Source organism: Populus alba, chromosome 10 (genome assembly GCF_005239225.2).
Source record: "Populus alba chromosome 10, ASM523922v2, whole genome shotgun sequence".
In the NCBI taxonomy this organism is placed as follows: Eukaryota; Viridiplantae; Streptophyta; class Magnoliopsida; order Malpighiales; family Salicaceae; genus Populus; species Populus alba.
In genome coordinates this window covers 4,272,440-4,344,359 of record NC_133293.1, presented here as the reverse complement: position 1 = coordinate 4,344,359, position 71,920 = coordinate 4,272,440, and the positions used below count along the sequence as shown (strand labels likewise).

The 71,920-nt window shown below is 34.6% G+C and overlaps 6 protein-coding genes and 1 pseudogene across 6 annotated transcripts; 3 read left to right on the top strand and 4 right to left on the bottom strand.

The window, feature by feature from the left end:
- Positions 1–9,219: 9,219 nt before the first annotated feature.
- On the bottom strand, positions 9,220–13,728 carry LOC118034502 (G-type lectin S-receptor-like serine/threonine-protein kinase At4g27290). Its single transcript, XM_035039819.2, has 7 exons — positions 12,273–13,728; positions 11,492–11,638; positions 11,105–11,250; positions 10,626–10,836; positions 10,116–10,353; positions 9,888–10,038; positions 9,220–9,663 (listed from the first exon to the last, which is right to left on the bottom strand). The coding sequence occupies exons 1-7, from the start codon at positions 13,546–13,548 to the stop codon at positions 9,358–9,360; spliced, it is 2,475 nt and encodes an 824-aa protein (XP_034895710.1). The 5' UTR covers positions 13,549–13,728; the 3' UTR covers positions 9,220–9,357.
- Positions 13,729–22,282: 8,554 nt separating this feature from the next.
- On the bottom strand, positions 22,283–26,836 carry LOC118034505 (xyloglucan 6-xylosyltransferase 2). The gene is made up of 2 exons (XM_035039821.2): positions 25,252–26,836; positions 22,283–22,592 (listed from the first exon to the last, which is right to left on the bottom strand). Exon 1 carries the CDS (start codon positions 26,663–26,665, stop codon positions 25,286–25,288), a length of 1,380 nt encoding a protein of 459 aa, XP_034895712.1. The 5' UTR covers positions 26,666–26,836; the 3' UTR covers positions 22,283–22,592; positions 25,252–25,285.
- An 8,035-nt stretch (positions 26,837–34,871) lies between these two features.
- LOC118034506 (xyloglucan 6-xylosyltransferase 2) lies at positions 34,872–36,576 on the top strand. Its single transcript, XM_035039824.2, has one exon. It carries the CDS (start codon positions 35,215–35,217, stop codon positions 36,511–36,513), a length of 1,299 nt encoding a protein of 432 aa, XP_034895715.1. The 5' UTR covers positions 34,872–35,214; the 3' UTR covers positions 36,514–36,576.
- Positions 36,577–37,371: 795 nt separating this feature from the next.
- LOC118034507 (heat shock factor-binding protein-like) lies at positions 37,372–39,284 on the top strand. Its single transcript, XM_035039825.2, has 5 exons — positions 37,372–37,485; positions 37,738–37,791; positions 38,204–38,227; positions 38,324–38,366; positions 38,897–39,284. The coding sequence occupies exons 1-5, from the start codon at positions 37,483–37,485 to the stop codon at positions 39,037–39,039; spliced, it is 267 nt and encodes an 88-aa protein (XP_034895716.1). The 5' UTR covers positions 37,372–37,482; the 3' UTR covers positions 39,040–39,284.
- A 5,490-nt stretch (positions 39,285–44,774) lies between these two features.
- LOC118034509 (probable protein phosphatase 2C 40) lies at positions 44,775–49,999 on the top strand (annotated as a pseudogene).
- Positions 50,000–60,607: 10,608 nt separating this feature from the next.
- Positions 60,608–62,126, bottom strand: LOC118034508 (heavy metal-associated isoprenylated plant protein 35). Its single transcript, XM_035039826.2, has 3 exons — positions 61,996–62,126; positions 61,837–61,912; positions 60,608–61,629 (listed from the first exon to the last, which is right to left on the bottom strand). The coding sequence occupies exons 1-3, from the start codon at positions 62,044–62,046 to the stop codon at positions 60,911–60,913; spliced, it is 846 nt and encodes a 281-aa protein (XP_034895717.1). The 5' UTR covers positions 62,047–62,126; the 3' UTR covers positions 60,608–60,910.
- Positions 62,127–63,802: 1,676 nt separating this feature from the next.
- On the bottom strand, positions 63,803–66,288 carry LOC118034510 (uncharacterized). The gene is made up of 7 exons (XM_035039827.2): positions 65,980–66,288; positions 65,831–65,869; positions 65,679–65,732; positions 65,543–65,596; positions 64,452–64,505; positions 64,298–64,369; positions 63,803–64,177 (listed from the first exon to the last, which is right to left on the bottom strand). The coding sequence occupies exons 1-7, from the start codon at positions 66,034–66,036 to the stop codon at positions 64,061–64,063; spliced, it is 447 nt and encodes a 148-aa protein (XP_034895718.1). The 5' UTR covers positions 66,037–66,288; the 3' UTR covers positions 63,803–64,060.
- Positions 66,289–71,920: the final 5,632 nt, after the last annotated feature.

Below are 71,920 nucleotides of genomic sequence, written 5' to 3'. Positions count from 1 at the left end.
TTTCTAATTTCTTTCAATTACTCCACTAATTGGCTTCAAACTTTCAATTTTGTTCAATTTTGCCTTTAACGAACTTCAATTTCAGTGCTTTTTTTTTTGTTTTTAGTTTCGGATTTCTATAATTTAACTCCTAATTGATCATTAAACTTTCAAATATCTTCAATTTAACCCCTAATTTCAGCCAATTGGGTCCCCAAAGTTTGGTGCCTTTTACAAAATGATTTTTTGTTATGAATTTCTTCAATTTAAACCCTTACTGGACCCCAAAACTTTGATTTTCTTGCAATTTTACCCCTAATTTCAATCAATTGACTTGGTAAAAATTAAATTCGGTCTCTTACAATTTCAATATTTCTAATTAAGCTCAAATTGGGCTCCCAAACTTAATATTTCACTAATTAAGCCCCTAATAAAATTACTTTGACCCATTTAAAGTATAATTAAGTCCTTGCACCTAATTAAATCCTTCAATTGAGCCCAAATTAGTTCTTCAACATAATTAAACTTTAAATTGGCCCATGATTAAATCAAATTTTCCTATTAAAATTCTAATTATGTTCTTAGGCTTAATTTATATGTAGATTCGTCCAATAATCATATAACTTCACCTGGAATCTACCTTGTCTCTTTAGTTTTAGGTAAAATAGGTACAATTAGGCTCCTAATTCTATTCAAAATTGCAGCTTGATTTTTCCTACAAGTGAAATCCTTTCAACTTGCTTTTGCCAAAATGCTAGTCTTTATTTTGTTTTTTTTATTTTATTTTCAGAAGAAAAGGCTGAATTTGAGAAATAACACAGAAATGGGTTATGACAGAGCTGATGGATTTTTTATTTGAATTATAAACCTGCACTACAAGCCTTAAACCAAAAGTGTCTTACCTAAGCAGTAGAGCTAGTGGAGGTATGGGAATACATGAATAAGTTTAAATTTGTGGAGTTGAGGCAACTAGAACAAGTTGTCATATTGAATATTAGTTTTATAAATTTATGTAAGCAGGGAAGAACTAAACGATAATGAAAGAGGTTAAATTGTCACAGCTTTTGAACATTGTGTCAAAATAAATGCACAAACTTTACTCTACGAGTACTGCGGAGTGAATAAGATTGCTTTCAATGCTAAATTCGCTTGATGGTAGGAAATTGATTAGAGAGCTTTGTCCAATTCATTTACTCATAATCTCATTAAGTTTCCTCATCTTTAAGGGATATCAAATTTATTTGCTTGACGTGAAAGAATATTTATTTTACTTTGATGATCAACAAATTTATAGGAATGCATGTGTGGATCCTTGAAATGATTTAATGACATATCAATTTATTATTTTCAAAATTATTATTTCTTTAATTTTTCATTCAAATTCCTTGTTCTTTTGCATTTCAATATATTATAGGAAGATTAAATGAAATTTCCCTTCGGTTCGACCTGATTTTCATGATCATACTACAAATGTATTTTGTTTCTGATAGTTAAGTCAGAATTATATTTTGGATGTTCTGACGACCAACCATTTATACAAGCTAATCTTAAATGTTCAATATCCTCGCTACAAATAATGTGACTTTGGCAATGCAGTAAAATTTCCCATTAGTATACTATTTTCTATACGTAAAATTTCCCATTAATTATTTTGGGAAATTTTTGTAGTAACTTATTACTGTATTTTGGTTGTAGTAGGACAATATTTGTATAAATGGAAGATTTTAAGATGCAAGTTAATTTCACCCTTATTTGATTAAGTTGGAAGTTTAGGAATATTAATAAGACTTTAGTTATTAAATGTATTTCCTTATCTATTTCGTTTCTTTTAATTACATGATGGTGCATGATAGTTTAATCTAATTCAAATTATTCATTTCCATTATATTATATTATTGATTATGGTGATGTGAATGAAAAGGATATGTGGTTGATTTTAGTTGAATAAAAAGATAAGGTCCAAGATGGTTGGTCTGTGTCTATGGATTTTAAGTGTGGTATTATAGGTCACAATGGTGATAATTTGGTATCTTGAATTTATGGGCAAACTCTGCCTAAATTTTGGTAGAGAATACATTTCAAAAGATAAAAAGTAAAAATATATGATTATACTTAAACTAGTTGACCAACTTAGTTTACCAATTGATTCGATTGGCCGCGTGATGGAATAGGCAGTTAAAATTTCTATTGTCTCAATCAATCGATAGAACTTGACCAAATTTTTAGATTGAATTAATCCAATTGACTGTTAAAATGATAGTGTACTGTCATCAGAAAAACTCCTTGTTTTTGACATTATTGAAAAGGAAATTATGTGGAAATTTGAATCCAAATAATTGAGGTTGTTATAGCATCCTTGGAGTGTCAAAAAGATTTATCCCTTCAAAACAAGTCCTAATTGAAGAGAGCAACACTTTTATCTCACTATTTGCATTGTTAAAATGCTTAATAAGTTTTTGATGTTCTTCTATCTACTTTAATAAGTTTCTCCTTGGATCCAATTGAAATTTAACTCAAAGGTTGTTCTGCATTCTAATGACAAGTTTTTAACTACTTGTTGAATTCAATGTCGATCTCATCATCATTATTGTTTTCTCTATGTTTACTGGTACTCAATATTACATTTAACTCATCAACATCAATATAAGTATTCTCAATGACACAAAAATCTAGATTTTCTAACTCGGTAAATAGAGCAACTCGATATGGATCAACTAGCTCATCCATTTAAAATACATTGTGTCCCTCAATTACTTCATCATTATCATCTTCAACAACTTGGACACAACTTCTAGGTTTGATTTTCATAATGGATAACCAATCAACTATATTATGATCCTTTTTTAATGAAGGAATGTATGTATAATAAAAACATCAATGATGTTGGAAGTCTATCTTTTTTATTTATTTCAACCAAACCATAGTGAGGATCTACTCTAATTCCTCTATTGATATCATATAAATAGAATTTGAATAAAAACACTATATCTTCTGACATATGATATCACAATTCAATAACCTCTTGTAATTTGTCATAATAATCAACTTCAAACTCATTAGATATTGAACCATTTACATGATCTTCACTATTATAGGTCTTTTTACACTCACCATATTATTCACTATGAAAGAAATATTCATCAATGAAATACTGGTTATACAATTTGATTTTTCTTTGCAGACCCAAAGATAAGAATTTAAAACTACCAGTATTAAAAAGTTTCTTCCCACATCCATAAGTGTTCGGTCTTTTTATAAAAAAACAAATTTTAATATTAAAAATGAATGATAATCATTAAATAAACATGTAAGCTTTAGAATCATACAAGTCTCTTTTTGTTTATTATAAAGGAGAGGTTTGAATTTTTTAAAGAGGAAGGACTCTAATGTCACTTCTTAATTAAAATAAAGTTGAAAGCACTTGAGGTCTTGGCCCAGCAGTTGAAGGGACTTGTTTCCTTCCTCTGCATCCTGGATTCAAACCTTACCGTGCACGTCTGTCACCCCCGCGGTGCCTTACATGCTCACTGAGTTTGCAGGATGTTCAGTGAGCCGTGGAATTAGTCGTGGTGCGTACAAGCTGGCCCGGACACCCACGTAAATCAAAATAAATAAATAAAGTTGAAAAAAAAAAACCCATTAGTATAACTAGTGTTTCACATATGTATTGCAATGGCCATACTTGATAAATCATATTTCATGCACGGTAAATTTAAATAATATTCTCCAAATAATTTTAATTGAATATTTATTAAATCTTACTTTTTGTATGCTAAAAACTAATAAAGAAAGCCAATCTTTTTCTTTTTTATTATCGAGTATTTTTTTTATTATTGACAAATCATTATCATCATTATATTTTTTTGCTTTAAATTAATATTTTTTTGATAATTTTAGATTATTTTAATGCACTGATGTCAAAAATAATTTTTAAAAAAATAAAAAATATATATTATTTTAATACATTTCTAAATAAAAAAAATACTTTAAAAAATAACTATAATGCCACACATATTACGAAATTCATAACAAACCCTTCTTTAGGAAAAGGTGGAATGACAGCGGGCTGCACTTTTCTCTAGCCTAGCATCTATATTTTGAATTTTGTGCTGTCTCAGGATCAAGTATAGCGGCTGTGCTCAAGCTTGACTATCCCTGTTGATACGTTTTGTTTATGAAGACTTGACCCTGATAGCAAATCCCACATCCTTAGCATAGTTATAATAATAATAATTATTATTACGATTCAAACTCCATCCCCACAGGAGATGGTGGATAATCATTTCCTTGGAAGTCTCCATTTCAAACATCTTTGGCTTTAGCATCTGTCTGATCTATTGCTTTCTAAGACGGTTGAACCTCAAAACTAGGGGAAAAATCTGTTACTTATCACATATGTAAAACCCTACCCGGAATAAACATGTGCTAAGACTCGGGTCCCGGTATGGAAGGTTTAGCCCGGGTTGATTTCTAAATCTTTTTAAAAGAAAATAAAACAATATCATTTTTTCCAATTTGTTTTATTGAGTTTTTATTTTGTTTGAAATATGTCTAATAAAAGTTTGCGATAAAACAAAATTTTATTTCAATTAGAGTAGAAAAAAAGTCTTTTTTTATTATAAAGTTATAAATATAATTTAATATTTTTTGTGCTTGAATAACATGGATGATTGATACTCTATCATACATATATAAGAATGTTTGTTTTTGTGGTAGATTGTGTGTTGTGGTCTAACAACAATTTTATTTCATTTTGTAAAGATGAAACCATAAGTTTAACGAAGTGGGATCCATAAATGTTTAGTTGTCCAAACACAGGTTCAACAAAAAGCAACCATATCTGCTTTTTGTCATTATTATACGTAGCTAGAAGACCATTCAATTATTTGTTTACCTAAATACTCAATCTTATATTCTCCCCCTGCTCTCTTGATAACTAGTGAAATGACTATTCTCAGCATCCACATCTTCATCTCTTCACAGACCTCTTCCCTTCTCGAAGAAGAAACTTTGTTTACAGACATCATTCTTCTCTTTTCTTTTCTTTTCTTTTTCTTTTTTGTAGCCACAAACGATCGTAAAACCCACAAACCAACTCCAGATTTACACAAACTAACATCCATGACCAAGATCTACAAAAACCACCAAAAGATTTGTTTTCCTTAAGTCCTATAAGCCCTTTTTTGTGTCCAAGCAAGTGTTTTTTTTTTTCTTTAAAGAAAAATCTAGGTAAATTTTGATTTCAATATGTCTTCAATTTCTCATATATGCATGTTTTTAAAAATATCAAATCTAATCAAATCTTTTTCATTGTCGAAACTATATCCCTATTTATTGTTACACAAACCATTGATCTGCACTTCATAATTCTGGTAAGCACTCGTGGTTCTAATCTTCTTCTTTCTTAGTTGCATTTTTTAGGAGATTCCTAACTTTGTAGCTTCTAATTTTTCATATAGTTAATGAAAAAAGGTTTAAAGTGTAGCTTCGGGAAGACAAACCATGTTTTTTTTTTCATATGTTCTGTGTGTTTGTTGTGATGCTAGCAAAGACCTATAGTTGCGTACTCTATAACCAACTTTTTCTTTATTTTTTTGGCAATTACTAAGTATGCCTTTATGTTGTTATTCATTATAGGTTGTTCACCTTAAGACTTTTAGGAGAAAAAAATAGGTTTTAATATCTGGTAAAGTGTGCTTGTATCGTGTAGTTCACGTGTCACTCTTTTCCACCCTATACATGCACCGTTTCAATAAAGTAGAACACATCACTTTTAAAAATATTTATGGAATGACCAATCTATTATGACTCTCTCAAGGTATTTTTATTGAAGTATATCATCCTGCATCTCATAAAGTAGTAAGTTGTTTTTCTTTTATTGTATATTCATGTTTTATGTTAGACCTAATTTGTTAATGTCATTGTTGTTACTCTCAACATAAACAATATATGTATTAATATAAGCAATTACATATTACTTGTGAGACATATTAATTGTTTAGTATATATTGGGATGAGATGATTTTTATTGTTAAAAAAAAAGAGTATGATAAATTAATGAAACTGAATGGAATAATGTATGAAGTGTTTTATTTTATAAAAGAAAATTAAATGGATTAATAGGATAATAAAAATTATATTTTCTATAAAAGTAATGTGATTTATTCAGGTTTGCACTTAAAGCTTGCAACACATGTATATTAATAAAACAATTAATATGTTGTTCCTTGCTCATAATTATTTAATTAAAATTGCAGATATGGATACAAATTAGTTTAATGACCTTTTTGAAAGAGAGTATGAAAATATCATGAACAATCTTGCTCAACATGTTTCACATGACGACGTTGATAAGAATAATAGCAGTCATATCGGTTATAGTAGTGTTGCTACTGATAATAGCAATGCAGATGATGATGGTAACAATGATGATAGTAACGAAGATGACGACGGCGATGATGACGATGCAGGCGATTCATTTTGGCATAGAGAATTTGATCGTTGTAAACTAGTATTGTGCACACCAAACACAATTGCATTGTATTACAATAACTATATCTATAAACAACTCTGTATGATTCGGAATGCAGTGGTTGAATGAACTTTAAATAGGCATTGGATATGTTGTGTAAATATGTTTAGGATGGATGCAGCGACGTTTCAAAGTCTTTGTTTTGATTTAGAAACATAGTATAGACTGAAACCATCAAGGAGGATTAGTGTTATAGAGAAAGTTGACATGTTTGTTTTATACTTTAGCGTTGGGTGCTTCTAATAGGGAGGTCCAGGAGAGATTCCAACATTCCAGTGAAACAGTGAGTAGGTATTTCAATGAGGTTCTAAAGGTTGTGTATTTGCTATCAATTGATATAATAAAACCAGTTGATCTAGATTTTTTGACAGCACCACAAGAAATCGTTATAAGCCCGAGATATATGCACATTTTAAGATAAAATACAAGATTATTAAAAAGTAAATATATTTATCTTTCCACTTTCATTATATAATCCATTTGGTAATTCATTTACAATTAATGTTTTTTAAATTTTATTTTTATAATTGTGCAGGAGCAATCAATGAAACACATATGCATGCTTGTGTATCTCAGAAAAATCAAATACGTACCATTTATTGGAAGGAAATGAGTACCAATGCAGAACATTATGACAATATGTAGTTTTGACATGTAATTTACTTTTGTTTAGGCTAAATGGGAAGTTAGCGCATATGACTCAAGAATTCTTCATGGGGCCATCTATAATCCAAATATCAAATTTTCAAAGGCACTAATAGGTATTTTGGATAGAACAAGGCTCTTTAAGAGAAAATATTATGGAGTTGCACAGTGTTTTCTTCTTTTTTTTTGGTCGGTTGCTTAATTTTATTTTATAGATTTTATCCTTTCAAGTTTAGTTAATTCATGGTGAAGGTCGGTGATTTGTCCTATTTAAATTTGCAAGAGTTTCTTGAAATGTTTTAAAAAGGATCTGCCATTAAATCGATGCTCAATTTAGAAAGATGGAAGTTCAATTTATTTGATTATACCTAATTGAAGCTTTGAGGACCAAATTTGAGATTTGAACAAAGTTCCAGAATATTTTTTTATTGTAGTTCAGGTGTAGTTTTTAGCATCTTTAGTCCTTAAAGTGTTTTTTTTTTTTCATTTTTTATCCTTTTTTTTTTAGTTTTTTTATATTTTAGTCTTTAATTTCATTTTCTTCACTTTTTAGTTCCTAAGCTTGAGAGAGAAGATGAAGAAGAGAGAGAAACTCGCAAGAAATTGATAAAAAAGGAAACAATGTTAGTTGACTGATTTCTTTAATAAAAGTAGATAAACTTGGTATTTAAATATTTCTCTTGATAAGATGAGTGTTATTTATGTGTTTTTGGGATTGAATATCGCCTTAAAAGAAAAATTAGAGCCGAGGGAGAGTTTTTGTTTTTGTTATTGTATATTTTTAACCAATTTAGAGGTTTTCTTGGTTTGTAGAATTTAGTTTCATGAGGTTATAATGGTGCTTTTAGCTTCCTTTTTTTTTTTTTTTGATGAAAATGGATTGAGAATCGAGATTTTTGATCAAAAACTGAACTACTTAACATCTTAGCTACTTCTGTGTTGGTTAAAATCTAGTATTGTAGACAACACATTGTGTATTTTTAAAAATAAAAAAGAGGTAAACATGATTATTAAAACTAAACACATAAGCCTGAATTGACAAGCATGCTAGGCCACCCAGGACCACACATCTAGCTTTTTATTTATTTCATTTATTTTATTTTTTTAATAATTAAATAATTCAAAACATAATGTGGTGTATTAACTCTTAGATTAACTTTATTTAATTTTGAATTTGTTCTTGAAGAACTTTTTTTTTAGCCTATCATGATTAATTTTGTTTATTTTATTTGGTTGCTTTGCTCCAATTGCCTATTATTGTTGTCACATATAATTAAATAAATAATAATTTTAAAAGTTTAACTTAAATCAATCAAGTACAAGTCACATGTCGTTGGTTTGACAATTTAGCACGGATTGATTTGGCTTGTTTGACAGTGTGATTGTGGATCACTTGCAGTTGCTTTTCAAATAACTTTTCATGCTAAAATACATGTCAATGATGTTTTTTTATTATTAAAAATGATTTTTGATATCAGCACATCAAAATGATTTGAAACATTAAAAACATATTAATTTGAAGTTAAAGAAATTAAAATTTATTCAAAAATATTTTTAAAACGCAGAAATAAACAGGCCCTTATGATATAACACCAACTCATTATTTGAGGGAAAAAATGATGTCTTAATTTTTCTTTAGTTAAGTCGCGCTTTTTGCCAATCTTCTATGTTTACTTTAGACCTATGAAGTTGATCCGCTCATATCAGGCAAAGCCCCTCATTGTCTCATAAATTTATCTCTCATAAATTCTTCTATTTATTTGTCTCTTTTTTTTTTTCGCTTGACCTTTTAATTTCACTTCTCATCAATGCATATCCAAGATTTTAGAAAATAGTATAGGAGTGAAAATCCAAAACATTGTGATGAAAACAAGAATCCCAGAAATTCTACTCTCTCTTCAATTTCAACCATCTACTTAATGGCTGCTGCTATTTCTTAATATAAATCGGAATTCATCAGAGTATAAATTAAATTTAGAAGCCTTTATTTCTGCAACTAGTAGTGTTTGTTTGTTATTTCAACTCCTCAGCGCGCACTAAAACAATCGAGTGCCTTTTATCACTAAAAAAAAAAGTTAATAAATCTCATAGAAATCAAGCATGCATGGTAGATTCATAACCTTATTACAGCAGACACAAAGTAGAAGTTTTATGGCAGATTCACAACCATCAAGACCACACAAAACAAAAACACAAGCACTCTATCTTGCCTCCAGCAGTGAAATCGAGCACTCGTTAGCTGAAGGTGGTTTGCACTGGCTTGATGAATAACATGCTTCAATAAGATCCCTTTCAGTGAAGAATCCTGGTTGTTTAGGCTGAGGCAGTTCATCTTCATTACCCAACATCAAAACCACATATGACATGTTTGGCCTATCTTCTGTTTTATCTTGCACACACAATAGCCCCACATGAATCGAACGTAGCACTTCAGATAAATAAGGTGTTTCAACTTTTGATTCCCCAACGAGTTCTAGAGACCTGCCTTGTTTGAACAGTATCCAAGCCTGATAAACAAAAGCCATGCTATTAGGAACACATTACGTATTTGTGCAAATCCAGCAGTGACCATTGTCGGTCTCAGTTGTTTTTCATAATTTCTTCAGTTTTTCTTCAAGTATTTGAAGTGTTCAAGTCTCATAAAAACATGAGCAGACATCTGGTATCTAACAAAAGTACTAGAGAATTTACTGAAATGAAAGAGCCAAACAGACATAGCTTTGGCACTTACATGCCCGATAAGGTTGAGGTGGTGATCTGGGTGACTGAATCCTCTGTTCCTACAGCCACTCACTATCTCTAGCACCAATACACCAAAGCTGAAGACGTCTGATTTTAGCGAGTAGAGTCCATAATTTGCATACTCTGGAGATATGTAACCACTGCATGTATTCATAGAATTTTAGGTCGCATTTGCAAACTAAGAGCATAAAGTCCATATGATGAAGAAGACACTTACTACGTTCCAGCCACTTTATTAGTACTGGCTTCAGTTTCATTTTCTCCAAAACTTCTAGCCAGGCCAAAGTCTGAGATTTTTGGATTCATTTCGTAATCCAACAAAATATTGCTGGTTTTCAGATCTCTGTGGATTATTCTTAGTCTCGAATCTTGGTGAAGATAAAGGAGTCCGCGAGCAATCCCATTGATGATATTGTAGCGCTGACGCCAATCTAGTAGCAAGCTATGAGTTTCATCTGCCCAAGTCAAATACATTATGGCTCTTATCAGATTCATAAACGTTTGGAAGAGAACAAGAAAGAACGAGTTGCAATTGCATACATGGCAGGATTTGTGAGAAACAAAGTGGAGAAAAGTAATCTCCCCCTTCGAAGCCACTTTCCTAAGGGCTTCGAAGGAAGACAAACATCTTATAATTAGATTCTTAATGCAGGGTTTTGGAAAGCTCAATAGTGCTACATTTGAAAAATTGGAATAAATTTTTGAAAAGGTTTTGTGAGATTCATACCAAAAATATAGAAGTCCAAGCTTTTGTTAGGCAAAAACTCGTAGACCAATATCTTTTCATCTCTTTCAATGCAGCATCCAAGAAGCCTCACTAGATTCCGATGCTGAAGTTTCACGATATGTTTAACTTCATTTTTGAATTCATCAAGTCCTTGTCTTGAATTCTTAGAGAGCCTCTTCACAGCTATTTCTCGTCCATCTGCAAGGGTTCCCTGCAAATAATGACTCAGCATCGTAAGCATCTTCTGGAAGATGAGAATTGCGAAATCGTGTTCCATACTCTTTGTATCTGTTAAGGAACTCTTCCAATCAGTCATTGTTTTATGCTAAAAAAATGGTCGGTCCTGACAGACCTGTAGTGGTATCTTTTCAAAGAAACTAACAGTCCATATTAAAGAACTCCGCTGGGGTCAGGAGTTTGTAAAATGAAATTCAGAGGCCATGGGACATGTTGCATGACTGTTTACAGATAATTATTACCTTATAAACAGGTCCGAAACCTCCTTCTCCTAGTTTATTGGCATCAGAAAAGTTATTTGTTGCAGAAGCCAACTCATCCATATTAAAGAAAGGTAATTCTAGTTCTTCCTTCATATCCTTGTTATTCGATCCGCTTGGCAAATTACCTGTCATTTTTCCTGTTAGTATTACTACTACGAATTGGAAAGGTAAAAAAAAAGACATGGGATCTCTCACCTCTATTTGTCGTTATACTCAAATTTCTTTTTAAGGCATTAAATATTAATGAATTCTTGAACAATTTACTGTCCTACCTTGGATTACTCAAATCAAATTTAAATTAAGAGATTAACTAGACTTCTTCTCTGGACGTTGTTTTTAGTTAGATCTTCATGGTAGAATACGTACGTTTTTTCTGCTGCTGCTTTCTCCAAACATGCAAGAGCAAGACCAAGGCCAGTCCAAGGAACACAAGTCCTGTGGACAACACAGTGCTTACCACGATCCTTTTCTTTGCATTGGATTTCGTGTTAACCTTTGCACCATCGCCATTAACTATATCATGGCAGAGAAAAACTAGAGTTAAAAGACAATAAATAGGAATTTGTGTATAGTTTTCCTTGGCTATTGGATCTTTCAATCCCAGTTATCTACTCATAGATTATAAAACAACACCGCTCTGGGCAGAGAAAAACCAATGCTTCAAGAAGTTAGTTCTTTCTATGAATATCTCAAGTTCTGTCATGCCAAAGGATATGTTGTGCAAGAAATCTTGCAAGCATCTACAACACATCATTGAATTTTAGAAATTGTGAGATTTTCAGGATTGATGATGTGATTATCCTTGCAAGTCTCTATATCAATCCTTATACTAGTATAAATATATGTCTTGAGAGTTGTAATCCATGTCCACAAGCAATGCGGTTGTTCAACGAAACCTATGGGGCGACAAAAAAGAGAGAGGGGAAGAGGAGACATTGGCCAAGTTATCACTCTATCAACACACATCAACACAAGCATACACAGGCACCCTCAGGCATCGTGTGATATGATGTTCTGAAAAGTAGGATATAATATTAGAAAGAAAACTTTCTCATGCATTTAATCGGAAAATCATCTCAAATAATATGACCTTTCTAAAAGTTACTAAAATCCAAGCAATAGATACCGACAGATGATAAATTCATACCTAGTTCTGACGCAGCCATCCGTATAAAAATGGTGTCTTTCTCATCTTGAAACAAAATATCGATCAGATCATTGAACCAAAGCAAGCACCCACTTCCTCCATTCCTGATGTCCATGTTTGCATACGCAGTACAGCTGCAGTTCTTCAAGCACGTGTTCCTGCACTCCTCCAGGCTCATACTCTTGTTAAACCATGATTGCCTTGTCTCCGGCAACTTCACACCTGAGAATTTTTGAAACCCATCTCCTGAACAGTTCAGTGCAGTCCTTCTGATGCATCCACTTGACCAATCTGTCCTCTCCCAGTCTCTTGGAACTTTTGGTACAAATCCATTTAAGCAATCACACACCGGAGAGTTGTTAATTCTACAGATGCCATTTGCACCACATAGTTTATAACGCGCACAATTATTGATGTTTTCTGTTTCGTAAAGAAACCAGATCTGGGTTTTCTCAATCCACAAAAGTTGTTGGATATCACCATTCTGAGCCAAGACGATCCTCCAATGCATTGAGCTATTAACAAGCTGTTCTCTGTAAAACATCTCCTTCTCATTAAAAACAAATTCATATGTGTATATTGGATTTGGTTTTAATGGAGGCATACCACTGAACCCCAGACCATTCCAGGGCCCAGATCGATACTTCACTTTCGAATCTTCCAGCTCTGCTAACTCGGGATATCCATAAGGAACAAGGATACCTGTAATGTTACCTCTAGAAGGATCATCTACTGACTTCCATGCTGCCAAGCTCCAGTCCATGCCAGTGACTCTATTCCGTCCTATCTTCATGCCCGGTATTAATGTATTCCCTGGATGTTCAAAACTCTGCCACAGGGAGTTTTCCAGGTTATTATCACCCTCCTCTTTCACAACAAGGTTTCCCGAATCCAAAAGCTGTGCAACTGGATTCCTAGCAGGTGTTGATGTGTTGGAAGACCAAATGATGCTTCCACTGCTATTGACAAGGACAAGAAGTCCTTGGTTGGTAAGCCTTACAACACCTGATGAATCGTTAAGTGGAGATTCTCTGTTGGCAACCCACACTGCTGTCTGGACTGATATTTTGCCATACCATATCCCCAAGTATCGGTTTTTGGATTTTCCCGTGCTGAAAAATCCTAATTCGTAGGTGCCACCAGCCGAGACTATGGTGTCTCCATCTCGAATTGACAGGGCTGTGTTAATGGTGTCAATAGGGGTGGCTACTTCTACAATCAGAAGCAAAGTGGAGCAAAAAAGAAGTACGGAAATGCAATCCCTCAGAAATCTCATGATTCTTTTAAGCAGATCGCTTTGTTGTGTTACAAAATGGCTGGCTTTGCTAGATGTGAAGAATATTGGTCTCAAGAAATTGCCTATTTAACACCACAATCAGTCTACCGCTACAGCAACGTTTCACTGCTGAGGTAAACGATTTAACACCACAGTAAGTCTACCGGCACAGCAAGTCTAGCGGACAGCAACGTTCCACTGCTGAGGTAAACGATTTAACACCACAGTAAGTCTACCGGCACAGCAAGTCTACCGGACAGCAACGTTCCACTGCTGAGGTAAACGATTTAACACCACTGTCAGTCTACCGGCACAGCAATGTTCCACTACTGAGGTAAACGCTCTCGTTGATGAAATTCACATGGAAAATTCATAGACAGTCAACACTACAGGGAACTAAAGTAGAGGCTTTTTTTTACTAGTAGTCTAAAGTATTTTTCAAACTAGCACAGTTAAAAAAATGTTTCTCAATCAAGCATAATCTAAGTACATACGTGATCTACGGTTTGTCGCAACATGTACTCAACGTATACTCTTGGTTTTGCTGTATCAGCAAGTAGTTCGTCCAGTACTCGTGGAGTCCACAACACACCACATCTAATGCAATCATCAACTTTGTCTCTTCACTAACAGAAGTGCCAGTGATTGTCATCGTTGCTGCGCGGTGGCCCTGAGGCACCAATAAGTGTATGTAGAGCACTGCATCAATCAATCAATCGATCATTTACTATCGACACTATCGAATACTGAGGTGAAATTGTTCTATACATGCTCTATCCATTAAAAAGAAAAAGAAAAGACAGAAATATAAAATCGACTCCATGTCTTGACTCTGTTCACTGAGATCTATATACCCAAGTTACAAGCTGAAGTATATGCAGAATATTTACAAGACTAAAATCTTCTATTTACTAAAAATATTATACATTTGTTCATATTCTATCATGGCTCAAATTAACTTCAATAGTTCAAGAACAACAGCATATATGACTCAAGTAACAAAGCGAGATTTGTTTGACAGATCTAGGGATTGCTATTGTTGCTGCTAGGCAACTGCTCTCTCTGTTAAGTGTTACCTCGAGGATAGGTTGGCTAGAACTAACCAGTAAATCCATATAAAACCGAAGCTAAAAAGAAAAAGAAAGGAAGAGAAGAGAATTTTGGGACTGACCCTTTTGTGAAACAGCAGAAATTTCACGCTATAGCTAATAATGATCAGAAAACAAAACACCAGACATGATACCAAAAGCAAAAACCAAATTCAGGCTGCCATTTCAGCAATATCTGTGACTAACTACATCTGCAAACAATCTGGAATCTCCTCAATCACACCATCTCCTTCAAAACATAACTAAGTGTCTAGCTAGAAGATGTGCAGCTCGATTCCCTTCCTCCTGACACACAGAAGTGAAAGATTCCTGAAATCTCATTGCAACTCCTTGCATTCATCCAAAAAGAAGCCCCATTTGCAATCAGTGCTCCATACAACCAAAGCAGAGACCAAAAACAAACCAAGTTCCACTGCCATATCTCTAAAACCCAGTATGAAGAACTAATCAGTCCGTTAAGCTCCACAATATACGATGCTCCTACCCCCTCCATTCTAAAAGAAACAGCTGCAGAACATCACCCACGCAATTCACCACGACAGTCCCATCCATAACCATAATATCCCTTTTCATTAAAAATAGCTATCATTATATGGTTATCTCAGTCAAGAGGCTGCTAATAAACACAATTTTGAGCCGAGCGGAAACAAGCTTATCCTACAATGAAAGTGGATGGCTGCATTGCTAGTCTCATTCCCCACTCTCTTAACTCTAGGTAGCGAGCATTTATGCAGGACCCCATAAATCTGAAATCAAAAATTTGATTGTCCTACAACTAAAAGCTCTATCAGCTTCAAGTGCCACTCCACTATGAATCCCCAAAATTCCACAAGGCTTACACCCCAAAAAGCAGGTCACAACAGGCCAACGATGATCACCAAGACCCAATTCTCAATTATTTCCCCATACCTCTCAAGCTCAAACACCCCCCCCCCAAATGACCATGCAAAAAGAAGCACTCTGTAAACAATATACAGATCATCAGCTTCAAAACAAGATCATGCTTCTGGGGCACAATCTCCTAGATCTATTGGTTGTTGATGCTTCAATTCTGAGGAATGAACATATAATTTCCTTAATATAAGGTGCTTGTTCATGGGACTTATTTTGAAATTGTCAGTCGATACAGTTCTCATGTATTTAGAACCTAACCTATAATCACACAACTTCATGACCTGTATCAACATCGTAGAAGCCATGTGAAAGGAACACTTTAAACACTAAAACTAAGAAATCAGCATCTATACAGCTTCCTTCATGTTGGTTGAGCCCCTCAAAACATCAAAACTAGGCGCAATTTTGGGGAAATTATTTTATGTGAACAAAATGGAATAGCAATCTACATCATACACATATGATCCTTATGGAGATGTCCTTGCCCTTATCAAGCTGTAAAGAAATAGATAGCTTGTCTAACCTCAGGTATCAGTTACTAGTGCAATTTATCTGAACACTGCATATTAGATGCCCAAGCCTCTCCCTCTACTTGACCATGTTTAGCTTAGTGCTGCATTTGATCAGAAATTACTCCAATTAGAACCTAACATCATCAATGTGTTTATGCTGCATTTGCTCTATGAATATGTTGGGAAAGAAGGTCGATGGTTTAAGGTACACTGATAAGAGCTTTATTTCAGACCGTACAAAGAGTTTCCGAAATGATAGAGAATAATAGAGCAAGCTCATTCCAGTAAGAATCCGATGCAAAACTTTAGCAAATCCATATAAAGAGGAAAATGTTCCGAGATTTAACTAATGCTTGGTAGCATATTATAGGGGCAGTAATTTATGTAAATACATGCTTTACTTGTGCTCAAGCAGCTGCAATTAGGATTTTTAAGTTCACTAGTAGAGTATTTCTCGCTTGAGATCTAATTCCTTTATGACCCCCTTCTTCTCTGGAATACAGAAGTTCTATCATCCCATTATGACAGCTTTTTACTCAAATACGTGACATGTGCCCAGCTCACACACAATATTTCATACTGTTGAAGATTCTTAAGAAATCAAGACAAATTTGAAAATGATCTGAACTTGATTTATGAGAAATGAATATAGAAAGTCAGATTTCTTTCCCATAAATCAGGTCCAAATAATAACACTTTTTTATGTGTAATTAATAGCCTTTCTAATATAGATTTGTGGATGCGGTATACAATCAGGAATATATTCTGAAATAAGATTGAGAAGTAAGAATTCAAGAATTCTCCACATGGTATTAGAGCTCTTAACCGAGCCTATTTTTTTTCTTTTCTTAACCTATCTCTCTTTGGATCTAGAATTTCTTCCCTTATCTTCCAATCTGTTTTGACAATCCTAGTAGCAGACCTGTCCAGATCTGAAAAAAACATATTTGAAAACACTACAAAAGAAACCCCAATATCAGGGGAATTCCAGAATTTACAGTCATCCTACCGACTGAATGGAAGAAATAATCTGAAGTGGTCACAGATAGTAAAAACCTTTCTCAAAGGAAAGGGAAAGATTAATCATTTGATGGACAATCCTCCTAGTCTAGAAGACCCAAAGTTTACACTATGGGATGAAGAAGACTCCACGATTATATCATGGCTATGGAATTCTATTATGCTAGAAGTCTGTGGGCCTTATATGTTTCTAGTTACAGCAAAAGACATAGGATGCAATGAGACAGACCTACTCTAAAGTGAAGGATGTTGCGTTAATTTATGAGATTAAAACAAAGCTTTCAATGAACAAACAAGGTAATATGATGGTAATTGAATATTACAATACTATGAAAAGTTTCTGGTTGGAATTAGACTATTATCAGGATTTTAAGATGCAATGTAGTGATAATGTTGTGATTTTAAAGAATTATGTTGAAAGAAAAAGGATTTTTGAATTTCTTGCAGGACTTGACATAGAATTTGATCAAATACGAGTCCATATACTTGGGAAGGAATCTCTGCCCTCACTCAATGAGGTATTCTTAGTAATAAGTCCTGAAGAAGAAAGGAGAACTGTGATGCTGGATGTACCAAATACTGAAGGATCTGCTATGTTGATAACTAATAGCAGAAACATGGGTGATGCCATGAATGGTGCAAAAGTTGGGAAGATTGGAGGGAAAAAAATCCCTAAAGATGATTTGTTTTGTAACTGTTGCAAGAAGACAAGTAATACAAAGGAGACTTGCTGGAAACTTCATGGAAAGCCACCTGGATAGGGCGTAATAATGGACACAAATGGAATCTTGACGTCAAGAGGACATGCATACACACTTAACAAATTTAGAAGAGACAGCCCATGAGTCCAATATCCTAGAAGTGGGGGGGTTCAACAAAGAAGAGATTGAACGCCTAAGGACCCTACTCAACACCATGGAGAAACCATCTAGGTCATGCTCTCTTGCTCAAAATGGTAAAATTCTAATTTCTCATGCATTTAATGCCTCAAACAATGCCTCAAACAAGGACCATTCCAGCATCTAGGTCATAGACTCAGGTGCAACAGAGATCATATGACTCATTTTGCAGGTTCCTTCAAATCATATCAGCCTTGTCCTAGCAGTAAGAAAATCACATTTGCTGATGGATCTCTAATCACAATAGCAGGACAAGGAACAATCACTCATTGAACCTTAAACAAGGGTTACATGTCCCTAACCTTATTGCAAACCTGTTATCCATTCAAAAACTAATCAAAGACATAAATTGTAGTGTAACTTTCTTCCTTGATCACTACATATTTCAGGACCTAGCTACGGGGAAGATGATTGGGCAAGCTAGAGTCAAGGATGGGTTGTACATGCTTGGAGTGCAAGGCAGCAGTAGTAACTCTCACCCTCTATCATTTATTTCAATCAATTCTAATAAGGATGATGTTTGGAACCATCATCGTCGTTTAGGACATCTTTCATTTAAGACTCTTAGTTACATGTTTCCATCCTAATTTAAAAATCTTAATGTGGAACAATTTCAATGAAATTTGTGAGTTTGCAAAGCATCAAAAAGTGCATTTTCCTATAAGTGATTCAAGATCTATGTCTCCATTCCATATAATTCATTCTGACATATGGGGTCCATATAATATTCCAAATATTTCAAGAGCAAAGGGATTTGTGACATTTATTGATGATTGTACCCGAATGATTTGGGTTTATCTTCTTAAAAGAAATGTTGATGTAAGTCACATCTTTCCAAACTTTACAAAAATGATAAAGAATCAATTTAGGGTTAGCATTAAGGGGATTAGAACTGATAATGCTATGGGCTACTTTAGTAAGATCCTATCACCATACTTTGAAAAAAAAGGAATTATTCATCAATCATCTTGTGTTAATACTCCTCAACAAAATGGGTTAGCCGAAAGAAAAAACAGACATCTTCTCGAAACTACTCGAGCTTTACTTTTTCAACATCAAGTTCCAAAACATTATCCGGGAGAAGCTATTTTAACATCTACTTATTTGATAAATAGAATACTTTCAAGAGTTATTAGTTTCAAAAGTCCTTTAAACTATTTATCTGAATTCTTTCCAAAGAATAATTTTTATTCTAAAATTCCCCCAAGAATTTTTGAGTGTGTCACCTATGTCCACATTCATAAACATCACGAAGACAAACTTGATGCTAGAGCTCTTAAGTGTGTTTTCATAGGGTATTCCATCACAAAAAAAGGTTACAAATGTTATCATCCACCTTCAAAACGATTTCTTGTGTCAAAAGATGTCACTTTTAATGAAAACCAATATTTCTTCAAGACTTATCTTCAGGAGGATAACACGAACATAAAAGATAGGAATACAAATGTTTTTGATATTTTTTCCTTCCAAATCCCATCTCGGCAGCAATATCTTTGAATTCACCACCCACTAAGTCTCCAAACCTTATTAGAGAAACTCTGCAGGGTGAAACTACTACTACTAACCAACCTCTTCAGGTATATAGAAGAAAGGTACAGCCTGTTCAATCTCTCTTACATGCCCAAGAATCTGAACTAGAGCAAGGTAATGAAACTTCACATCCATCCTTATCTATTCTTAATACTAATGATTTTGATCAGCCAATTGCAATCAGAAAAGGGATAATAAGAGAATGCAGTAAGAATCCCTTATATTTTACAGCTAACTTTATGTAATTTGAAAAGTTCTCACCATCACACAGAACCTTTCTCTCAAAGATAAACATCATACATATCCCAAAAACCTTGCATGAGGCTCCAAGTAATGAGAAATGGAAAATTGCCATGAGAGAAGAGATGAATGCTCTAGAGAGGAATCAAACATGGAAAATAGTTGAGTTACCAAAAGAGATAAAACCAGTAGGGTGTAAGTGGGTCTATACTCTGAAATATAAAGCTGATGGCAGCCTTGAAAGGTATAAAACCAGGTTAGTGACAAAAGGTATACACAAACCTTTAGGATAGACTACCAAGAGAAATTTGCTCCCGTTGCTAAGATGAATACCATTCAAATTTTGTTTTCTTTATCTGCTAATCTTGGACGGTTTATGCAGCAATATGATGTAAAGAATGCTTTCTTACATAGAGAGTTGGAAGAAGAGGTGTTTATGGATCCACCACCAGGGTTCAGTCACTCTCTACTTCCTAACTAGGTCTGCAGACTAAAAAAGGCACTTTATGGACTAATAGCCTGTTTGGCATTGCGGCCAAACCGGCTTTTCGAAAAAATTCAAAATTTTTTTTTTTTTTTTACTAAAATTGAGTGCGGTTTGTACTTTTTGGATCGTTTTGATGTGCTGATGTCAAAAATAATTTTTAAAAAATGAAAAAACATTATTGGCATGCTTTTCAGCACGAAAAGCTATTTGAAAAGCAACCGCTACCACACTCCCAAACACCCTCTAAAACAATCACCTAGAACCTGGTTCAAAAGGTTCACACAAGCCATGGTTTCAATGGGATATCGACAAAGTCAAGGAGATCATACTTCGTTCATCAAACACTCCATTTCAGGGGGGGTTGCTATTCTAATTGTTTATGGTGATGACATTATAATAACAGGTGATGATCTTGCAGGAAGAGATATATTGAGAAGAAGACTTTCTGCAGAATTTGAGATCAAAGAACTGGGGAAGCTGAAATATTTTCTTGGCATAAAAATAGCACATTCAACAAAAAGGATTGTTATCTCTTAATAGAAGTATATTTTGGACCTTCTAAAAAGGACAAAAATGGTAGACTATAAACCATGTGAGACACCTATTAACCTAAAGCAGAGACTTGACAATGATGAAAAAGGAGTCATAACTGACAAGGGACAATACCAAAGGCTAGTTGGTAAGCTGATCTACGTAGCCCACATTCATCCAAACATTTCATGTGCAGTGAGTGTGGTGAGCCAGTTCATGCATAACCTGAAAGATTCACACTTACAGGTAGTTTATAGACTTTTTAGATACTTAAAGTATAACCCTGGAAAAGGAATCTTGTATAAAAAACATGAGAATCTGAAACTTGAATGCTACACAGATGTTGATTATGCTGGTACCTTAATAGATAGAAGGTCAACATCAGGTTATTGTACTCTGCTGGGAGGAAATCTTGTGACATGGAGAAGCAAAAAACAGAATTTTGTTTCAAGATCAAGTGCAAAAACAGAATTCAGATCAATGGCACTTGGAATTTGTGAGTTACTATGGATAAAGATTATCCTAGAAGATTTAAGAATCAAATGGGAAGAACCGATGAGATTGTATTGTAACAATAAGTCTGCCATTAGAATAGCACACAATCCAATGCAAACTAAACATGTGGAAGTGGATAGACACTTCATCAAAGAAAAAATTGAGAGTGGACTGATTTGCATTCTTTATGGTACTGGGGAACAAATTGCTGATATAATTACTAAAGGTGTACAGAATCCTTCATTTAAAGGTATCTTGGTGTACAGAATCCTTCATTTAAAGGTATCTTAGACAAGCTGGGAATGAAGAATCTCTTCCATCCAGCTTGAGGGGGAGTGTTGAAGATTCTGAAGAGATCAAGGCAGATTTGAATATGATCTGAACTTGATTTATGGGAAATGAATACAGAAAGTCAGATTTCTTTCCCATAAATCTGGTCCAAATAATAACACCATTTATGAGTAGTTAATAGCCTTCCTAATATAGATTTGTAGATGCTGTATATAATCAGGAATATATTCTGAAATAAGACTGAGAAGTAAGAATTCAAGAATTCTCCACACATACTAACACTTCAAGCAATTGTAATGATGTTTTCTGGGGCACAGTCTCCCAAAGTTGTTTTCTCATTTTCCCTCTCATTTGGTGGTGTTTAAAGCTGGAATCATGACCTGAAAACTTTTGTTTTGGAATCAACATAGAACATTCTTGCAGATTACTGCTTCCCCATGCATTATAAATCAGGCAAAGCGTTCTTCTTACTCTAGCTTTTAATAATAAAATTAGGTAACGGCAATCCCTAGCAAAACAACTCCAACCCCAAATCCAAGAGTCTATCTCTTGTCAGCTCAGCTCAAATATGTAGCTGATAAGTTGAGCTATGATAAAATCAAACCTAAATTTAACAATGCTTCCTCAGCTTTTAGCTCATATTCAGCAATAAATTTCTACAATGTCAGTTGTCATGACAGCAGACATATAAATTTCTAAAATGTTATAAAATGAAGTAAATTGCCATTACTCAGTTAGAAGGTTATTCCAGCTTCAAGAACTAATTGGGAATAAGCTTTTCATAATAATATTATGTGAGATGTAAGAGAATACCATGTAAGGATAGTATGAATGTGCTTGTTCTTAAAACAGCCTCCTTGTGTGTCCTGCAAACTAAGCAGAAACATATCCAATCTTTATCAAAGCTAATCTTAAATGTTCAATAACCTCGCTACAAATCATGTGACTTTGGCAATGCACACAAATTTCCCAATCAATGACAAACAGAAGAACCTCAGCCTTTTCCTCATTTCAATCAGCATGCCAAGAGTACAAACTGTGCGAAATAAATAAAAAGAAATAAGAACCCCATGAGAATAAGTCATTATCACAAACACAGACCAAGAAATATACAGACAGGTAAGGTATTAAGAAACCACAAATACGTAGAAAGACAGGTAAACTTGACTTCACTAATTTAGGAAAAGAACATGCAGAATATTGTATCCAGAGCTTCTACAAGCAAATTCAAGCAATTGCATGCGAATTGACATATAATAAAAGAATAACAGCTGCAAGCAGTCCATTACATTATCAAAGCTCTCAAGATGATGATACCTTGGCATCTTTAATGCAGGGCAATGCAAGCCAAGCTCATCTGTTACTTCAAGTGGATTGCTAGTCTCATCTCTCAATCCTAATTCTCCAACTGACAAGAGATTTATTAGTAAACCATGAAACTGAAAATTTGATTGTTGGTTCATCTGCTTTGAACACCTTTCCACTGGATAATCTCCAAACTTCCAACAAAGCTTCCACACCAAAAATTTAATCACAAGCAGCCGACAATGACCACCAAGATCCTGAAGGCGATGATCAGTCATTTCCTCATGCCTATCAGCCAACGCAAATCATGGGAACACCACAAGTTGTGTGCCCCTTTCCCTCTCTTCTTGACTGTGCTAGCTTTGTGTTGCATTTAATATGACATTATTACAATAAGGACAAGCTAAAAATATCAAATGGGTTTATGCTGCAATTTGCCTAATGAGGTCCGTGGGTTTCTTTGGTATGATAACAATTTTACCTTTCTGTCCATGGTCTTTATGGAATGATAACAACTTTACTTTCAGACTACATAAAGAGAGATTTGAATCATTCAAGAATAAAAGCACAAGCCCCTTCAAATAAGAATCAGATGCAATGACCTTGAAAATCATCATGAAAGGACAATCTCCAAATTTCCAGCATCCACACGAGTTAATAGTGCTTCAATAATATTATAAGCAGTAATCCACATGAATGTATGGTTTCCTTGTGTTCATGCAGTTGGAATCAGGCCTTTATGAGTTCCACTAGCAGAGTATTTCCTACTTCAAAATGAAGAAGAATTTCCTTTGTAACCTTTCTTCTCAGAACATGGAAAACTTTTGATATCCCTGCATAGCAACTTCTTTCTCCTAGTAAAATTTGTGACGTACCTCACTCACAGAGCTATTGCAATGTTCTGGGAAGTAGAAAGGATCATTTTCATTTGTTGGCATTTAAAGCTGGCATCATGTTTTGTGAAGCTTTTGTTTTGGAATCGGCCAAGAATTATGTTTACTACAGATTACATAGTACAAATCACTGCTTCCATATGTATTAAAAATCATATAAATGCTTTTTTACACTTGCATTCGTTAGGGATCACAGACAATTGGTCCATTAAGATTTTAAAAGCAATGCTCAAATCAAAGGCACTTAGGCTCAAGGTAATATCAATCCCTAGCAGGACAAATCTGACCCAAGTCCAACAATCTATATTGTCAATTTAAATATGCAGAGCCTCTTCCATAGATTTTCATCATAATTTTAACCGGCAAATCATGAGTAAAGTGTAACAGGTCCTAGCCTTAATTACTCATATTTTTGAAATTATCACATTAGAATCTTTTAAATTAGAATATGAATTTGTTTGAATTTCTCTATTAGCGAAGTAGAATTCTAGGACTATGGAAAATATTATGAAAAAGTTGTCACATTAGAATCTTTTAAATTAGAATATGAATTTGTTTGAATTTCTCTATTAGCGAAGTAGAATTCTAGGACTATGGAAAATATTATGAAAAAGTTGTGGGGACTTTCTATTAAGTCATGGGAGGATAAGACAACCTTGAATATGCCCTTATGGAGGCCCGAGCAACCTTGAATATGCTCAAAAACTATCTATTATCTTTTTCCAATTAGATCTTTGTAATCAATTTCTTTTAATTCAATAAAATTGCTATTGTTATCAATCTGAATTATTAGATTTGTTATAATTAATATTAGAGCAGTAAATCTATGGCAAAAAGGACAAGGATGTCACGATTTATTAAAGCGATTGCAGCCATGAAGGGCAGCAGGAGCATCTACTACACCAACAAACTCAACAAGAAATTTTGGAAGAACTAGAGAAACAACTTCAAAACATGTCAGCTAAAGAATTCTAGGCTATGAAAAAATCATGGAAAAACTTATGGGGACCTTCTATTAAGTCATGGGAGGATAAGGCAACCTTGAATATGCTTTTATAGAGACACGAGCAACCTTGAATATGCTCAGAAACTATTTTTATCTTTTTTCAATTGGGTTGTTGTAGTCAATTTCTTTTAATTCAATAAAATTGCTATTGTATCAACCTGAATTATCAAATTTGTTACATATAGATAAAGATACTGAGCAATAAACAAAGAGAAACAAAAAAGAATAAAAGAGTACACCACCATAACAGGTTATTGCAGACACAAGCATGAACATCATAATTAAAAATGATATATATAGAGTAACCATGAAATAAAATTTGAGTCAGAAGTCAGAAGAGACACAAGTTACTATCCTTCAAAAATCAATATAATTTAAACACTGATAACACAAAATTACGAAAAGAACATACAGATTTCCAGTACTTCTACAAGCAATAACACCAACTGTGAGCAAATTGACATACACTATAACTTAAAATGAAAAAATACCAGCAGCTTGCGGTGGAATACATTATCAAAGCTCTCAAGATGTTGATACCCTGACAGCTTTAAATGCAGGGTGAAGCAAGCCAAGCTCATCCTTCACTTCAAGTGGATTGGTAGTCTCATTTCTCACTCTCCTAACTCTCCGACTAGCCAGCGATTTATGAGTAAACCCATAAATCTGCAGAATTTGATTGTCCCCAAAATTAAACGCCCGATCCATCTGCTTCAAACACCTCTCCACTGAATAATCTCCGAACTTCCCACAAGGTTTGCACCCCACAAAGTGAGTGACAAGCGGCCAACGATGATCGCCCAGACCTGGGCGATAATTCTCAATCATTTCCTCATATCTATCAACCAAGATCCCCCAATAACCATGCAAATAATAAGCATTCTCTAAATACACTTTATCACCCCACTTATCCCTTTGTGTAGCCAATAAATAAACCATTGCAGACTGATCATCCGCTTCGAAAACCGGCCTATTCTTAAGTTCCCTGGTAAGCACCTTCCCTGCTTCGTCTCTAATCTTCCCTTTCGGTCCCATTGGTGACCACGCATCCAAAAGATCCAAAGACCATTGACAATTCCTCAGCAAAAAACTCCCAGTATTCAATCCAATCCAATTCTTTTCATCATAGACCATCTCATTCCACCCGTGCATTACAAAATTCGAATCCTTATACCTCTCCCACGGCACCTCAAATGCCATATCTGTAAACATAGCATCACTATCCATCCACCACAAGAACTCAACCTCCGGATGCGAAAGCAATAACTTCCTAATCAAAGGCAATTTCGCCCAAAACCCAGCCATTTCCGCATCAAGCAATGCCATGTTATAAAATATCTCTATTCCATGGAGTCTACAATAATCTATCTTATTTTTTATAGATTTTAACAAGTAATGATCCCCTACCGGATTCTCACAAGGTTTCGGCGACGATCCTGTAACTAACAAAACACGCGGTTTGTTAGGCTTAATAAAATTGCTAAAACTAGGGTTTTCACTCAACCATTTCTCTCGCAGTTGATTCCAATCGGATATTTTCGGACCCAGACTGTACGGTCTATTCGGATCCGGCTTCTCATCTTCCCCTTCATCGACCAAAATCTTGCTGATATCAAATGTGGCATAATTATTCGCATCATTAGCATTACTTGCTTCGTCGTTCTTGTTGTTGTTGGGCTGGTTAGACTCGGTGAGAACTCGATGTGGCTCGCCGTGTTTGCGAGCTGCGTAGAAGTGGTTTTTGAGGTCGTTGAAGTCTTGTTCTGGCGTACCGAACTTGCCGGCGCCGATTGTGCCACGTAGGACGACCACGGTCATGCAGAGGCAGAGAAGTGTGATTTTTCCGTGGCGGATAGCTCTTTGGATCTGGCGGACTCGGTGAGTCCCGATGCACCGGTCCAGCATTTTGACTCGGACTGAGTTGGAAAGAGAAAGTAAGGATGGGTCTTGTGAGTTGAGAGGTTTGCTTATGAAGGAGGGTGTGCTTGTAAATAAAAGGAAGTTTTAAGGGTGATTTAAAAGGAAATTTAGTCGGTGAAGCTGAGCAAGGAAAGAAGGAAGGGAATATCCAGTGAGGATAAAAAACAATTTGAGATTATTATTTATTTGATTTGATTAGCTTTTTTATTTTTTAAAAAATAATTGTGACTGGTTGCCCGTAAGCACGTTTAGGAATCATGTGATGCGTTGGGTGTAGGCATTGCATATGGTAAGGCACCTCTTTATGGAAGAAAAAAATATATTTATTTGTTAGAAACAATGTCAAGCAATTCTATATTTGAAAAAAAAAAATAGTCATTTGTTGTTTCTATGAAAAAAAAAAATTATTTATTAAAATCAATAAATATATAATCCAATTGATATTTATATTTACTTTATAAAATTATTTTAAAACTCAACTCGATCTGGTGGAATAATTTGTAAATTGAATTTTCAATTAGATCAGGTTTTAATAAAAATATAAGGAAAATTAATTGTTGTGATTTAATTAAAAACATGAATTGACTAATGACTTAGTTATTTGAGGAAATTCCGGTTAAAAATAGTTAATTTAAATTAATTAATTTGATTTATAATCTAGAATTTATCCTAGTGAACTCCAACTTAGATTTAAAGATTATGTTTTCTCTTAAGAAAAATATGGCACTTACTTCTCCTATTTAAATGCTAATTCATCTTTTATTTTTAACAATAAAATTTACAAGAAGAAATATGTTGTTAGTGGATTTAACTAATATTAAAAAAAATTAAGAGTTTAAAGTGAATATAAATTAAGGATATATAACATATTATGTATATGTATTTTAAAATGAATTTGTTTTTTTATTCGTGATTTATTTTTTCAATGTCCAACCAATAAATAATATACTAATATTAATTGATGAATGTATGTGTTGGCTTGGATAGATATATTATAGCATGTGTTTTGAGCTCATAAGAAATTGATATGGTTGTACACAAATTTTGAGGTTCAAATTATATGAAACAATTTTTACTAGACATATTTATTTGAGTATTTAATTTTATATCATTTGTATTCAAATACAACAGCCTATGATTTCACCAAGATTACCACATATTAAAATATTGATTAATATGGTGGGAAAAAATTTGTTTATTTGTAAATAATAAATTCAAATGTAATGGGCCTAAAAAAGTATTTAAAAGATCTCATTGAATGTATCTAAGCACAACTATTTTATGAGCTCATCTTAGAGGAGGAGCTCGACTCTATGGGCTCGTCTTAGAAGAAAAGCTTCGCTCCATTATCTTGTCTTGGAGGAGAAGCTTATCTTTATTAGCTCTTCTTAAGCAGTGCACTTATGCCTGTTTTTTTTATTTTAAAGGCTCAAATTTTTTGAGAATTTTTTTAAACTCACACGCTGGAACCTCAATATTTTATATTGATTCAATATATATTATTTTAATAAAAATACAACTCAAAATATTACAAGAGTAGAATTACACTAGAACCCCTCATATCTAAAAAATACAAGACTCGTGAGCTATAAATACATTATGAGTCTTTCAAATTCAAGCTTCATAATCTCTTCATTCTTACCACTTTCAACATATATGTTTTCAGAGTATATCTCTCTAAAATATCATTGTATTTTCTTTATCTACAAAGTTATTAACTTAAGCATTTAAGAGTCCCCGCATTCATTAAATAAAACCTTTAGCAAGTATCAATCACCAGCTACCTTGGCTAACTAGACACTAAAAACTACCAGCTACCAGTTACCAGTCATATGAGTTTTTTATATCAAACTATCAAATAACTTGACTAGAAAAAATAAATTAGATTGCTTGAACTAAAAAATTAATTGATTATCCAACATATCAATTTTATTTTTAAATATCTTGGATTTTAAGATTTATTAATAAATAACTAGATTATTGTAATTGGACAATGATCTCCTGTTTTGTTAAGACAATGCTACACATTAAAAAGGTTACTGAGTTCAGAAAAAACATATAACTATACTTATCTTGATTCAAGGTAAGATTAATTATACTATTAATAGAGAAAAAAAATGTACTAATGTAATTCAAGCATCTACCTTTGGTAAATTATTTTGATATTTAGAAATAATTGAAAGATCACAATTGAAACTCGAATTATTTAATAATAAGTGATCTGGACCTAAAGACTCATTTATATACCTAGCAATTATGAAGTTTGCACCTAAAACACTCAATGATCCTATAATTAGAAGTTTTTAAACTTTAATTTGAGTTCTTACTCATAGTCTTTGTGAGATAATGAGATAGAAAAAAAGTTATAGAAAACCAAAAAAAGAAATATTAGGGATTATCATTAGCCTTATTTTCTCGAGGAAGATGAGATGCATGAAGCAATGATTATGCTTCGGGGGACTCTAATTTATTTGCAAATAATTAACTGCTCGAAATTACATGAAATAACTAGTTAAATTTAACCTAAATCCAAGGAAATATGAATTTTTTATACTCAAACTTTACTTATTGGTTTCACATATTTACCAGGGACTAGTAAAAAAAATAAAAAACTGATTAAATAGAGAAAACTGAAAAAAAAACTAAAATAACCAATTAAAATTTTTTTAAAAAAAAACTGATTGGTTTGGTTTGGTTTCAGTTTTATAAGCCTGAAATCAAAAAAACCAAACCGAACCCAAACAAAAAAAAAACTTGAAAAAAACCGAGCCAAACCTAAAAATCAAGTCAAACCAGTTTGAACTGGTTTTTGTTCTAAAAAACCGAATCGAAACCCTTCAGTTTGAACCGGTTTCGGTTTGATTTTTTTTTTTTTTTTAAATTCGGTTTGGTTTTTTTTTTTATATATAAAAATCAAACCGAATAAAACCAAGTATTTATAGGTATTCATGACTTGAACCTCAATGTTATAGCTAGCTTAAAGGTATTTAGTATATAATTAGTTTGGTGTGTATATAATTTTTTTTAATTTTAAAATTATTTATTTATTTAAGGTTACGTATAAGCGGGGCAAACTAGGATATAAGCACAAATTTGTAATATTTCCGATCGATTCATATTTATTTGAGTTGGTAACCACGTGAAATTGTCATTATTCCTATATTTGTATTTATAAATATCTCAAAGTCAAAGCAGACAAAGTAGCGTGCAGATCACAACAATATAATGAAAACCAGCACATGCCTTGCTGCATGTTGTTTGAACTAAGCAAAGAGCATTTTGCATTTATTACGACTTCTACCCCTCTTAACTACTACTTCTTCTAGTGAAGGTGATTAGAGAACCCCTGCTAGGCGACAACCTTTTGAGTAGTCACTCAATAAACATTTTTTTTTTTTTTTTTGGATTTGAGGAAACCCCACCTTTTAGAAAGCGTACTTTTGTGAGTCCAGGTGAGTGAGTAAAATCCTAGGTGTCTCAGGCTCTTACAAGAGGTGCACGTTCTAACTCGAACTCGAGACCTGTTGTGCACATCTCAAACCCTTTGTCACCACGCTACGTTCCTTGGAGACCAATCAATAAACACGTACAAGCAATAAGTGGTTTTCTTTTTTAAGTTTAACTGTGTGAGGGTGCTTCTAATTGCAAAATCAATTATTTTATATTTTAATATTTAATTTATTGAAAATTAAGTTTTTATAATTTACTGTAGTTTACTTTATATGGAGTTAGATTGGTCTCATAATTAATATCATAAGTTTGATGGGTTAACTCAGTAGACTTGATTTTTTTTTTATTTTTTTTTTAAGTGATATATTTTTTTTCAATTTCATCCATCAACATTGTTTTAATTGAAAATTAAGCTTCATAATTTATTTTAGTTTGCTTTCAATAAGATTATCTTGGTTTCATAACTTAAATTATTGATTTAACTGGTTAACCTAGTTGACTCAAGGTTTTTTATTTTCTTTTTTAATTTGAATTTTTTTAATTTCATCATTTAACATGGAATTAATTATGAATTAGATTTCATGATTTATTCTGGTTTGCTTTCTATAAAGTTATTTCAATTTTATGACTCATGTCACATATTTTGCAGATTAACCCATGCAATTTTAAGTCGTTTTATTGTGTCGTGTTTTTAAATTGAATTTCCTTTTTATATTTCAATTTTTAACATTGAGTTTATTGAAAATTAAGCTTCATAATTTGTTTTGATTTACTTTTTATGAGGTTATCATGGTTTCATGACCTTAGCATAGGTTTAGTAGGTTAATCCGGGTTGACTCGTATTTTTTTTTTGTTTATTTTCTATGAGGTTATTCTAATTTTATGACCTGAATCACGAGTTTGATATGTTAACTCAGGTCAATTTTTTGTGTTATTCTTTAATAAAGTTTTTTTCAATTTTGTTCTTTAACATTGGATTGATTGAAATTGAACTTTATAATTTATTTTAATTTGCTTTATATAAGGTTATCATAATCTCATAATCCAAGTTGATGACTTGGCATATGTTAACTGAATCGATTCAATATATTGTCTTTTTAATATTATTTTTTTTAAAAAAAATATATTGTTCATTTTTCTAATACATAGTTTTATGTTAATTAGTATATCTTTTCATTTGACTATTGGATCCGATAGTTTTACTAAAAGATTCTAAAGGTTATTTTTTTATAATGTTAAAATTTTATAAAAATTAGACATTAAGAAGGACTTACGATAAAATTAGAAGCTACTGAACAAGAGTTGTAACATTTTTCTAATTGATTTAAGATTTTTTTTAATTTTACTATCAGTTTAGGAAAGAAAAGGAGGGGGAGGGGGGGTTGAAATTTTATATGGTAATAATGAGTGAGTTAGTTGTAGCAAAAAATCTACCAATAAAGGAATCAAGACAATTATAGATTATACGTATGGCCTAAGGTGCGTTTCAGAGATAATTATGAAATGAAGGAAACTGTGGAAGTAATAGCGTGCATGTTCTTGAAGTGATTCTAGACTAATTTACAAAAAAAAAAATAAAAAATATTATTAAATTAACATAAATGGCCTTAGGAGGTTATATTTAAAAATATTGCCATACATACAGCGTGGGAATGGCTGTATGAGATGAGAAAAGGGGATTGGAGATACATTTCATCAATTGATGAAAACGGATAGTTTTATTGCCTTAATTCCTAAAGGGAGTCGGGCTTGGAGACAATAAAATTCAAGAAAGGCTTTTTCATGAAAAGTTAATATGAGATGTTAGTTTTTCAAGGAATTGTCCCGTTTAATTTAGAGCTCTAGAGCTTCAGATATAAATAAATATATAAGTAGAAATTGAGCTAGTAAATTTAATAAAATTAACAGAAAAAAAAAAATTTAACCATGTTAAAGGTAAGATCCGGTCTCCTTTCCTTCCTTTCATAAATTTTGTAGCGTCATGTCTTGACACTTGAAAGGAAATAAATTATATTTGAAATTGATTTGTGATGTTCGTTATGTTTTGATAATGAGTCATAATCTTAAGAGATATAATGAGAATGTAAATGTAAAAAAAAAAAAAAAAAAATTGTAAAAGATAAGTAAATGTTGTTGTTCTTACTATTGTTATTTTGCAAAATATGATTTGAATATGGAATAATATGGTATGCTTGTTGATTCAGGAGGAACCACATGAGGGACACAACAACAACAAAGGAGCTTGAGTCGAACTTCTGCAGTAAATAGATGATCTATACCTATACTTTTTACGTAAAGATGATTTTAATAATATATTTTTATTTTTATCTATATTTTAAAGGTTGTTGCAATGTTGGGTGGGTAAAAAATATATAATTATCAAATTATAAGGAACAAAATAGAAATTGAGAAAAATCTCAAGGTATAGTTTCCAAAAAAAAAAAAAAAAGAAGTGTTAAATGAACAATGTTGGGTAAAAAATGGCTGAATTTTCCATCCATATTCAATTTTAGTCCCATTATTTTTTTTTTTGAAACAAATTACCAATGAAAAAAAATGAAGAAACAAATTATAGTTTCCATTAAGCTTCATCACCAATTAATACAACATGAAAATATGAAAAAAAAATTAGAAAGAAAAAAAAGGACAGAAGAATAGAATCACTACTACATTCCAAGTGTTTTCATTCACAATCTACCCACATGTTTTAGGTTTTTATTACTTATGTTTGTACTAGGGAATTTGTTTTTATAATTTAGTTTTAAATCATGCATTTCTATTAATGATTACATCAATGAAATCTCTTGTTGGAATTGATGAAAAAAAAAAATAAAAAATGCTAGAGAGATGCTTCATATTCTTACTGAAATTAGTTGTGCCCGTACACATTACTAAAAAAGGAAGTCGAATTCTTACATGTTTTTAATTGATTGGAGGAATTAAGATCAAGATAGCCATGAGATCTCTCGACTGCAAGAATTGCGACAATTAGTTGTAAAAAGAGAAAGGACTCCATTAATGGCATATATAATTTAGCAGTTACTTGCGCGAAAATCAAGAAGATGGCCTCAGAAAGAAAGTTAAAGGAACCCCTGGATTTTCTCATCTAGCATTCCTTCTTAATTCTCTATTTTATGTCAATGCTTCGTCTCCTCCCTTCTCTTCCAATTCTTCACGATTCTAATGGCTTCCAGAACCCAAAAAAACCTAGCAGAAAAAGATCAACCCGTCCTTGCCAAGCCAAAAACTAGAAAGACCAGCAACGCTAAAGGTTCTTTATGGTCACTTTTTATGGTATTAGTGGCACCTCCTTCCCTGTCCTTGACCATAATATACTTGTTTGGTTCAGGCAGAAGGTACCGTGCCCTAGCCAAACCCTCTTGGTTTCCTTCTCTAACAGTAATTCATTTAGGCTCCGTGGGTTCATCCTTTCTTATGAGCCTAGCAGCCTGGCTAGTGTGGACTAATGATGGGTTTCATGTTGACTCGGATGCGTTGCCTCTCTACATTGCTCAAATCTCTTTGAGCATGGTCTGGGATCCTCTTGTGCTCAGGATTGGAGCAGTTTGGCTTGGATTTCTGTTCTCCATGCTTAATTTGGGGACTCTTCTTGCATGTTACTGGGCCTTTGGCAAGGTTAATCCTTTGTCTAAAAAGTTTGTCAAGCCTTGCTTGACATGGGTTGCATATCTAACCCTGGTCACATTTGATCTTATGTTTCTTTGAATCCTGGTTTGTCAACATCATAGCCATGTGTTTGGTGGAAGTTTGAGATTCAATTTCTTGGATGACTGCTTTATTAATTCTGGAACTGCCCTTCTCCCCTGTCATGTGAACAAGTCTTGGTGCTTCTTATACTCAGGACGTGTACAACTGCTCTATATATATATATATAAGATGGATCTCTTCGTGGGAAAACATACAAAATCCTCACTTTCTTTTTATTTATTATATCCATCCCTTTTTAATTATGGTTTCAAAGAATGATTGGTGGGGATTTGCCAATGATGTTTCAGCAATATTCAAGAACAACTTTCTTTTCTTAGCAGCTTTTATGCAAGGCAATTATTTCAAATTAAGGCATAGTTCTATTATAGCCATGTTAATTAGTCAACAGACTTATCACAGAAGCCAGAGAGGTGCAGATGGACAGAAACAGAAGTGTATCTCCTAATTTTGTAATGTGTAATCGAGCAGGGGGAGGACATGCATGGCTCATCTCTTTTTCACCTGTATTGCTAGCAAGCATGCTATGATGATGAGCCTGGTTTGCCTTTTACCTTTTTGGTTCTGGAAGAACGAAAGAGAAAAGAGGGTCTTCATCATAAATGATAGAGTTGATAGTGGCAGTATTTCAATTTAGATTTTACTAGTCAAAGCTGCTACATCAAACCTTGGATAATCCCAGGTTTTCTAACTTTGTGTAGAATAATTGACATCTTTGTAATGGGCTGCGATGATTTTTCCTGTCTCCTTGCTGTAGTCTAATAGTTTTCCTGATAGTTTGTAAACAATCTTGAAAAGATTCTTCCTTTCAGATGAATTTGATTTGCTCTGAGAAAGTATCTCCCTGGCATCTTCGTTGTATTCTAAATGCAGTCTTGAGATCTTAATCTCTCCACACATTTACATCCAACTTCATCTTGCTGGCAGCCGAAATAGACGAAGTTTTCTTACTACAGCATTAAAAACAAGAGTCTTTTATATTTGATATATAGTTTATAAGTTGTTGGTGGATCAAACTTTGTCCTCAAACCATGGCCACATGTATGCTTTAAGTTTCTCAATTTCTTTTTTCCAAAAATTTGATAGTCATTTGATTCCCTGAACGTGCGAAGATGAAATATTTTTATATGTTTATTCTCTCCCATTGCATCTTTCTTTCTTCTTCCTACCTTCTTCAGCTCCCACCCGACGATCTCCCTTGGCTCCTAATATTCAGCCATTTCTTTCCTATTATCTCTTCAGTTCAACAACTCAACATCTTCAATCTTCATGTCCTGAAAAGAACCCTTTAAAAACAAAGTCTTCAGATACAAAAAGCTTTGCATTTGGCTAACATATATAGCTCGCTGGAGCTAAAGATGCTGGACTGGTGCCTTGGAAGTTATCGGGACCGCCCGTTCCAGAGACCAACGTGCCACGTCAAGGTCACCCTACTCTGCCTCTTCATGACCGCCATCGTCCTACTTGGCACAATTGGCGCCGGCAAGTTTGGCACTCAGGAGCAACACTTCAACTACCTCCGCCACAACTTCTACTCTTCTCGCAAGCGCGCCGAGCCACAGAAAGTTGTCATTGAATTGACTCGCAACAACAGCAGGAATGATACGAATACCAAAAGCGATGATCCAAATAGCTATGCCTCATTTGATGTTAACAAGCTATTTGTCGATGAAGGCGAAGACGATGAGAATCCTGATTCGGACAAGCCATACAGTTTGGGGCCTAAGATTTCAGATTGGGACCAGAAGAGAGCTGAATGGCTAGGTGAAAACCCGAAGTTTCCCAACTTTGTTGGGCCTGACAAACCGAGAGTCCTGTTAGTCACAGGATCTTCACCGAAACCTTGCGAGAATCGTGTCGGCGATCATTACCTGCTAAAATCAATTAAAAATAAGATTGATTACTGCAGGCTTCACGGCATCGACATTTTCTACAACATGGCTCTGCTTGACGCTGAAATGGCTGGCTTTTGGGCTAAGCTGCCGTTAATAAGGAAGCTGCTGGTTTCGCAGCCCGAGATAGAGTTCTTGTGGTGGATGGATAGCGATGCCATGTTTACAGACATGGCATTCGAGGTGCCGTGGGAGAAGTACAAGGATTATAACCTTGTGATGCACGGGTGGAAGGAGATGGTTTATGATCAAAGGAATTGGATTGGACTGAACACAGGGAGCTTCTTCATAAGGAACTGTCAATGGTCATTGGATCTTTTAGATGCATGGACACCAATGGGGCCTAAAGGGAAGGTTAGAGACGAAGCAGGGAAACTACTTGCCAAGGAGCTGAGAGGGAGGCCGGTTTTCGAAGCTGATGATCAGTCTGCAATGGTATATTTGCTGGCTACACAGAGGGATAAGTGGGGCGAGAAAGTATATTTAGAGAATGCTTATTATTTGCATGGTTACTGGGAGATCTTGGTTGACAGGTACGAGGAGATGATCGAGAAATACCATGCCGGTCTTGGTGATGATCGGTGGCCTCTTGTAACTCACTTCGTCGGATGCAAACCTTGCGGGAAGGCGGGGGATTATCCGGTGGAGAGGTGCTTGAAGCAGATGGACCGTGCTTTCAATTTTGGAGACGATCAGATTCTGCAGATATATGGGTATGCTCATACTTCGCTGGCTGCTTGGAGGGTTAGGAAGAGCAGTAATTAATCCACTTTAAGCAAGCTGTTTAGGGCATTAAAACCATTGCAAGAGAGGGTTCTGCTGATGCTGTGCTTGCTTGCTTTCTAGCTGCTCGTGTTCTTCGTTTAAGAATCTATCTATAGACTGTAGGAGTTGTTGAAATGTGTTTTTTTTTTTTTTTTTTAAATTCCAATCGATCTTAAATTAACCAATGATTTATCCACTAAAATGTCATCACAAATCCACGCATCATCGTAATTCCATTTCTTAATTGTAACTATTTAACAATTATTAAGATATAGTTTTAATATTAAGATTATTAATTTTTTTAAAAATATATATTTTTTTTAATTTTAAAATACATTAAAATATTTTTTTTTTTATTTTTTTAAATTTATTTTTAACACTAACACATTAAAATAATTTTAAAATAAATAAAAAAATTAATTTAAAAATAAAAAACAAAATTTTTAAAAATGAAAGTTTGTTAAACATTATTTTTAACATTAACAAATTAAAATAAATAAATAAAAATTAATTTTAAAAACAAAAAACAAAATTTTAGAAAACATTTTTTTAAAAAATATTTTGTCTGTTTGATTTTATATTTTAAAAATAATTTTAAAAAATTTTATTTTTTAATTTTATTTTAAATTTAAATTTTAGTATTTTTATATCATTTTAATGAGTTAATATTAAAATTAATTTTTTTAAAATAAAAAATATTATTTTTATATTTTTAAATAAAAAATATTATTAAAAATAATCACGCAATTGTAAAAACTATATGTGTAATTTTTTTATTTAATGAAAAGGAAAAGTAAAACTGTAATTTTCCCCAAGTTACAAGGATAAATTTGTAACAATACGCTTCCTCACGCTTCTTTTGCGAGACCTGCTCATACTTCCACCTTTCATTTCCCTCCTCTCCTCTCCCTCTCCCTCTCTCCGGTCCTGTTAATCGAACTCTCGGAAGGGCACAGAAGAAGCAAAAAAATGGTAAGTCTTTCCGAATCCATAAATATTACCCTCTTCGTGCTACACTCTATTAGGGTTTCTATGGTTATAAATTAGGTTATTTTTTTAGATTCAGTGAGTGTTGATTTTGTGATATCTTTTTTTAATTATTGTAATCTTCAGATTTGTAGAGAATGTATTGTTCCAATGAGAAATCAGGAAATCTTGGTAAAAAATCTTTATTATGTTGGAATTATTTCGTTTATTGCTATTGGAATTTCTGTTGTTTGGCAGGATGGGCACGATGCAGATGATGCCAAAAAGAGCACTGCTGATATGACTGCTTTTGTGAGTTCTAGTCTACATTCTTAAGTGTATTCTACATAATCCATCCATTTTAGCTTCGATAATTTTATAAGATTTCATTGTTGTCTTAAGAATGATTTCTTGAACAAATGGGCCGTGTGAAGATTTTCCATGTATCATGCACTGTTATGCTATGGAGATATGCCTCTTGATGGTTTGGATCTGAGGCTTCCTTCTTTTAAAATTATTTGGATTCTTCAACTACAGTTAGTTTAGTTAGCGTGTGCTGGAGCGAGACATTATGGCCTATTATTATAAGCGCCTTTCATTTAGTATTATTTCGGTTAGTTTTGTGCCACGATTATGTGTGGAAAATGGCAACAGTGGATGGAGTTTATGGTTCGAGTGAATGAATGTTTGGCTTTAGCTGATCGTTTGCATTGCTTTTCTGCAGGTGCAAAATTTGCTTCAGCAGATGGTGAGTATCTTTTTTGCTAAATCTGTGATGATTATCTGTTTTGCATTAGCAAATCTAAGGGAAGATGCATAAGTTGGTTATCTTTGCTTTTTGCAGCAATCCAGGTTCCAGACAATGTCTGACTCCATCGTTACAAAGAATATCCTTTTTTTTTACCCCTCATTTTTTCCCTAAATGCTTAGGGTGTTTGTATGAAAAAGGGCAGTTCCATTATTATTTGAGTAGCTTAGCGCTTATTATGGGGATAAGTTTACACTTCTGTGAAATGGCATTTGTGAGAAGTCCACTTGGTACATCATTAGTCTACTTTGGATGATATGCTATCTTACTTGCATATCGTCAGAGTTCTATGATTTGAAATCTGATGTAGCTGTTTCCATCTGGGATAGTCGCCAAAAATCTTCTTTGTAAGGTTATAGTTGTGATGTCAAAATGAAAATTTTATTTTATTTTATTTTGACAGAATTTTCAAGGGTGTTTCACTGTTTTAAACTACAAGAGAGTTTGAAATTTTCTTTTGAATGGTAGACTTTCTCTCAAATACCATGGAAGACAAAATGGAACAATTTCACTCTCATGGAATTTAATTGGTAATGCTTAGAATAGATTGCTTAATGTGGATATGATGCCAATGTAACCTATCAATGGTTTCCTTGACTGCGATGTTACTCGATGAAATGGGCAACAGGATAGATGAGTTGGAGCAGAGCATCAATGATCTCAGAACTGAAATGGGGGTAGAGGGTTCCCCTTCTCCTTCTGTCCCTCCCAAGGTCAAGGAAGAACCCAAGCCAGGCGATGATTCTGCTTAAGTTCATTATATCATCTTCTAAAGCTATGAATTCAAGGAATACGTACTTCTTCGATCTCTTATTATTGTTGTTTTCTTTTTGGAAAAAAAAAAAAACTTATGGAGAGAGCATCCAATAGCTTGTTGCCTTGTTGATCTTTCTCTTTTCTTTTTTGTGTGTTGGGGCTAGGGAATGGAATGAAACGGGAGTATTAATGCTGAAATTTATGGTATGCTATGAAAGTGCTTATGGGTTTGAGAATTTAATTTGTCTTGTGTGGTTGTGTAAGTCCTATGATCTGTTCCATTATCATCCTGGTACCACCATCTCAGTACCTGTGGTAGCATTTTGACTATGTAAGAGTAGGGGGCAGCATATGCGAATTATTTTGAACAAAATGGAGTTCTGGTCCAAATATGCTTACGAATTGTGACCATGAGTGTGTGTTATGAGGTTCTCCAATAAGATGGAGATTGCATGGTAACGAGGTTACATTGGCATAATTTGTCTATGTTTGCATTGCTCTAATGGAGGAAAAGAATGAGATTCATGCGACAAAATTCGTTTTGGTCAAAAAAGGCTTCTTCTTTGGTGCTATTTTAAAGCTGTCAGAAAGAGACATGTATGTATTTGTTGGCAATTAAGGGTTTAGGCGTGTATGATGATATGCCTTTCCAATAAAATCCAAAATAAGTCTTGCTAATTAGCTGGGCCAGCCATCCAGCGCAGGTACAGATCACAAAGTGTGAGGTTCATGGCTGGACTTCTTGTGCTCTAGATGTTTCCTTCTGCCTTCATTGCACTTACAATCAGATTTGGGGTGACCATTTTATCCATCCAATCAATATAGATGAAAAACCCAGCAGAGACCTTGACCTTGTTCCGCAATTTTTGTACTGCCCCGTGATAATTCGACAAAGCTGCTGCTGCTAGCTGTTTATGCTTCTTTTCCAACTGTTGGTTAAGTAATTCCTCATCTTAGTTAATACTTTTGTTTCCATATTGAATGGTAAATAATGATTGAAAAATAGCTATTCAAAATTCAGTAAGTTAGAAGTGTGTGCATTCAAATTTATTCAAAAATAGCTCGGTTTCGGCCCGGTTTTTTCCGGTTTGGGTTTGGTTTAGTTCGGTTTTTTTAGTTTTAGGCTTATAAAACCGAAATCGAACTGAACCGATCAAATTTTTTTTAAAATTTTAATCGGTTTTTTTTCACGGTTTGATTTTTTTCAGTTATTTTTTTTCCGGTTTTCTCGGTTTTTTTACTTATCTTTTTTTTTGTTTCCATATTGAATAGTAAATAATGATTGAAAAAATAGATATTGGAAATTCAATAAGATAGAAGTGTGTGTATTCAAATTTATTCAAAATTCAATAGTACATAAATTTCTTAGCTTTCTGAACACTAGTTTTGGTTTTGAATATGCTAGAAATCCGATCTCTATGTATCACTCCTTAGATTAGTTTCTGCTGAAATATTTTGCCTTGAGCCGAAACCCCTGGAGGAAAAAGAGAGAGAAAATCAGAATTAGAAAGAAATAAAATGTATAATAACAATAACTTTGAGAACAAAATAATGGTGATTGCCCCTTTTTTGTTGGAATTGACCCATGGATCATTGAGTTTTCATTGGAAATGGCCTACTTTTATTCCTTGGTTTTTAGTTGGATGAACTAAATCATTTAAAAAATTCATTCAAACAATAAATATTTTATTATCAACTAGGCTCCGGTTCCTATTTTTTCTTACATGGATTCTATTAATGTCCTCCATTAATTTCATAACTTGGTTTCTTTCTATATATTTACTTGTTGGAACTTGCTGAATTCATAAACCAAAAAACGAGGACGAGAAGCCATGGGACAGAATCACTTTAAATCAACAATATACTCATCCTATACTGTTCAATTTTTATCTTTTATTTTTACTCCACACCTTTCTTATTAATACGTGACAATCAAACAACCCATATGGAGGAACATCGCCCCGTCTCGAACATGGTACCATGTTCCTCCTCAGCGCACCGTAGCTTATGTACCTTCTAGTTTGTAGAATGCGCATGTTGCTCTCCGTGCCCATCTGGAACTCCTCATCCATCAAGCACTCTGCAACGGATCCCCGACACTCAAAGCAATAGAAATCTTTGAAGACTTCTCTTTTAACAACATTTAAATAATTGTTTAAGATTGAATTTATTTCTCAAATCTAAATTAAAATTTCTTTGTTAACTATTCTCTTTGTAAGCTTTACGTCTTGTAATAATACTCAGCCAAGAATAGCCAAGACTAACGTCTTAAAATATGGTATGGTGTGGATGTGCAGCTCTGCCACGAATAGGCTGATTACTTCCAAGGATCATGCGTCTGTTCAGATTAATGCTGGCCCCTTGGATGAGTATATGGCGTTTATACCGGTCCACTTCAGTACAATTTTGCCCTCTGTGGTTTTCGTTCGTGCACAGGTTTGACTCTGAGATTCTCATCATCTGCATGCAGAACTTTTAGTTTCTGCTACTTGGTTTTTGTATCCAGTGTGACAATTTGAATAAATTGATGTTCACATTTGAATATTAAGATTTCTACTCTTGATACATGTTGTCTCTGACCCTGACCTTCATTATGCAACTGTTTTAGAGGAAGAAATTCTTTTCTTTGGATATAAGTGAGTTTTTTTATTATAAAAAAAATGATTACGGGGAGAGAGAGTGTTTGCATTAAAGTGGGAATTTTGAAGTTGAGATCACAGTTACTTTTGGTTTGTTCTCTTGAGATGAGAAGATTTCAGCTCAAACAGCTGCAGTAGTTTGCCTTTCTGCTTGTCTACCGAATAGTTTTCTGAACTCATCACCATGGGGCTTCCCATTCGATTTTACATGTTGATGTATTGTGATACAAAGATTCCCTGATGTTTGGGATCTACGGAGTATAGCAGGGGAGGGTTAATCCATCCTAATTCCTTTTGTTTATTAAGGGTAAGATCTTGCTCTTAACACTCAATTCTTGTGCTCGGCTTTCCTCAATACAATGATACCTGTTTGTAGTTCTAGAAATCACTGCGTGTTTAGCTGAACTTCTATTCCTCTTCTAATCCAGGGGGGATGCTGACAGTGCATTGGACCCGCTTGGCAGAAAGATATGATAAACCTGGAGTTCGACAACAGTAGAATGAGATGATCGATAACGCTGGAGGGGGAAATTCTGCTGTTTAGATTGTTTGACCATGCTTTCCTTAGTAGGTTAGTTTGAACATCACAACTAAGCTCCCAAAGTTATCGCTTACTTTGGAAAAAAAGCATGTTTTTGTTTTTTGCTTGTTGCTAGTTTGAGAGGATATATTTGCAATTAATGATATGGAAATCTATTCTTGGGTTTCAATCATTGCATATGAACCATGTTCAAGATTTCTGCCAAAGCTCCAGTAACGTTGAATGAGAGGATGCTGGATGCTTGGCCTCATCAAACATCAATCCAAGTTTTTCAAGATTTTCCTTCTTTAATTAAAACTAATTCTTTACTAAACAGAGCACGTTTGTCTAACCAGACCAATGGATGCTTGGCTCATCAACATAATCCTTGGTCGTTTTTTTCCTCACTGTGTAGATGCTTTGCGCTGCTATTGCTACTATGCAGAGTTCCAGCATGGTGTTTTGCATCAAGCTGCCATAGCATAAAATTCTGCTTATAGAGTTGTACTATATCATAAATGTTTCCTCAACTTGCACTAATCCTTTTTGTGCAGCTTCGGTAGAACCCAAATCTTACCAGCTCTCAAAAAATCACCAGGATTCAAACCTTAACTGCACACAACAAAATTGGGTTTGATATATATTTCTCTACAGAGCATCAGATTAAGGTCAATAAGAAAAGTTAAGAAGACGCAACTGGATTTATTGGAGGGTTGGAAATGCAACGAGGACAAGAAGTAAAAAATGAGAATCGTGATTCCTGTGATGGGCTGCTGTCCAAATTCCTTTTCTTTTTGGTCAAAAGGAAAGCGTCATGACACGGGGCCTCAAAGAAAGGTCCCAAGACCCCCGACAAAAAAAAAATATTTCGATAGTCCCTTAGGGAGTAGAAGGAGGATGGATCCCTGAAACCTAACTGTTTGGATACCCTGTAAATCAATTCTTCTTAATTGAATTCAATTTTAAGAAAACTACTATACTTTGAGGATCAGAAATTCTTTTAAAATTAGCTGGAAACCTTTCAATTGGGAATTGGTTCAAACGGCTGTGCTGAGCAAAGCTACATATAATTATAGGAAATCTTCAGCCTGTAACTGGAGAAATAGTCAATGGATTTGAGCCCCAAACAATATACTGTCATTACTACCATGACATGTGGGAAACTTCCAATCCAAAGCTACACTTTTATCTTTCTTCAAGGTTTGCTTCTCTCTCAATTTCCTGATTAAGCTAATTTTTAAATCCCTTGTAGACTTGGAGAATAAGTATTAAATCTTTGATTTTTTTCTTGAAAGGGAGAAGATGGCAGAAATGCTTTGATTTTTAGACTTCAACAATCTTTCATCCTCAAGGTGGTGAGGCCAACCAGCTGACACTGGAGTCATCAACCATTGCTTCTATTCCAGTTTTCAAGTTATCGTCCAGAGAATGTTCCGATCAAGATGAATTGTAAGTTTTTCACTCTTTAAAGTTTTTAAATTATTGGGTTTATGAAGTTTCTTGTATTTTATTGATAAAGAAGCATCCCCCTTGAATAATTCCTATTTGTAGGTCTACCAATTATGGTTATTGAGGAGGGTTTCTGGTTAGATTTGAAATGGAAAGTTGTAAGAGGGGGAGAAGTTTTTTTGTTATGTTGATGAGGCCGAGGCGAAAAAGCTGAATTCAAGGTGATTGTAAAGATCATAGTTGTTCAATATGGGTTTGACTTTGATGTAATTTGAGATTTTTAGGGTTAACTTAACTTGGAATTGGTGACCTGTAGGGGTTAGTATCATGTATTTCGTTTTGTATAAAGAAGCAAAAGAAGCCTATCGAGAAGCCTCTGGTTGCAAGTTATTTTGTCATGCTGGTTTCCAAGCAGGAGGTTAGTATGAGTGGGATTTTTTTTGAAGCTTCAGTTTATGCTGTTTTTTATGGTGTAGGCTTGCACTCAGACTGGGCATTTTGAGGATTGCGTGCCTGGAAGAAGTAGGGATTGGGGCATTATTGGAGCCAGGAAAGGGATTACCATTTTCCTATGGGTATGCTTTGATTGAAATCTTGTTTGTTTGAGCATGCTGCTTTCAGGTTGCTTGTTTTTGAATTTCATAAAATAATATAAGTATAACTGCGAAATATGGAACTGTTTCTTGCTTGTGTAAGACCCTTGTAGTTTCTGGGTTTAGCTGCATACAGAATCTTTTTAGTTTTAAGATTTGACAAGTTTTATAGTTCATATGCTCTTAGCCATGAACCTAGGAAATCTTAAAGTTACTTGGTGTCTACATCAGGTCTTAGTTTTACATGTATATCCAAGAAACGATTTTTATAGGGACACATTTTCTGCTGGGAGAATGGCATTCAAGTGGTTCATTTTTGGCAGGCCATTTGTTGAATACAAAGGAACAATTCCTCAAAATGAATTGCAGAGCAAGCAACATGAATTAGAACTAGCAGCAAATGCTTTAATATCCAGGGGAGGCAAGGCAAGTTACACCTTTTGCCTCGTGCTTGACGATTTCAATTGATATATATACTCTGTTTGCTTTCTGAAACTAATTTTCTTCATACAGGTTTCTGCTGCATGTCTGTATTGCCATCGAAGAAGCTGCTGAATTATGTGGTGGTGGTCCTTCCTGATTACATACCAAAGGTCTGGATTTTGTGGGTTATCTTGCAATAAGTTTGTAATCCTCCATCCTTCTCATCTTGCATAAGAAATTTTGCCTCTATGGTGTATTGTTTTAATTATATTGGATATATATCATGTTTGTCTCTGGTGTACCTGAAGGTTTGATCACAAATCCCAATCTCTCCAAGTTGATAGTGTTATCCTGTTTCTGTATAGGATGGGTTATAGCTTGCAACATTTCCTGGTTAATTATTTTGTGCTTTTGCTTTTTTCTAAGTTATTTGAGAGTTAAAATGCTATCCTGTTTTTTTCTGAGTGAGATTAAGCCATATAAGCCAGTAATGCATTGAATAGTAGGTACTGACATTTCGTAGAATTGCTCTACGATGACTTGGCCTTGTTCTTGCATGACAACAGGTTTTCTCAGTTTTTTGCTTCTGTCTATTATAGCCTAATTTTGCATCCCTTGCAGGACAGCACTCCTCGAGTTGTGAAGTTAGGGAACAGCGCCGTGTGTTGTGGTGGCACGCATGTTTCTGATATTTCAGAGATTATAAGTTTGCAGGTAAATGGAGGTTGTAACATATTTAATGTTCCATATTTCTGCCTCGCTCACTTTCCATAAATGTTGATTGGAATCATGAATTTACCTAAAAATAGGATGTTAAAGAGGTGTCCAAACACTTTTTCATCCTTCCTATCTAGATAGGAATCGTAGAAGCTGAACGGGTAGCAGTGTTCATGTTTGATTATGCATCAGGATTGCATATATTTGCATTAATAACCTACACGATATGATGGGATGCTATCCATGGAAATACTTTACTTTTAAAACATTAGTAAGGGCGAAGAAAGAAAATAAAAATAACATGGATCTTAGGATAAGCAACTCTGATTTCACCAGCATGGTAAATCACTGCAAGTGAATCAGGGTTTTACGATCTCATCATGTTTCCTGTCATCAACCATCCTAAAAAATGTACGTTGTTGGCCAAGAACCTAGCCTTTTGTGACGTTGCTGGATGTTGTTTCAGGTTTCTCAGATTCGTAAGAAGAAGGGAGTGACAAAGGTTTCTTACACTGTTGGATCCTAGCACTCTTTAGCAACTGATTGTGTAAATCATGTGAGCATAAACTACTTCTGCATGCTGAAAGCATGCATGATATGCAGCTTTGTTATGCTCGCATTGTTTATCTGATTCAAGCAGTAATGCGATGAAGATCTTTAGAGGACTTTCTTTGGTATACTCTCAAGAATGGTTTTTTTTTTTTTTCTATTTATTTTTAAATATGCTTATTTTATTTTCCCATCATTGATGAGACTTGTTTAATCTCTTTAAACATTGGAACAGATGCTTGTAATGTCTGCGAATCATTTAGGAGTGTTTGATTCCCTGGATTTACTTTTCATTTTTGGCTGTTTGTTAGCATTTTGGAAGGTGACCTCCATTGTTTAGCAGGCAGGGATGATTCAAGTTCAACAGTTGCTGTCTAGGCTGATCAGAATAGAGAAAATTTATAAATTTTGCTTTCTTGAGATTGTTTAGAGAGTGACTTGGTCTTAATTGAAATATAAATCGGTTTTTCGTCGAATAAAAAGAAAGAAAAAACACTTCGGACACAAAATATTATAGGAACAGTGTTGAAAACTAAAAGATAGTTTGCCCTAACAAAACTCAAATCACTTTAGAGCCTAGAGGGAGGGGAGCAGAGTTCTAAAAAAAGGGCATTACAGGTTGACGTGAACCAAGCAAAACAAAAGAGAAATTCCTCTAAATTTAGCGAAGACTCTTCTCCACCAGCCAATTTTCACTTACTTCTTTCTTTCTTTTTCTTTAACATTATACATATATAAATATTCTCCGCTATCTAAAATCCAATATTCCCTTCTATCTCCCTCTCTTGCATCTCTTGCCTTGCCTAGTATTATTTCTTCTCTTGCCCTGCTGACCACACTTGTTCACGTAAGACACACAACACGGCCACATTCCTTCACTGGTGCCTTGTTTTGTATCAAAATACTGAGGTGCGTCATCATGTTTTAGCTCTGTCTCTGCTGTTTTTCCTTTGAATATTGGTTGCTGTATGGATTTGGCTTAGTGTTTTGATTTTAAGGTGTTTTCTTGAGGAGAACTTTGGTTTTTTCTTTCTTGTAAAGCATATGATATTCATCCATGGTGCTTGAGGTGTTAATTCATGAAATCCATCCCTGGAATGGCTGCCATCATGAATATGGATCATGGTTATTGATAGACATACATATATTTCGACTGGATCTTCTCATGCTTACTGAATCTAGTTGCTTAATTACATATCTGAAATCTAAGAGAATTTAAGCTATTTATTAAATGGAGTTGACAGTTGCATAAGATAGGATTGGATTTATAAAAGCTGTCTAGGTGCTTTTAGTCCCCTCCATTTGCGCGTCTAGGATCCCTTTTTAGCTTGCTAACATGGGGTGAATCTTGATTGATTTTGCCATTCTCTTGATGAGCAAATGCCCCCAAGTTGTTCTTTTGAGACTTTGCGTTCCACAAAATGCTGCTAAGTAAGCTTTCCTTAAGGATCTCCCTCTACTTCCTAGTGACTGATCTTATTTATGATTTATCGTGGTGTTTATTTATAGTATTTTAGCATCCAAGATGATGCAAAACCGTGGATATAAAAATCATGTAATGCCACAATTAAGATTGAAACAGTAATGAAAAGCTAAAAATCAAGTATGATAAAAACTATATTATTTGAACTAAAACACCAATATCATTGAAATAAATTTCCAACCAATGAGAAGTATGTCTTAACTTAATGTAGATTAATATGTCTGAAAAGTTCTTATAAAATTCCAGTTTAATCCATCAGGAAAAGTGGGATTGAAAGTTATGTTTAAGAATGTAAAATTAAAAACTAATATAATTGCACCACAATCTAAATTTCATTTATCTACCTTTTTTAACGTATCTCTTAATTAATTTGTAAAGAAAGTCAATCACTTAATCTCAATCAATTTGTAAAATTTCCCCAGCTTGATGTTCTATGTTGAGATATTAATTGCAGGAACTTTCCTTATTTCAGTGATAAATAATGCTAGGAGAAGGTACAGTTAATCCCGACGGAGAATTCAAGATCAGTTTTGGTTATCAGTGCAATGCCCATAAAGGTTGCTCTTGCCTGGTTCCTAATGAGATTGAAAACCTTCCCGGAAAATTCCCGAGGAATAGCAGCTTCTCGCGCTTGTCCGGTGCTGCCCTAAGTGCGAATGCCACGTTGGCCAACACAAATATCTGCAATGGTGTGATAAGGGAAGAAATACTTCCCAGCTGGGATTCCCCTAATTCATTTCGCAGGATTCCTTCTTCACCTAGTCTTTCAAGGTTGGATGTATTATCATCTTCTCTTCAAAGCAGCATGTCAAACCTAAGTTGCAGTCCAGCCACCCCCAGTCCACCTGAATATGATTCTTCTTCATTAAGATCCATGAGTTCTCCTTCTAGAAATGAAGGTTTTCTTAATGCAATGGAAGTTCAAGTTGCAGGTGGAGCTGCCGGTGAAGACAGGGTTCAAGCTGTCTGCTCTGAAGAAAATGGTTGGCTTTTTTTGCGCAATCTTTGATGGTTTCAATGGAAGAGATGCAGCTGATTTCCTGGCTGGCACGTTATACGAGAACATCATACATCAGACTAACTTATTAGACTGTGAATTGAAGAAGGATGTTACTGGAGCTTCAAATGATTTCTATCCTCATGGGCCCTTTCAATATGCTTTCGAGGGAGCTAGGAATAGTCAGGTGGAGAAACCACCAGAGGGAACTTTTAATAGGAAAAATTCAAGCATCGACAACTCCACTAAGAATGACCCTTTTCCTGATTCATCTGATTCATTTAGACACGGGATGCTTGACAGCCTTCAGCGTGCTGTTAGTCAGGCCGAGAATGATTTCTTGTACATGGTGGAGCAGGAAATGGAGGATCGCCCTGATCTAGTCTCTGTTGGTTCTTGTGTCTTGGTTGGCCTTCTTCATGGGATGGATTTGTATACTCTTAATCTGGGTGATAGTAGAGCTGTATTGGCGACATACGATGAGGAGGACAGTGAGATGAAGGGCTGCCGGCGACTGAAAGCTATCCAGCTCACTGACTGTCACACTGTCGACAATGAACTTGAAAGAACTAGAGTGTTGTCTGATCATCCGGATGACCCGGCAGTGATTGCAGGTGGAAAAGTCAAGGGAAAATTGAAGGTCACTCGAGCTTTGGGAGTTGGATACTTGAAAAAAGTAAAATATTATTCATTCAATTTATCTCTTTAATCAATTTAGGAATGGCATTTGAAACGAACCATGTTGACCACTGTGCCTGTACCTGAAATACTTAGTCTATTTGTAATGTTTGCCTTTTTTTGATGTCATGCAGAAAAACCTAAACGATGCACTGATGGGTATTCTTCGAGTTCGTAATCTCATAAGCCCTCCATACATTTCTATTGAACCATCGCTGAATTTGCATAGAATATCAAAAAGAATCGGATCACTTTGTTATCGTTGGCAGCGATGGTTTGTTTGATTTTTTTTTTCTTCAGTAATGAAGAGGCAGTAAAGCTTGTCCATTCTTACATCCTGAGCAACCCCAATGGCGATCCAGCAAAGTTTCTGTTGGAGCAGCTTGTAGGCAGAGCTGCTGAATGTGCAGGTAAAATATTTAATATGGCATCTTTCTTTCTTTCTCATTTCATATTTAAAAGAGGAAGAAGAAGAAACTTGGTCACTTCCGAATTCATTCTCCAGCAGTTAGGGGACTTGAATAGTGAACATCAACTGGTTTATGTGCTGTAAAAGTGATTTACTTTTAAGTGTATTGTTGCTTCAAATCTCAATAATTTAACATTGGTATCGATAGGTTTTCAAGCTTGGAAGAATTGATGAGTATCCCAGCTGGTAGGAGGAGAAAATATCATGATGATGTGACTTTAATTGTGATTATACTGGGAGCAAACCAGCGCACCTCTAAGGCATCAACTTGGGTGTGAGTCTGTTTTCTTTCTTGCAATAGTATTTGGTTGTCTCTACTCTCTAGTTACAGGTTTCAAATTGTACATATCTGATACCAGACCATGTTGATCTCTGGGAAATTTGATCATCTTCCAACTTTTTCTTTGATATCTGAATTAGCATGAGTGTTTTCCTTTCTTCTCAACCGTGCATGGGTGTCTAAAATAGGACTTTTCATCTTTTCTTTTGATTAAAGTGATGGGATCTTTCCTATAAACAAAACAAAGAAAGAAACAGAAACTTTCCAGAAAAATAATCAAGCATTCCGGATGGAGCAATCTGTATATTATTTCACCAGAGAGCCACTCGTGCTAGCTATATCACAGGTTGCACTTTCGAATGGATGGTCCAGCATTGTTGCAGCTTCCTGTCTTTTTATGCCAATTCGATCCCACTAGTTTCTGCTCCTATCTTCCTTTTTGGTTTCTCTACCTCAAAAGCTTCTGAAAGTGGAACTACTATTAAAAACATGCTTCTGCTTTTTGTGATTTTTCATCTTTATTTCACTGGCTTCTGCAAGCTCTTAGGCCCACAAACAAATGATTCTCTTTATAATCACACACAAAGTAGTTGATTTAGAATCTTAATAATTGGATTGCCGATGGTCGTGGGAACCAAAAACAATGGGCAGCAATAGGCTGTTTCTGTTTGTCATGTTACAGAACAGAACAAGTTTCCAAGGGAATTGTCTTTTGCAGGAGTGGAAGTGATGCTCTCTAAATGAAATTAGGGGCATGAGTGGATTTAACTTGAAATGAGAATTGGAAACAAAAAGGGTTCACTCATCTTTCTTTGCCTTCACCAATCATAACATAATCACTATTTATTCTGATCGTTCACTGCTGCCTTTTTCTCATGCTTTCTTTTTCCTCCATGAAACAAGAAAACTGCTGAGCATGCTATGTACTGTTTACCCTCTTGTGCTAGCTAGATACCAAATCCTCAAATAATGAAGAAGATCAGAGGAGACAACACATGTAATAATACATGTAAATTACTTGTCAATATGGAATTCAGGAATGATCATGCAACTAGGGAGCTGGGATTGCCGAGATTTTTGCAGGGCCAAGGGTATCTGAGAGGTTGACAGGCTACGAAATGAAAAGGTTGAAAGATTCTTTGATTATGCTCGTGAACGGAATTTTATGTTGCTTCAACTCAAATCAGTACTCTATAATGGCTGGTCAAATTATATGCTTTTGAATGGAACACAATTACATGATGCCATGATTATATCCATCAAGTGATGTTAGTGTCACGACCCGAATCCCGGATCCATGACCGGCACATAGGCAAGGTTCCCCTCCAAGGTTCCAAACCTATGCGAACCCAAACTTACATACAATCTTATCCTTCAAAACTCAATCAGAGTTGATCAACGCAGCATAAACAACAAACTAACTTCATAACATAATTCGATTGTCTAATACAAGAGTTAATATAATTTCATAGTTTTGGAGCACTAACTTGACATAAAAAGAAAGATACAAATTACAATCAAAAGCAGGTTCGGAAGGTTCAACAAAAGTAACCCGCTATCAAGCTATAAGCCTGAAAATGATAAATAATGAGAGGGTGAGTTCAACAACTCAGTGAGTAGATAACGTTCAATATACACACACGAGGTAATATAGCAATGAGAAATATATATACAAGTATGGCTTTTAGTTCTTATACGAAGGTTTATCAAATAGGCCATAACAAGAATATCATATGGTAGAACTCGTCAGAAAATCAAAATGCAATGAGCATGAGGCTCCGTACTGTTGGATGATCAGTCCACACAGGTTGGTGTCTCCCCCGACCAACTAGGGTTTAGATACGATGTGCACAAAGACTAACACTACCCTGTTAGCATGGGTATTCTGACTGACATACCATAGGTTCATAATCATAATCAAACAAACATATTCATATCTCAAAGCTCAACTCATGACATCAATCAAATGAGGAGCTATCAATTCAGAAGTCAAATCACATTGGTTCATATCAAGAAATCAGATTCAATAATTGATCATGCTTTATCATATCAAGGATAATAATCAGCATATATATTATCAAGAAGCATGATCCAATTCATATTAACAAATCAAATATTTATATAATATTTCTCATGCATATGGAAAATTATCCACTCACCTGACTCAAAAGCAAACAGAAACCAAAAGCAGACACTGAAGAAAATCCTACTGACGTCCCGCCGGTAGAATATCAGGATTATCTGAATACAAAGGAAATATTTTCAAGAACGACTCGAAAGAACATTTAACCTATTTAATTACACTTAACTAAGGGTGTATTCCATAGCCCTATATGTTTTTAAATTAATTAGTTAATTTTCTCAAAAACCCAAAATCTAACGGTTTTTCCCGAAATCTAATCCATAATAAAAACAACTAATAAAAATTGGTAATAATTCACTAAGTAACCCTTAATTATTCATCAAACTAATCTGCAAAAAGCTAAATATTACAGCTAGGGACTAATCTGGAATTTTTCCATAGTTTAGGGCCAAATTGTAACTTTTATCAAATGGAGGACCAAACTGAAATTTGTCATAAATCCATGAATATACTGAAATTCTGACCTCAATTAATCCTCAATTCTGCCCAGGATGTATCATTATGCTTCAGGGATCATTCTGAAATTTTTACTAAATTTTTAGGGTCAAATCGTACTTTTTGTCAAATTGGAGGACTAAATTGAAAGTTTGAAATTATCTTATCTATACAGTAATTATGTCCATAATTCATATGTTATTCTGTTCAGAATCTCGGAATATGCTCCAGGGACCAATTTGTAATTTTCCAAAGTTTGGGGACTAAACTGTAATTTTCGGAAATTGAGGGACCAAATTGAATTTTCGTCATCTTCAACCTCAAACCCAGAATTTCAACAGATCACCTACTGTTATCCCCTGATTTCTAACATAAATTCACCATTCAAACAAAATTATAACTCAAAATCATCACAATCTTCCATAATCAACTTAATAATCAATTTACCCACAACAATCAACCCCCTAACCTTCAATTTAATTCATCATCAATTAAACCCAAAACACAAATTCTCAAAACCCTAACATTCATCAAAACTAAAATTAAATCTTAATTAACATATTATACACAATAAACAACCTAAATCTTACCTTTTTCACTTATTTCCTCCAAATCTCTTCCTTTTTCCCTTATTTTCCCTTCTTTTCTCTTCTTCTTCTTTCTCCCTTCTCTCTCACGTTTCTGAATATTTCAGATCACACTTTCCCTTTTTTTTTTTTTTTTTTTTACTTCCTATTTATATTTATCAATTTTTGTTCAATTACCATAATACCCTTCAATCATTTATACCCTCTCTTTAAGCCTCCAAGGGCTTTGTTGTAAAATCCTATCTTATTAATTTCAAAACATTACAATCTCCCCACCTTATAAAAGTTTCGTCCTCGAAACTTAATAGAAAAAAAAATTGAATACTTACCGAGATTATCAAAAAGATGAGGATACTCCTCACGCATCTTATCATCGAGCTCCCATGTCGCTTCCTCACGTGAATGGCCTTTCCATTTCACTTTCACTGAAGCTATGTCCTTTGACCTAAGCTTCCTCACTTGTCGGTCGACTATAGCTTCCGGTTGCACCTCATAAACCATATCATCCCTCAAGTCAATGGGATGAACCTCTAATACATGTGATGGATCTGACATATATTTCCTTAACATGGAAACATGAAATACCGGATGAATAGCAGACAAGTTTGGTGGTAATGCTAACCTATAAGCAACTACCCCAACTCTCTCCAGAATCTCATACGGTCCAATGAATCGAGGACTCAACTTGCCTTTCTTCCCAAACCTGAATACTCCTTTTGTAGGTGATACTTTTAAGAACACACAATCACCCACTGAAAACTCTAAGTCACGCCTTCTTCTATCCGCGTAACTTTTCTGTCTACTCTGAGCTGTTTGAAGCTTCTTTCTAATTACCTCAATCTTCTCTGAGGTAATCTGAATCAACTCTGGTCCCATTAGCTTCTTCTCACCAACCTCAAACCAACAAACCGGTGATCTACACTTCCGACCATACAAAGCCTCATAAGGTGCCATTTCTATGCTAGCCTGATAACTGTTGTTGTACGCAAATTCCACTAATGGTAGGAACTTACTCCAACCAACTCCAAAATCCATAACACAAGCCCTTAACATATCCTCCAAGGTCTGAATAGTCCTCTCAGACTGACCATCTGTCTGAGGGTGGAAAGCTGTACTCAAATGCACCTTAGTACCCATAGCTTCTTGAAATTTCACCCAAAACCGCGATGTAAACTGTGAACCTCTATCAGACACTATCGAGATTGGCACTCCATGCAACCGTACAATCTCACTAATAAACAATTCCGCCAACTTTGCATATCCATAAGTAATCTTAACTGGCAGAAAATGGGCTGATTTTGTCAATCTGTCAACAATCACCCATATCGAATCATAACCCTCCTGACTTCTAGGCAATCCTGTCACAAAGTCCATTGTGATCCTCTCCCACTTCCATTCTGGAATCAACAATGGTTGCAACAATCCAGGAGGTTTCTGGTGTTCACCCTTTACCCTATGACAGGTCAAACACCTAGAAACAAAATCTGCTACATCAGCCTTCATCCTATTCCACCAATAACACACCTTAAGATCTTTATACATCTTGGTGGAACCTGGATGCATTGTGTAAACTGTCTGATGTGCCTCTATCATCAATTCTCTCCTCAGATCATCAACATCAGGTACACAAAGCCTATCCCTATATCTCAGCACATCATCATCACCAATCACAAAACCTACAGCCTTACCCTGCTCAACCTCATTTCTAATCCTGAGTAGTGAATCATCTTTCTTCTGAGCTGTTTTTATCTTATCAAACAAATCTGACTTAACCTGAAAATGAGCAATCATTGCTCCAGCTTCACTAAGATCAAATCTGACTCCTTCATCCACTAACTCATGCAGCTCCCTAATCAGAGGTCTTCGTACCTCCTGAATATGAGCTAAGCTCCCTGATGATTTTCTACTCAAAGCATCGGCAACTACATTTGCTCTACCCGGGTGGTATTGTATGGTACAATCATAATCCTTCAGTAGTTCCATCCATCTTCTCTGCCTCAGGTTTAAATCTCTCTGCTGAAAGATGTATTTCAAGCTCTTGTGATCTGTAAAGATCTCACAAGTTTCACCATACAAGTAGTGCCTCCAAATCTTCAAAGCAAAAATTACAGCCGCCATCTCTAAATCATGTGTAGGATAGTTCTGTTCATGCTTCTTCAGCTGTCGTGAAGCATATGCAATAACCTTGCCATGCTGCATTAGAACACATCCTAACCCCACTCTCGAAGCATCACAATACACTGTGTAACCACCAGAACCTGATGGTACTGCTAGAATAGGCGCTGTAGTCAATCTCTCCTTCAATTCTAAGAAACTTTTCTCACAAGCTTCAGACCACTGAAACTTAACATTTTTCTGCGTTAACTTAGTCAATGGTGCAGAAATTCGAGAAAAGTTCTCCACAAACCTCCGATAGTAGCCGGCCAAACCTAAGAAACTTCTAATCTCTGTCGCCGAAGTAGGCCTAAGCCACTGCTTAACTGCTTCAACCTTTTGAGGATCAACCTCAATCCCATTCCTTGACACTACATGCCCAAGAAATGCTACACTCTCCAACCAAAACTCACTCTTTGAGAACTTGCCATACAACTGATGATCTCGCAAAGTTTGAAGCACCATTCTCAAATGCTGCTCATGCTCCTCTCTAGACCTCGAATACACCAAAATATCATCAATAAAAACTATCACAAATTGATCAATAAATTGGCCAAACACTCTATTCATCAAGTCCATAAAAGCTGCTGGTGCATTCGTCAACCCAAAAGACATCACTAAGAACTCATAATGACCATACCGAGTTCTAAAAGCTGTCTTTGAAATGTCTGCCTCCCTAATCCTCAACTGATGATACCCAGATCGAAGATCGATCTTAGAAAAGAATTGAGCTCCCTGTAACTGATCAAACAAATCATCTATACGAGGGAGTGGGTATCTATTTCGAATTGTCACCCGATTCAGTTGCCTATAATCTATACACAACCTCAATGACCCATCTTTCTTCTTCACAAACAACACCGGGGCTCCCCAAGGGGACACACTTGGTCGGATGAACTTTTTATCCAATAAATCCTGCAGCTGCTCCTTTAACTCTCTCAATTCTGCTGGCGCCATTCTATATGGTGCCATTGATATTGGTTCAGTGCCCGGAACCAAATCAATACAAAACTCAATCTCCCTATACGGAGGCAATCCAGGTAAGTCATCGGGAAATACATCGATAAACTCTCTTACTATAGGGACTTCCTCTAACTGGGGAACTTCTTTCTCTACATCCACTATATATGCTAGGTAGCACTGTACCCCTTTTCGGGCCATTTTTCTCGAGATAGCCGACAACATAATTGATGGAGACCCAATCTTATCTCCTTGAAATACCAACCCAACTTCTTGATCTAGATCAAACATTATTTTCTTACCCCAACAATTTACCGAAGCCCTATGCTTAGCCAACCAATCCATTCCCAAAATCACATCAAAATCAACCATATCTAAGACATTTAAGTCTCCCATAAAGATCTTATCTCCAATCTCTATTTCACAATCCAGATACACATACTTTACTAATATTAACTCATCTAAGGGAGTGGAGACTGAAATGGGGGATTTTAACAAGGTTGGTTGTTTATCTAACCTCATGGAAAAATATAGGGACACAAACGAATGAGTTGCACCTGTATCAAACAAAACTTTTGCTTCAAAAGAGCAAACAGGAAGAATACCTGAAACAACTGTGTTGGATGCCTGAGCATCCTGCTGAGTCAAGGCAAAAACTCTGGCATGCCTTTGACCCTGCTGTATCTGACCTCTATCACCTGCACCCCGACCTCTCTGACCACGGCCACCAAAACCTCTACCCCCATGAGCCACAGACTGGCTCGTCGATGGTGCCTGAATAGGCTGTTGGACTGAAGCAGATAACCCCGAAGTGGACAACTGTCTCCTCGGGCACTCTCTAATCTTATGACCTATCTGGCCACAACTAAAACAAGCCCCGGTCCTTCTATAGCACTCTGCACTGTTATGACCTCCTCCACAGTGCTGACACAAAGAACTATCCCCAGATGAAACAAATGAACTACGAGGTGCAGTCTGAACTAAACTCTGGGTACCACTACTGCCACTCTGACTGCCTGAGCCACTAACTGATGGTCTCTGTCTAAACCTCCTCTGAACCCATGAGCCCTGACGGCCACTTCGTCCCCTAAACGGACCTGCACTTAATCCCTGTTGCCTAAAAGACTGACCCTCTTCTCTAGGCCTCTTAGACTGGCCAACAGTCATGTCCTCTATTTCACGCGTCTCTAGCAATCTGGCGCTATCAACAGCTGAGGAGTAGGATGGAAACACTTGTGGCGCCAATACCATATACAGAGAGGATTTGAGTCCTCTAATGAATCTCTTCACCCTCCACTCCTCAGTGGGTAGAAGATGTTCTGCATACCTAGACAGCTGAGTGAACTTCAGATCATACTCATCCACTGTCATGCTCCCCTGAGATAGCCTCTCAAACTCATAAAGTCGAGCATCCCTGATGCTCTGAGGGAGAAACCTGTCCAAGAACATGGAGCTAAACTCCTTCCATGTCCACTGAGTCTCTACTGGTCTTGCTCTTTCCCTAGACTCAAACCAAGAGATTGCCACATCTCCTTCCAACCTGAACGATGCCAAACTCACAGCTCGGTGGTCTGTACATCCCAAAGCTTTACATCGTCGCCAAATGTCATCTAGGAACCTCTGAGGATCCTCTGAACTGTCTATCCCAGTAAAAATAGGAGGTGCCAACTTCATAAAGGCATCCAATGGCACATTAACTCCCTGAACAGTGTGGGATGTCGAGGGTACATCTTTATCCCTCATTCTGTCTCTCTCCATAGTAAACTCTATCCAAGTCTGCACAACCTGGCTAAGTTGTTGAACCTCTGTAACAGGCTCAGGGTCAACTACCCTCACACCTGTTTCATCAATCATATCTTCCTCTTCTATCCCCTGAGGCTCTTCCTCCACTGGTGGAGGTACCTCATCAACATGTTGAGGCACGGGTGGACCACGCCTCCTTCTCTGCCTTGCAGTTATCAACTGCATAATAGGGACATCATCCTGATCATCATCTACCCTAAGAGTATCAGTTCTTCGTCTATTCCTCGGCATTTCCTAAAATAAAAGAGAGATCACTTAGGTCATGCTAGAACAATAGCATGATAATTATCTCAGAATTATAGGAAAGCATATCTATCACAAGGAAGAAGACATACTTGATGAGAATTTAAAATTTCAAAAACAACAAACAAGACGATACGGATCCTAATGCTCCACTTATTAAATTAATTATATTATTGTTTCTTTAACCTAAAGCTCTGATACCAAGTTTGTCACGACCCGAATCCCGGATCCATGACCGGCACATAGGCAAGGTTCCCCTCCAAGGTTCCAAACCTATGCGAACCCAAACTTACATACAATCTTATCCTTCAAAACTCAATCAGAGTTGATCAACGCAGCATAAACAACAAACTAACTTCATAACATAATTCGATTGTCTAATACAAGAGTTAATATAATTTCATAGTTTTGGAGCACTAACTTGACATAAAAAGAAAGATACAAATTACAATCAAAAGCAGGTTCGGAAGGTTCAACAAAAGTAACCCGCTATCAAGCTATAAGCCTGAAAATGATAAATAATGAGAGGGTGAGTTCAACAACTCAGTGAGTAGATAACGTTCAATATACACACACGAGGTAATATAGCAATGAGAAATATATATACAAGTATGGCTTTAGTTCTTATACGAAGGTTTATCAAATAGGCCATAACAAGAATATCATATGGTAGAACTCGTCAGAAAATCAAAATGCAATGAGCATGAGGCTCCGTACTGTTGGATGATCAGTCCACACAGGTTGGTGTCTCCCCCGACCAACTAGGGTTTAGATACGATGTGCACAAAGACTAACACTACCCTGTTAGCATGGGTATTCTGACTGACATACCATAGGTTCATAATCATAATCAAACAAACATATTCATATCTCAAAGCTCAACTCATGACATCAATCAAATGAGGAGCTATCAATTCAGAAGTCAAATCACATTGGTTCATATCAAGAAATCAGATTCAATAATTGATCATGCTTTATCATATCAAGGATAATAATCAGCATATATATTATCAAGAAGCATGATCCAATTCATATTAACAAATCAAATATTTATAATATTTCTCATGCATATGGAAAATTATCCACTCACCTGACTCAAAAGCAAACAGAAACCAAAAGCAGACACTGAAGAAAATCCTACTGACGTCCCGCCGGTAGAATATCAGGATTATCTGAATACAAAGGAAATATTTTCAAGAACGACTCGAAAGAACATTTAACCTATTTAATACACTTAACTAAGGGTGTATTCCATAGCCCTATATGTTTTTAAATTAATTAGTTAATTTTCTCAAAAACCCAAAATCTAACGGTTTTCCCGAAATCTAATCCATAATAAAAACAACTAATAAAATTGGTAATAATTCACTAAGTAACCCTTAATTATTCATCAAACTAATCTGCAAAAGCTAATATTACAGCTAGGGACTAATCTGGAATTTTTCCATAGTTTAGGGCCAAATTGTAACTTTTATCAAATGGAGGACCAAACTGAAATTTGTCATAAATCCATGAATATACTGAAATTCTGACCTCAATTAATCCTCAATTCTGCCCAGGATGTATCATTATGCTTCAGGGATCATTCTGAAATTTTACTAAATTTTTAGGGTCAAATCGTACTTTTTGTCAAATTGGAGGACTAAATTGAAAGTTTGAAATTATCTTATCTATACAGTAATTATGTCCATAATTCATATGTTATTCTGTTCAGAATCTCGGAATATGCTCCAGGGACCAATTTGTAATTTTCCAAAGTTTGGGGACTAAACTGTAATTTTCGGAAATTGAGGGACCAAATTGAATTTTCGTCATCTTCAACCTCAAACCCAGAATTTCAACAGATCACCTACTGTTATCCCCTGATTTCTAACATAAATTCACCATTCAAACAAAATTATAACTCAAAATCATCACAATCTTCCATAATCAACTTAATAATCAATTACCCACAACAATCAACCCCTAACCTTCAATTTAATTCATCAATTAAACCCAAAACACAAATTCTCAAAACCCTAACATTCATCAAAACTAAAATTAAATCTTAATTAACATATTATACACAATAAACAACCTAAATCTTACCTTTTTCACTTATTTCCTCCAAATCTCTTCCTTTTTCCCTTATTTTCCCTTCTTTTCTCTTCTTCTTCTTTCTCCCTTCTCTCTCACGTTTCTGAATATTTCAGATCACACTTTCCCTTTTTTTTTTTTTTTTTTTTTTACTTCCTATTTATATTTATCAATTTTTGTTCAATTACCATAATACCCTTCAATCATTTATACCCTCTCTTTAAGCCTCCAAGGGCTTTGTTGTAAAATCCTATCTTATTAATTTCAAAACATTACAGTTAGGGGCAACAGCATCCCTTGTGGGGTTCTACAAGCAGAACAGGTGAGGGATGCAAGGCTTTCCTGTCTCTCTGCATTTAACCAGAGGCTCCTACATATAAACCATGCATGATCTTCTGCAGTTAGTAAGCTAATACCATGTAGTATATATATACTAGGGAGTTGCTCTACTAGAAGCTTAAAGGGCATGCAACAACCAAATTCATACATCAAAACCCAAATCAATTTCTACAAGGAAAAGAAAATCTTCCAAACTTGCTTCAAAACCATACCATGCAAAAAAGTTTTCTTATCATCGTTCCAATGTCTCCCCTGGCAATATTATCCTACATTCTATCATCTATACTACTCTCTCCATCACCATCAGTACAGAATCATTCTCCATTCTGATTACATGATGGAACATCCATTGACATTTTCATCACTGAAAATGTTGAAAGAGTCCACCTGTGTTGTTTGATTTGCATTTGTATATGGTGCTGGAGCAACATGATAATTAAAAGGAGCAGGACTTCCATAAGGATATGCCATATTACAACTTGATGCATACACTTGAGGACTGGAGTAACCTAGTGGCCATGGAATCGAATGCTGACGTGTAGGATTGAGATCACTCGGGCCCATAACTTGATTCATCCCCACATCATGAGTTTGATATTCACTGCCTGCAGATGTACCAGAAGATGGTGAGCCTGAGCCCCCCGTAACATTGCTGCCATCATTACCTTTCTGCCCTTTCTTTTTCTTCTTTTTACATGCACTGTCTGCCCCACCACCCTCAGGTATACTGCCCTTGTTATTTCCTCCCGGCAACTCCTCTCCGGCGGTGGAATTCTCCGGTGGCTTCTTGCCCTTTTTGGTCTCCTCACCTAGTCCCTCCACAGAGAATCTCACAGATTTTTTGCTGCCACTATCATTCTGATTGTGGTCATTTGTGCTGTGCATGCCTTTTGCTTTGCCTGATTCTTTCTCCTTTGTAGCAACCTTTTCAGGCCATATCTCTGCATGTTTGCCTGTTTTCATGAGTTTCTTGATTAAGGTCCCTGCTTCAATGTTGCCAGTAACTGTGACTCTTTGTTGCTGCGAATCAATGCTTGTTGTATAAACACCTGAATTCATTTTACATATAGCATATATAATTGGGTCAGCATATGTATGCATAGAGTACAAAACACAAAGGGTTTGCATGTTCTCATTTTTGCCAACAAAATAAGAACAAATATCATAGAAAACCTAACTAGATTAACCTCTTTAACAATGTTTTTCAATATTTTAAGAGAAACAAGCAGCAGCAGCAAGTTTCTCTTTGTTATTACCATCGATGCTTTGTAAGACTTTCCTGACTTTTCTCTTGCAACCTTGGCAGTGGATAGATACTTTCAAAACCCATGTCTGAAATACAAAGAAATTAATAAAGTCAGAACAAATTAAGGGTAATTAAGCAGTGATTAATTACTAGAGCGGTAATCAGTAACCTTGCATTTCAGAGCTTTAGGGACTTCTTGAACGGACGTTGTTGCAGCCATTAGAGACTTTTGAAGAAGACCGAGCAGCTTGTAAGAGTAAAAGAACGAAGGGATGATAGCTTGAAGGCTTTAAAGTGGTTTAAAAAGAAAGCAAAGAATAGATCGCGTTGAGTTAATCCCCCTATTAATTGTTCGTACGTGATTGTAGTCTATTATGTAACCATATTTCAGTCTTGTGAATGACACGGACACATTAAAGCATCTTTACTTTCCATGCATGGTCTGATTTTTTATTTTTATTTTTCTCTAAATATATTTAGGCATCCTATCCTTCCACCATCAACCTTTACAAGATTTTATAGACAACATCATTTCTATGCTAATAAGAGCATCAAGTTTGGTTTGGTAACAAGTTTGAATGAAGGGCAAAAAATCAACAAGGCATGATCTTCATGTATAATTAATTTATACTTTATTATTGTTGGCATGGATTTTGATGAACTTTAAGACAGAAATCTAAAGAGTCATTTAATTCTATATACACAAACAAATAAGAACCACCATGCATGGGTGGAGGCATCCATGTTTGTGTGGAGAAAACCGAGAGGTGGCCAGAGAAATGCTGGCATCTTAATAAGGCACAGTGGTGGCTGGTGGGAGAAATTTAAAGAGGCTTGTTTTTGCTGTATCATCTGATGGTGTCATCTCCGGGATAGTACAACTAGGTAGAGAGATCCTCTGTTAAATAGGCAAAGCACCTCATCTCTTTCTCTTCAGTCAGTAACTTTGGGGCATTCTAACACGTAAACAATTTCTTGGAAACATAAGAATGTCAAGGTCGATGGAGAGAGCAAATAATTAATTATGACAATGGCTATTAATGGTGGGGGTTGAGAATTCATGGCTCCTCACTGACCATTATTCAATCGTTTGTTAGAGCTTTCAATTATATTTCTCTTGTCAAGACTAAACAAATCCCCAGCTTGGTGCCTGTCAAGATGGTTTCTTCCTAGTTCTCAAGCAAATATCAATTCAAACAGGTGAGTGAGGATGACATGTCCTGCAATAACACCAGGATAAGAGCTGCATTTGTATGGAGTTATAGGAAGCAGAAACAAAAGGCTGAAGTATAAATTTCAAGGAAATGGAAAGATAACCTGAAATGCGTCCCTTTTAACGAGGCAAGTTATGTGCATCCTGATCTAATTTTCCTTATCCAAAGTCAAATCAAGCAGTAGTGTTATAACCATTATTAAAGAGGAATTGAAGAGACCTGTGAAGTTATGATTGCAGTCAGCACTCAGAATCTCAGACAAAAGTATCCTCTATGATTGCCTCACTTTCCACAAATCAAGGACGCAATAACTGTGGAAGGTCGTGACCAGTTGCCTCACCGGTCCCTTCACCAACCATATCGCAGAAATTACCACAAACCAAATGGTTTATGGAGGTAATGTGTCCTCGATTTGTGGTCGTTCCAATGGGTGCTACACTACTGCAATGCTAGTCCAAGAGCAAAGACAAGACAAACATGCGCCAACACGTGAACGAGGTAAAAGGTTAACCGGCACTCATCTTTTAAGTGTCCTGTGGTAGTTTTATGGTTTGCTATTTAACAAATGAGTTTAAAAAACTAAAAATTATATATTTTTTTTATAATCAAGATTTTAAGAAATTTTTTAAAGTGAAATCCATAAAAGGAATGAAGAAACTATAGCAAGGACAAAATACAGTTTCATCCATACCGCACTATCAAAAGAACCCTAAAAGTTCCAGCACATTAACAGAGAAAAAAAAAAAGGAAAGAAGAAACAAAGAAATGCCAAAATTTACTTTATAATGGGCCTCCCCAGGATGATAAATATTCAAATCTATGAAGAGTGCTTTAAATGAAATTATTCGGCAAATGAAGAATGACATGAATTTCAGAAAACAGTTCCTTCCTTGTAGTAGAATCCAAGGACGTAGTTGAAGAGTTTGACTCACAGCTGCCTGAGAAAGCGCCAGGAAAAGAAATTGATCGATAGATGCAAGAGCTAAAGTACAAGAAATACTTGCTCCATAACAAAACATCTTAATTTTCATCCTTCTTCTCGACATCCTCTTCAGCTGAAGAATGCACTTCCTGATCTTCTACATCAACCTTGGGTTCTTGTGCCTCTTGAGCACCATCACCTGCACTGTCCTGAAGCTGCAAGAGTTCATAAATCATCAACCTCGGGGCTTACATTTACTTCTAAAATCATTTTGCAAATTAGCTAATGAAACGTATGCATAAGGCACATGAAGAAAATTCTCAAGAAAACTTTACCCCCAAATTTCGAAGGCTAGCAGTAACATCTTCTTGTTGTTGCTGCAGTGTGTTCTTCAGTTCTTGGAATTCCTAGTTTTGATCAGGATAGATATGTTAAGAAACGGTAATAATAAAAGGAAACGCCAAAGGTATTTGCTTTAGTAGGACTTACTGTTCGAAGTTGAACAACCTCGACATTCAATGACTTCTTCAATTCCGACAACTCCTGAATGAAGCAAGAAATTTTTGCACAAGTTCAACTGAACTACATCTCATCCCAACTACTATTAGATAAAATACGAAGTGTGAAGAGATAGATGGAGGTATCTAATAAACGAGCCACTATTGCATGAAAATACAGAATTCATTTTCACCTGGATTAGTTTCTTGCATAACTTACATGTAACTGGTAAATACTTGAAGTACAATATTGATCTGAACTAAGTTTGTAAAACCACGTGAAGATAGAAAGTAGCTGAAGCAAAAATGGTGAGATTATGACATGTTATCTGGTTCATTCCAGGTAATGTTGCAGGGCATATATTAAAAAAAGAAATTCATCGCAATATGACTTTTCCACGGATCCATGAAACATTGAGGTCTGATGTGAGGTTGGAGTTGAAATATTTGCATAACTGTAGACATTTGTTTAATCTACAAAATTTAGTGGAGAAAATAACAGCAAGACTCAAATAACAATTGAATGCCAAAAGGGGTGGATAATGATCTGTAGACACTGATAAATTGAGTGAATTACACATTGTCATTAAAAAACAGCAGTGTGCCATTCCTTGCTGCATGCAGCCTAGACACTTAACTCTTCCAAGCATGATTGAACATCACCAAGATTCTAGTCTTTTAGTTCACCTTAAACTAAGCAATTCAAATCCCATGCACTACTTTACTCTTTCTTTTTTCATATAATCTCAACGGGTAAACGATAAAATGATGAAATTGTGTATCTCTTGCATTCTATGAAATAGAAAAAACAAATTGCATGTTTAGTACAACACACAGTGCCAAAAGGCCTTGACATTGCAGCGGCCTAGACACATCAACATTTTCCGATTTAACTTTCACACACTTTGTTTTATTTATTTATTTCAATTGGGTTAAACAGCAACGCAGATATTAGCGATAGAAATGGATTCACAAAACAATATCAATTGCAATCCTGTAAAGGAACAGACGTCAAGTATCAAAATCAGAATAATAATCTTCTATACAGATCATAATTTTTTTAAGAAAAAAATATTTACTTACATCGCGATAGATTTTAACTTGAGTGTCGAGCTTCGATCTCCAGCTTTGCAAATCCTAATTACACATTTGAATGTCTGTTTTTTATAATCAAATTCAAACCATGATAAAATCGGAGGCCAAAAAATATAAAAAAAACCTGCTTTAAGCCTTGGACTCTATTAAGAAGCTCAGTCCTGGAATCATTTAATTCCTAAAACAAATAAAAATTAAAAATTAAAAAAAGCACCGCATTAACAACACTGTAAGCAGCAAAAAGTCAAAAATTAAAAGAGAAGAGCAAACACATACAGCGATCTTTGAACCGATCGGAGTTACGTTCTCTTTCTTCTGCAATAATGGTAAGAAGAAGAGGAAGAAGAAGATACATCAATTATTAGGGTTTGCTATTAAATAAAGAAAAAAGCAAATAGAGGAGAGAACGAGAGAGGGTTGCGTACACGAGCGAGAGGAAGAGGAGCAGAGAGAGTGGCAGTGGAAGAATCGGAGTTGGCCATTGATGGAGATTTGATTTGGATTGGATTGATTTAAATTAGGGTTAAAAAGTAATTAAAGGGTTTAGGGTTTGGTTTTTCTAACAAGCTTGGAGATCCTGAGGATGTTGTCCGTTTGTTTGCTGAGAGGTGTGCCAAATAAAAGAAAAGAAAACCTCAAATTTTGAATTTTGGAATTAAGGTTGTGTTTGGGCGGGCAAAACACAGCTTGAAATTGAATCGTAGTACTAGTAGCAGCAACAGCAAGGATCAGGCTGTCATTATTATTAATGAATAAAGAATAATTTAAAAAAAAAAAAAAAAAAAAACAAACAGCAGGAAATACAACTCACTGTGCATACACTCAGAAAAATTTATGACTTGGTTTCGAGGAGTAATTCAGTCTTTTTCACTTATCTATTATTCATTAATTAATTGTTCAGGATTTATATATCATTTCAATTTATTTTTTAAATAGTAAAATAATTGATTCAGCCCACAAGTCAAAAAAAAAAAAATCTATGTTTGTGGACCAAATCTTTTTATTTTTAAGAAAAAGTAAAAGGATGTTTTGCTATTCTAATCGAAAAAATTAAAAATAAAGCTTATGTCCAAAGATATTTCTGTTTTTTCATAGATATTTTTTTTTTGTTAAACCCATATTCATTGAAGGATGACAGCACGTGCATCTCTTCATGGCAAATCTGTTCTTTTATCCTGTCATTAGTTGTGTTTTTTCTTTCCTTTTTTTTTAATTTTCTTTTTTCCTTTTTAAAAAGTACATGTTGGTCTTTTTTATTTTTTGATATTTTAATTTTACTTTTTATTTTTTTCTCTTTGACCTTTTTATCAAAATTTTATTTATTTTTAATTTAATTATTCAATTGTAATTTACCATATATTTATTTTATTCAACTTTATACTTATTCTTTTGGTTTCTAATTTTAACCATGTTGATAACAAAACATGGACAAAAGGCAGTAAAAAATAAAGAACTAAAATGTACAAAACAAAAAAAATAATCCAAACACAACAATTAGCAAGACAAAGTTTAATCCATGGTTCCTTAGTGAAGTCGTCATTTTAAAGAACGTGTACGGTGTCGCAATAATTATCTTCCCAAATCAGGATAGTCGGAAATGATATGGGTGAAAAAGATAAGAAATTTTTATCCTTTATCAGTAGAAAAAAGAGAATGGAAGTTGCCACATAACATTTTGGTCACTAGAAACCCTAACTGGTCTTAGGGTCAGGGAAAGAGGACTGATTGCGTAAAAAAAAGTTTTAGCTACATTGTTTATTTGTTTAATATATATAAACTAAGAAAAACTTGTGTTTTATAACTGTTGATCTATCTAAGGTTTAAGAAAAGTACTATTCAATAAAGAGGTTTTTATCTTATCAGATTAAAAAAACCTAATTGTTCTAATACCAAAAAAAATAAAGTGATTTTTATTTAATATTAAGAACATGCCTTACATATATGTTTTTATAATCTCATGTATTAAAAGAAACAAAATAATTTCTTTTTGGTATTTTTTGAAATGTAGTGTAAACCATTCTTATTCTTGAGATCAGACATATCAATCATCCCTAATGAAAATTCTGGGATTTTCTTTTTTTTTTGCTGAGCTCATCTAAGGATTACTAAAATTTCTCGGCAAACTCTCTCCTATGTCGGGAGATCCCAAGTTATCAATAATTATCTTGTACATATTTTATACCAATTCCTTAATCATATCAACAACAATCATTCATAGGTATAAAAACATAACAACTTACATATATTTATTTCCTTTCCCATTTAAAACACATGAAATTCATAATTAAATAGAGATAGTAATGATAATATTACAAGCATAAAATCTGTAAAATCTTATGTCTCAACATTAATATAAGAGGTACTATTACATTTTAAGTCATATAAACACTTAAAGACGAAATACATCATTTAATTTCTAATTCATACAAAAAGGACTAGAGGGCCTTGGTCACTACTCTTGGTGTGATTATGAAGGACCTGTAATATCACAATGTTGGAATAATTATATTAAAAGTAAAAATATAGCAAAGATGAGAGAGTTACCCCATATATATGCGCGCGCAGCGCACACACACATATACAATCATAATTTCCTACAATCCACACTTTTTTTTTTTTACTACGTCTAGAATTTATCATTCCTGAATTCACTTATTATTTATGTTTCATAAATATTATCAATTATTTTTCACCAAGAACACTCATTATGTTGCTTTGTCCCAATTATAAGGAGGTCATTACCGACACTAATGGTTCTTGATTAGTACTTAAAAGTGGTATTTTTATCAAGGTTTTATATCATCATTTTGTACTTGAAGTATCAATAACTCCTTAACTAAAGCATATTTTATAATAACATATCTAATAATATAAGATACCTTTAATTTATGGTAAATGTTCATCTTAAATGCAGGTCTATCACATAAATGAAAGGGTTAATTGATGAGTTTAAGTACTGAATTTAAAAGGACAAAAGAGAGGGCCAAACTTAGAAAAGAGATGCTGGTTCAATCCAAATTAAAATATTATTCGGTAATTGGGTCATATCTGGAGCTATAGATCTCGAATTTAGGTCTGCTTTATATGAATGGAAAGCTAAGACATAGGCCTAAAACTTTCATGAGAAGTCCAAGATTTATAACTGTTGTTTTCAAGTCCAAATTGTAGCAACAATGGAGAAGTCTGAATTTGTCCTACAGCCCAGACATCATTAGTGAAACCTTTTCACCTTGACATAATAAACTTAACTAAATATAATGAAGAAGATAAATATAAATTAACAACATAAGATTATAAGTATAGTAAAGAAAATGAAAAGCATAAACAAGAGATTAAGGAAGATATAACATGAAATAAAACTTAAACATTACAAAAATATAAAGAAAAAAATAAAGAGCATGATCATTGATCTTGATTTTTAAAACCAAGATGCCTAAATGCCATGGCAAATATCTCATTTTATATAGGCCAAATTTAAAAAACTATTGATTTGATGACTAATTGTTGAGTGGGTGGCCACATCTTGACTTGATGACAATTCTTATCTTCTTATCTAAACAAAAAGTCATTAATAACGTCAGAATTTGAACAAACTTAACTCATGAAAGTTCTAGGAAATTATCTCATCTTTCTAGCAAAAAACAATTGAGGTCATTTGGACTTCTAGAACTCAAGATATGGGTGAAACATTGAACAATGTCTGGGGTGCAAAACAGATTCGGACTTCTCCGTTGTTACTACAATTTGGACTTGAAAACGGCATTTTTAAATCTTGGACTCCTCATGAAAGTTTTAGGCCTATGTCTTATCCTTACATCCATATAAAGCATACCTAAATCCAAGATCTACAGCTCCATAGATGACCTAATGACTGAACAATGTTCCAGTTTGGACTGAACCATCATCTCTTTTCTAAGTTTGGCCCTCTTTTTGTCTTTTAAATTTCAGCATTTAAACTCATCAATCAATTCTTTGATTTATGCGATAGGCCAACATTTAAGATGCACATTTACCATAAATTAAAGGTATCTTATAGTATCAGACTTGTTATTATAAAACATGCTTTTGTTAAGGAGTTATTGATACTTCAAATGCAAAATGATGATATAAAACCTTGATAAAAATACACTTTTAAGTATCAATCATCTTTTATTTGGATATATTTTGCTCAATTTGGAATTTTACAAACTTATTGGTGAAAATCAATGCAATATTTTTTTTTTTTAAACATGTCAAAGTATTTTAGATTTTTTTAAAAAAATGCTTAAATAACTTTAGGATTTTTAGCCACATGTAAAAAAAAAAAGAAAATATTTTTCTTACGTTTTTTTAACCTACCCGACTAAGTCGACCAAACTAAGTTGACTCGAAAAAGAAAAATTTTTTGATTCGACCATAAACCAAACAAAAAATTCTAGTTTGACCCGAAAAACACCCCAAAAAAACAAAACTACAGAAAAAAAAAAAAAGATTAAACCACCAAAATACACCAAAACTAAAAAAAATTATGAACAAAACATATCAAACATAAAAAAATAAATAACCCAAATAACACCCGAAACAAAACCTAACAACATGAACTCAAATCCATACCAGATTTCATGAAATCAAAAGCACATAAAGGTGTTAAATCATTAAAGGATCAAGAATTAAGATTCATTTACTTTGATTTATAATTAAATCGTCAAATTGATCAAAATGGGTTTGGTTCAAAACAAAAATCTTAAGATTAAAAATCATTATAAATGTGTTATTGATGCAAATAAACGTGCATAAAAAATGGTTTTATGTAAAGAAATAAACCAAAATTGGTCCAAATAAAAAGGCTAAGGCAATATTTTTTCCCAAGAACATGAATAACATTACCTAGAAACCTAACAAAAAACCCAACTATGAGGTAGTTACTGCCAAACCCAGAAATGGGCATTTTTGGCCTCTAAAGCATGTTTTCGTTATTTCAACAAGTCACAATATCATACAAAACATGTTTGCAATCTAAAAAACAACACAAATAAAAAAATAATCAAACAATCAAAATTAAGTATAAGATACCAAATTTAGAAATTAACAACTTAAAGCAACCTACATGTTCATGCAACATGGATTCAAAATTGGTTTTCTTAACTCATTTTGTGTATGAACAAACTCACTAAGTTAAGGATAAACACTTTTGCTTAAACATGCATAACTTAAACTAAACCAAAGCTAAAACAAATTTATATATCAAAAGGAAAACTTAAACAACAACTTTAATACATTAAAAAAATAAAAATAACTTTATAATACCTTTATTAAATAGAAATCAAAGTAATAAAGAGGTGAATGCAACATTTTTTGTTAAGCATTTTGTAAACATAAACATAAAAAAAAAAAAAATAATAATAATAACTAAAGCAGGCCATAAAGAACCTACTTTTGGGTCTGCAATGTATACCTGTAATAACTACTCTCTCTTGGCTTCTTTTTGAAAAGTTTTGCCTCTCACAAGCTTACAAAGCTTAAAAAAACTTCTTTTTTGCTCTTGAACCTCTACCCTTATGTTTCTTATTGATATTACTCTTTTGTTTTGTTTTGTTTTGTTTTCTCTTTTTTCTTTCCCAACTTTCTCTCCAGCCTTTTTGATCTTAAGGAGGGGTATTTATAGGGTTTTAAGACGTCTTGAATCCATTTCAGACCTCTTGATCTTAACAGGAGTGTTGTGAACCCTTCATAAGGACCTATTAAGGATCCTTTGTGTGTGAACACATGTAAACCAAATTATTTTTTGCATGGTAGTTGCATTGTGGAGGCTAGCTGAGGTGCCCACTTTCGAGGCCTTGTCGGAGAAATTTTAACATCATTGTTTTTTGAGACCATCTGAATTTGGTAGGAAGGGGTCCACAACTTTTATTTGGATCCATTTTTTGTCAATTTGATGGTCTATAACTCCACATTCATTCGTTCAAAGGTGTAAACTTGATCAACCCCAAATATGAAAATTGAGTGATGGCTGATTAGAGATAAGATATTGAGGACTTCCATGTAAATATTAGGATGTAAACATCTATTTTCATAAAAATAGGGTTGTAAAGAGGATGTTCCTCTTTCATTTGTAAAAACCTCATGCTGTTTAGAGGTCTAGTACTTCACAACGAGCTCTTGGAATGTGTCAACTTGATTATTGTGAACTACCAAGGAAGAAAATAAACAGAGACTGAATGACGCGTCGTCTGAGTTAAACCCTATAAATTAAGGTTTTTAATTTGGGATTTGGCAAAGTTTCAATCTAGTCTATGTTCTTTCAATTGTAACACATGAACCCTAAATTGATACAAAAAACATTTTAATTACATGCAATTTAACCCCCGTTATACTCAAATATCAACC

Excerpts from the sequence above, each read along its gene's own strand:
- LOC118034502 (XM_035039819.2), bottom strand. The coding sequence starts at position 13,548 with ATGAGATTTCTGAGGGATTGCATTTCCGTACTTCTTTTTTGCTCCACT. Across the intron at positions 10,354-10,625 it reads CTTGGACTTCTATATTTTTG|ATGAAACTCATAGCTTGCTA; the intron begins GTATGAATCTCA and ends TGACTTGGGCAG. Across the intron at positions 10,039-10,115 it reads AATAAAGTGGCTGGAACGTA|TGGTTACATATCTCCAGAGT; the intron begins GTAAGTGTCTTC and ends GAATACATGCAG.
- LOC118034505 (XM_035039821.2), bottom strand. The coding sequence starts at position 26,665 with ATGCTGGACCGGTGCATCGGGACTCACCGAGTCCGCCAGATCCAAAGA.
- LOC118034506 (XM_035039824.2), top strand. The coding sequence starts at position 35,215 with ATGCTGGACTGGTGCCTTGGAAGTTATCGGGACCGCCCGTTCCAGAGA.
- LOC118034507 (XM_035039825.2), top strand. Across the intron at positions 37,792-38,203 it reads CTGCTGATATGACTGCTTTT|GTGCAAAATTTGCTTCAGCA; the intron begins GTGAGTTCTAGT and ends GCTTTTCTGCAG. Across the intron at positions 38,228-38,323 it reads AAAATTTGCTTCAGCAGATG|CAATCCAGGTTCCAGACAAT; the intron begins GTGAGTATCTTT and ends TGCTTTTTGCAG.
- LOC118034508 (XM_035039826.2), bottom strand. The coding sequence starts at position 62,046 with ATGGCTGCAACAACGTCCGTTCAAGAAGTCCCTAAAGCTCTGAAATGC. Across the intron at positions 61,913-61,995 it reads CTAAAGCTCTGAAATGCAAG|ACATGGGTTTTGAAAGTATC; the intron begins GTTACTGATTAC and ends TTTGTATTTCAG. Across the intron at positions 61,630-61,836 it reads AGTCTTACAAAGCATCGATG|GTGTTTATACAACAAGCATT; the intron begins GTAATAACAAAG and ends AAATGAATTCAG.
- LOC118034510 (XM_035039827.2), bottom strand. The coding sequence starts at position 66,036 with ATGGCCAACTCCGATTCTTCCACTGCCACTCTCTCTGCTCCTCTTCCT. Across the intron at positions 65,870-65,979 it reads CTCCTCTTCCTCTCGCTCGT|AAGAAAGAGAACGTAACTCC; the intron begins GTACGCAACCCT and ends CCATTATTGCAG. Across the intron at positions 64,506-65,542 it reads AAGTTAAAATCTATCGCGAT|GAGTTGTCGGAATTGAAGAA; the intron begins GTAAGTAAATAT and ends TGCTTCATTCAG.